Here is a 72,089-nt window from a genome sequence, read left to right on the forward strand (position 1 = left end):
GAGCAAGAGGTTTTCGGAGATATGGGGGGGGGGGGAAATGGGGTCAAGAGGGCAAGTTGTAGAAAGAAGAGGTGATCAGCAATGATATATCATCCTCTGTGACAGCGGAAAAAGAGTCAAAGAAGGCAGGAGGAGAGTTAGGAAGGAGATGTAGAATGGAAAGATGGGAGGATACAGAGGGAATGCCCTGACATATGGATTCCACCTTTTCTTTATGAAAATCATTTACCCTCTCATATTTACCTTTGTTCCATATGTAGGTCATTAAGGATCCGGGAGGCACGTCACCCGTGGCGCACTACCATCTTAACCCGGTCCATGTCCAGTGCACCCGCTCCTTGCAACACTTCTGGTACCTCTGCTGCTACCTGCGGTATTGCACGCACATGCACATCCCGTCCGCAATTTAGTGTAGAGTCTGCTACCCCCACCTCCGGCTTGTGCACGTGCAGTGATGACATTGGCGCGCGGACGTGACACGCGCAAGCACCACATCTTGCAGAATCAGCGATCCCACCTACACCTGCCTCCTTCAGTGGAATGGCGAATCACGGCCGTCGCAGCTAACACACCTCCGTCCCGCCTCACTTCCCATTGGTTCCTCTCTCTTCTATGCCAAGCATAAACCTATGTTGCGTAGTGTTCACTCCTTCCTTGCCTCCGAAGTCCTGTCTTGTACCATCGTTCCTAGCTCTCAGTTCCTGACCCCGGCTTTCCATCAGACTCCGCTCTTCTATACTCCTGACCCCGGCTACGTACGACGATCCGCACCTCTCCAACCCAGACAACAAACCACGACTCCTCTTCGCTTTCCAATCCTAACCACGGCTAATAGTACCTGCAACGATCCGTTACTCTCCAAACCAGACCTCAGCAGGTATATACTCTACCCTGACCTCTCCAATCCCGACTCTGCTACCTCGACCAATCTACACTCCAGACGCACTCACACGGCTGTGGGTGGCGTTCATATCTATTCCCCGCCCCGGCCTCGCCTTGTTTGTGGTGAGCACTCCATTACAGTCACGTGCTCACAGGTGTGCTGTATGCGACAGACTATCATCTGTACTTCTTCCCATGTGCCGTATATTTGGCCCAATAAGTATATGAAAATACATATCAATTTAGCTTTAAGTATCTAAGAGTTACATTGTTTAATATCTCAAGGTCACAGTACACTTCATATACATTTGAAAACGCAAAATAGTTATAGAGATAAGTGGTTCAAAAACAACAGTTTTGTCAGTCAGGTGATAACAAAAAAATAGTTTTCTATAAATCAAGTTATAGATAGACACTACCAACAGAACATGTAACAATTACACGTGTAAACGCAAAAAAAATCAATTACTGTACAAAAATATTACAAAAGTCTGAGCACTGGGTGCACAAGGAGAAGTAAAGGTTTGCAACTACTTACAAAATGTTAATTATTTTGGAACTCTGTCAGCTGCTCAAAACTGGGGCAAACCTAAGGCAAATAACTGCATGTATCAAGTGAAGATCTTATTAAAAGCAAGAAAATAATTGTGTGTTTAATTTCCTGCTTTCCGCCCCCCCAATACTATTGCCCTTATTTGGCTGGAACACTTTTAAACATCGCCTCCAAAGCATGTTACACATATACTCAAGACAAATAATGATTGCATATGGCAGCACAAACTACTGTCAGCCATTTGAATAACTTGGATGGTACTGTAACACCCGATGTTACTGGGAAAGTTTAGATAGCCATCTTGCTGTCCGTATTGTTGGAGCCTCCGATCTGCTGACATTTATCCATTTAACAGCAGCAAGCTTCTTCACATATTTACATTGCAGGGTCAAGGAAGCATGAGATACTTGACCTTCCCCGACACTGGAGATAAGAGCACTAAAGGAAAGCCCCTTTCTCCCGCCAGTCCTGGGCAAGCATAATCTGCAGCTCTTCCTCATTGTCACTTCCAACCTCAGTCTCTTGCTGCTTGTTGTCTCTGGTCTTCATTTCTTCCATCAACGTGTCCTGCATGACATCCTTTCTGTTCCTCAGGTGCTCAATGCGACGGTAACATTCACTGTAAAGTAAACACAAATAAATATATGGTGTTAAAACGTAGTAAAAAATAAAGTACAAGCAAAGTCTTTTTCTGTCACGCTTGCTCAATATCAATTATGGACAGCAAAGATGGCAAGCACACAAGTGTGTAAATAGCCCATGACCCTTTCTCCCACAGGGTCCAAATAGATACAGTTGTATTCAGATACAGAATAAACAGGAAGTAGCACTCTAACATTTTATTGTCAGCAAAAAAAGCCTAAATGCACAATTTATGTTTAGGGCATGCAATAACTATGCCCGCCGAAGAACAAAGAAAAAAACTGCTCTTCAGAAAATCAAAATCTGTTACTCACATTTGCTCATCAATTTCATCAATCTGGCGATCGAGTCGTCCTTCCTCATCCTCTTCAGCCACTATTGCTTCAGAAACCTGTAGCACAAAAGGTTCAATGTAGAGAGTTTAACATATGCCACATCACTATAAAATGAGACAGCTTATAGGGGGAGCCAGGATTTGTAATCGAGATGTAGTGGTCTAATGGTGATGTCACACACAGACACGTTGCTTTTAGCTCATATCAAAGTGACGACAGGACAGAGCAGTAACCTCACATGACCAGCACGTATTCTATTTAAAAAAAAAAATCAGGAACACTAGTTTAAGAGTCCCACGAAAAATTATTTGTTTACATCAGTATTTCTCTTCTGGAGAATTTCACAAAGGGAGAGGTGATCGTACCAAAATGGAAAAGTAAACACTATATATGCATCGCTCGCATTTATCTCTTTCTCACATTAAAAAAGACCACTAAGCAAGTGCATTGAAATGTATATAGTGTCTCCCAATAGGACTGAAAGCAGTTCACATACACACAAAAAAAAAAAAAAAAATGGTCATTCAAGTTATAAAGGAAACCAAATCCAGGACAGACAGGGCAGACAGGACAGACACTAAAAGAACAAAATCTACAGAATGAAAATAAAAGTATTATAAGCGGGCACAGTTTTTGCTCAATATACAAATGCCTGGGTAAAAAAGTCTGGAGTCTGTTTTTAAAGATTTCCAGAGAGGGGACCTCCCAGACCATATGAGGCAGAGAGTTCCAGAGTGTGGGAGCAGCGTGGCCAAGAGCTCAAGCCCCAAAGGAAGTCAAGTAGATTCTGGGAACGGTTAGCCGTTCTTCACCAGAGGACTAAAGTGAGCAAGTGGCGAGTATAGGGAACAAGGAGCACTTACAGCTAGTTGGGACCCTGATTATGTAATGCTTTGAATGTCACCAAGCCAATCTTAATGCAGCCAATGCAGAAAACCGAGCACAGGCATCATGAGGCAAGAACAGGTCTGATTGGTTCTCAACCTTGCCGCAGCTCTTTTTCAGGAAAACCCAGTAAAGTGCACATTGAAGTTTATTACACAGATGTCATGTGTGGAAAGAGAAATACAGATATACTTTATGGTATGGGGTGTTTACAAGTGCCTGTGTGCATGTGTATAGATAGACCCTTTATGACTTACAGTGTTGACTTGACGGATTTCCTTCTGAAACTCGTCCCATTCTTTATCCATCTGATCTTTGGGAGCGTCAACTTTCCTCACCTGGAAAAGAAAAGTTTCACTCCAGTGTCATCATAAGGATTCTCTTTGTTGCTAAAACTGATTGATTATTAGACACGTGTATGCACTCCAACCTCTCGCTGGGAATAGCCAGAATAATAAATAAACATTTCAGAGCGTTTAATTGAATATCTTATAATTCAGGAACTACAGTGACCTACCAGGAAAATCCTTACTTAGCTGTTCAGCGTCTGGAAAATGCAAATGGCACTTGAGGGTAATTTTAATTGGCCCAATGTGTATTGTTACACATTTATATTCTTCTATAAAACTTGCCAGGCTAATAGGACACGGTTACCAGTACACCTTACTTATCAGAAGAGATATGACTTGTGACAAGCACCATATGCTACGCTTGTGATGAGCTCTGCTTGGGACCCAAAAGAGAACATAAAATTAAATGGATCATTTCTGTTCTAAATGTTTTACAACTCAGTTTCAACACGGGAGAAGCATGACTTCCACAATGTGCAACATATTAACAAGAGCTTGCCTTTGCATCAACTACTGGGTCATCAAAGAATCCCTCGGGTAAAGCTTCAGCTGTATTTTCCTTCCTAAGAAGGAAAAAAAAGATAAATCAGTTGGCTGCTAACAAAGTCCATTTACTTTCAAACAAAGCCGTTTATATAGATCTACAACTGAAGTCTACACGTTACACACGATAGATAGATAGGACAGAAAGAGCCCAAACTTCACCAGACACAGCAAAGAGATATAACCATCAACTACTAAACGTGGGGCAAACACAGTCATGGCCAATAGAATTCACATGAACTCAGAGCTTTTCATGATAGTCTGTCAATACAAATACGCCATATAACAATCTGTTCTGATCTTAAGATTAAAGCAAGGTAAAATCGCATGAGTGATTTTGCCTACATTGGTCATTAATTCAATATCAGAATATAAATGTTAATGATCTATGGGAATCATGCTGCAATTTCTGAAATTGGCCCAAGTGTGGTCATAAGAGATGACTAAGCCAGTGCTGTTTAATGTATGTAATCGTTTTAAGTTCATCGATGCACAACTCAATATTTTTCTAGGCAGGTTGGTGTGTGCATCATTGCAGGATCCATACCACACATAGCAACCACTTAAGAAAATGTAGTCTTGTTACAACCAAAATGACAGCGGACAACGCTGCGGACAACGCTGCGGACAACGCTGCGGACAACGCTGCGGACAACGCTTGCAATGCTGGAAGGGTTTGCAGGCCAACAGTCAGTCATGTTATGTGAACAAGGACATGAGATCTACAGGATTTACTTTTCCACAGGCTTTTCTTGTACATCTGGCTTTAGGATGGATCCAGAATGAGAGACCAAAGTAACAGCGGGTGTTTTACTGTCAAAGAAATCTAAAAAAAAAAAAAAAGGAATAATTAAAGAAGTTTAGTGCGTGATGTCTGATATTTTAAAGAGCAAATTGTCACTGCTGATTTTACAACTTCTCTCTTGAAAACCGATGTCATGTTCAGGAATCATTATGCCCTTTTCAATGTGCTACGAAGCCGCCTCTCCATGTCAAGCAATGTTCTGACCAAAAATGAAATGAATGGTGTTCAGAAGCTTCCCTGACCTGGAGAAGTGGCTACGTAGCATAGGTAGGGTGGCAGACTAAGGGGAAAAGTACCTACTCATGGAAAGGGTGGTGGATTAATGCAATAGCCTCCCCACAGAGATGGTAGAAGCCAATACAAATAAGGCATTTGAAACACGCCTGGGATGGACATAAGGCTATCTATATATGAAAGAAACCAAAAGACCAAATAGGGTCTGAGGTTTTACAGCAGATCGGAAAATGGGTAGACTGGGTGGGGTAACTTGTTCTTATTTGCCATCAAATTCTGTGTTTTTATTTTGGACAAGGGTCTGAAAAAACATCCCCCAGCATACTCTATGCACAGAGACATTACAACTAAAGTGGTTCAGGACTCTCGTGTTGGGTGTAATGTAGCAAGGAAGTAAGGACCACACAAAATCAATATGTAAGACCTGGCAGGAGGCTTCATAATAAGAAGCTTTTGGGAACAAGGTAGACACGCCCTATTATTCGGTTCCAGCAACGCTTACTCATTTCAAGTGAGCAGACAAGTCTCACTCATTCCTGCCACAAATGTCCTAGCACCGCTTGTTCAAAATCCAGACGAGCGTCGCCGGATGCCCAGAAAAGAAAAAATATATATAGTGTAATACAACAACAATGAATGATGTGTTAAGGCTCCCAATTTTCTACTCGCATAAAAAGGAGCATGTGTGCTAGTGTTTTTGACCCTATTCGTCTCAGTCTGGATGGTGTAGATACAGGTGGTCAGCAATCTCGGGCAGAGAAGATAGAAACCATAGTGCAGATCAAATGACACATTTATCAATCTAGGCTCACAAATGGAGGCTTACATTAGATCCAGAACAGAAAGGCAGTAAACAGCAGGGCACCTCAGCGAGTCGCGATTCTCACCACCTCGGTATACAATGCTGCAGCTCTCACACACGTCTGGTCCCGTGGCGTCACTTCCGGGTTGTTTCGTCACTGACTAGCAGGAACGGAGGACACCGTCGGAATCCCTCTCCTTCTTTCTCTCCTCCAAGATGGCTAACGAGCCACGCTCAACACGTTTCGACGTAATGACGTCTTCCTCAGGAGTGGCGTATTCATGCTCAAAGCTGAATAGATATACCCTGTACTCTACTCTAATAGGTGCAATAACACCCTATCAGCTTCCTATACTAAAAACACACCTCTATGGAGTCTAATGAGTACCAAATACATAGATATACACACAGAATGTATGTAAGAAGCTATAACCAAAATATAAACAGTGCAGATTATATAAATTCATTAAATAACATTTTATCGTTAAATAACATTCTACATGTGTAAAATATACATATATAATATAAAATAATGAATTAATCGGCGTAATACAAATGTATGTAACATAATAAATAGGTACACTAAAAAATAAATCCCTCCGGGTTGTGTCCCAGGGAACCTTAAAGCATTTAGTTTGGCTAACATCAAATCAGCAAGAGATCTAATAGACAAAGGGACTCTTATTCCGTTACTTGATTTACAGGAGAAATGCCTCCTTATGAAACTCCCACTTTATGGTTATCTTCAGATCAGACACTTTCTCCTAACAATTTCCCAAACATCCAAATTTGAAGGTCCAATGTCTTTTGAAAAGATGTGTATGGTGGGCACATACCGGAAGGGTCTGATCTCAGAGATTTACGCAGGGCTAGCACGGTCCAGGAGTCCCGTCAACCACAATTATATGTTGAAATGGGCTGAAGACCTCAATCTTGATATAGACAGAGATGAATGGGAGGATATTTGGGAAGCAGCAGCCAAAACGTCTATTTGCACTACTACTAAGGAAAATATATATAAGATTCTATTTCAATGGTACTTAATCCCGAGTAGGCTGAGCCGGATCTTCCCTGGCCTGTCTGACCTCTGTTGGAGGGGGTGCGGCCAGAGAGGAGACCTGGTGCATATATGGTGGACATGCCCAAAGATCCAGACTTTCTGGAATATGATATGCTCATTGGTTGAGGAGACGGTAGGAGTTGAGGTCCGGATGGACCCGCTGATATGCCTACTCGCGAAACCCATCGAAGATATCTCTGTCCCTCTTAAAAAACTGGCCTCGTTCATCCTGACTGCGGCTCGCTGCTCAATAGCAGCTAATTGGAAAAAGATTAAACCCCCTTCTAAGCAAATGGTCCTTCGCAAGGTAAGCGAGGTCAAGCTTATGGAATACCTATCGGCGCTCCTGAAACAGAATATAGTACAATATGAGAAAGTTTGGGCACAGTGGCCTTATAATTAAAGAGATTAAAAAGGAGATATGGATGCTTCAGTTGGACTCTGCATTAGACCACTAACCCCTCTAAGGGGGAGTTCATGTCTACTCAGGGTCTTTTGACAAGGTGGAGGGGAGGACAACTACACCCCTTCCCTTAGCTCTCCCCGTTCCTATCCCCTCTCTCCCCCCTTCTTCTGTTCTTCTCTCTTCTCCCCCTCTCTCTCTCTGCCTATCCTTTACAGTACTAATATAAGGGGTTTGATCTAAGATCCTCCTAAAACTGTTAATTCTCCCGGACGGGATCTACATAGTAGAATCTAAATGCATAGGAGGTTACAAAATACTAGGGGCAGATCGCCTCTTCTCGATCAATCAACCTTGAGATGCTTCGGGTTGTTCACTTTTAAATGTATATGTTAATTAAGTTTACTGTCTATAAACAACCATGTGATGTGAATGTACCCCTGTCAGAAAATAATAAAAATGTTTGAAACAAAAAAAAAAAAATAATATATTTAAATATGAATCGGCGATGATTGTTATGTTGCCCCCAAACAACATAACCATATATACAATATTGTACAACCCGGAAGTGACGCCACGGGACCAGACGTGTGTGAGAGCTGCAGCATTGTATACCGAGGTGGTGAGAATCGCGACTCACTGAGGGTGCCCTGCTGTTTACTGCCTTTCTGAACTGGATCTAATGCAAGTCTCCAATTGTGAGCCTAGATTGATAAATTTGTCATTTGATCTGCACTATGGTTTCTATCTTGTTCTCTGCCCGAGATTGCTGACCACCTGTATCTACACCATCCAGACTGAGACGAATAGGGTCAAAAAGACTGGCACACATGCTCCTTTTTATGCGAGTAGAAAATTGGGAGCCTTAACACATCATTCATTGTAAATAATAATAATAATAATAATAATATATAAATATATATATATATATATATATATATATATATATATATATATATATATATATCTATCTGTGGCTAACGAAATGCTTTTATTTGTGCGAGCTTTCGAGATACACTGATCTCTTCTTCCAGCGATGTTACAATGAATGAAGCAAGCAAAAGCTATACTATAAACAGTGTCTATTGGAATGTTATCTGTGCTGGTCCTTCCCCCGGTGTGGATGTGTTTTATGGCTGGAGGTGTCAAAAGGTTCCTGAAAGCAAGTGATGAAAGAGTGTGTATGTGTATCAGTGTGAATTAACATGAATGGAGAGCCCACAGTATATACAGTGCTTTACAAAAGGTGTGTGTGGAGTGGGAGCGGATATAAATGGTGTGGGTGGGTGTGGAAATGTGAGAGTTAGTAGCATAACTAAAAGTGTGTGTGGATACTATGTGGTCCCTATTGGTGTATAGGGATGGAAAAACAAGGAGTATAAGTATGTGTGAGAAACAGCTGTGTGTACCTCATCATGTGCATGAAATGCCCAGGGGGCTGCTACTACATAGGTGAGACAGGGCAGGGGCTAAACAAGAGAATGAACCTGCACCGCCACAGCATCACACGCGGAACAAGAGACAGTCCTATTGGCGAACATTTCTCTGACTCTGGCCATAAGATGAATGATCTGATGGTTGCCATACTCAAAGGTAATCTTAAAACACCGAAAGGGAGACGGTTGCATGAATACAAATTTATGCAACTGTTCGGGACACTTAGCAGTGGCCTAAACAGAGATCGAAATTTTATGAGTCATTACTGACACAAGTGAACTCTCTTCCCATGAGCGCTATAGGCCATGTCTGTACATACTGTGCTATATGTATGCACACACAGCTGTCTCTCACACATACTTATACTCCTTGTTTTTCCATCCCTATACACCAATAGGGACCACATAGTATCCACACACACTTTTAGTTATGCTACTAACTCTCACATTTCCACACCCACCCACACCATTTATATCCGCTCCCACTCCACACACACCTTTTGCAAAGTACTGTATATACTGTGGGCTCTCCATTCATGTTAATTCACACTGATACACATACACACTCTTTCATCACTTGCTTTCAGGAACCTTTTGACACCTCCAGCCATAAAACACATCCACACCGGGGGAAGGACCAGCACAGATAACATCCCAATAGACACTGTTTATAGTATAGCTTTTGCTTGCTTCATTCATTGTAACATCGCCGGAAGAGATCAGTGTATCTCGAAAGCTCGCACAAATAAAAGCATTTCGTTAGCCACAGAACGGTATCAATTTATTTTTTGATTATTGAAGCTCGGCTAACACGGTACTGATACCTCTACACATATACATATATATTTTTTTTATTTTCTGGGCATCCAGCGACGCTCCCCTGGATTTTGAACAAGCGATGCATCTATAGACTTTTGAAACAGTCTTATCAACAGGGTTGAGTAATAAGTGGTTTTGCCTTTTTCACATTATTGTTTCACCGATTTAATAATTGTTCATTTCACTATTTATTTCTCACTTTAAGCACTTTATTGGGATTGGTAGAGCGCCATCTAGCGTTTTTTTTGTATACAAATGTCCTAGCAGTTGGTACTGATAAATGTCCTTTAAACGCTGATGTTGCAGTCAGAAGTGACATTTCATGGATAGATTTCGATTCCCAGTTATGTTTTAACGTGTGTATATATAAATGATACCTGCTGGGAGACTGTCAGTGCTTGCTGTTGGTGGAGGAAGTGGGATTTCTGTGGTTTTCTGTAGCGAAGGGGAGAGAACTTCTTCGCCATCTTCATTTTCGTCTTCATCATAATCACCTAACAGCAAACTCGCCCCTCGAGCTTTCACAGCAGTCGGTTTTTTAGATGATTGCTCTGCTTTTTCAAAAGATCCTGATGGCAGCCTGAATCAGTCAAAGTTACAAGAAAATGTCACACTAAAATAATTTGTACAACAACCACCACCACATTAGCATATTGGTTAGAATCAATCACTGAAATAGTCTCACGCTTATTTCATTAGCCGGAGCAGACAGACAAGTTTTTAGCTGTGTATTAGATTTTTTCTTTACCCACATTAGAAAAATAAGTTCCTTCCCTGTTTCTATTTGTGTTCTGTGCATGCACTTCTTTAACCCGGGTTGTAATCTGTGTAATACGTCAGGCATTAGCGAATAGGGAGCCATATTAAAATAGACATCAAGTAAAGTGACACAGTGTGTGCTCATGTGCATGTAATTTCCCAGAATCCCTGGCTGCAGTGGAATCACTGTATGCTAGGAGATAATGGGGAAAGGCAGGGTTGCAGACATGTAAATGTGCACACAAGTGGTATTTGTATATAATACTGTAATAATAATAATAATAATAATAAATTGTATAGCGCCGCTAGTTTTTTATGCAGCGCTTTACAGAGACATTTTGCAGACACAATCCTTGCCCCGTGGAGCTTACAATCTATGTTTTTGGTGCCTGAGGCACAGGGAGATAACGTGACTCGCCCAAGGTCACAAGGAGCCGACACCGGGAATTGAACCAGGTTCCCCTGCCTCAAACTCTGTGCCAGTCAGTGTCTTTACTCTTTACTCACTGAGCCTCTCATTCTCCCATTTGCTGCTCTGTTAATAAAATATCTGAATTTTTAGTTGATATCCAACTACCACTTATGTGTTTACAGAAAAGCTCACAATAACCTCACGTGTTGGAGATGCAACAGAAGTGTACAACATTTCATTTTTCAGTTTAGTAAACACCTACGTGTATCTAAAATGTCTCATGAACCTACAACTATTCAAGTCACATTTAGATTCTGGGTGTGGACATGCAAATGTCTCAACACGCTCAGTTTATGTTTTTATAGCTTTCAAAATTGCCATTACACAGAAATCTGCTTAAAGCGTCGTCCTGCTACTCAGCTTGTGCAATCAAGGAAAGGTTATGGAAGTACAGAACTCGCAGACTCAGCAGGGGCCTAGCTAATGCGTTTAAGTTCCCCTTCAATATCTAGTGTGCTTAAGGCTTCCTGAGCTGGGGCCATAGTGTTTCAGTGTATTAAATAAGGACAAAAAGTCAGAACACATACAGTATATGGAACAGAAATAGTGAAAACCTATTTCAAATCTTCAATGGTAGACAATCAAATAGTCTATTTCTACAAGTCCAGTCAGTTATATATGTAGGTGTGGTACATTGTGTTCACTACTAATTGTCCAACAACAGAGCTCTTTAATACAGGCATACCCCGCATTAACGTACGCAATGGGACCGGAGCATGTATGTAAAGCGAAAATGTACTTAAAGTGAAGCACTACCTTTTCCCCACTTATCGATGCATGTACTGTACGGCAATTGTCATATACGTGGATAACTGATGTAAATAACGCATGTGTAACAGGCTCTATAGCCTCCCCGCTTGCGCACAGCTTCAGTACAGGTAGGGAGCCAGTGTTGCTGTTCAGGATGTACTGACAGGCGCGTGCGTGAGCTGCAGTTTGCCTTTTGAGCGAGATGTACTTACTCGCGAGTGTACTTAAAGTGAGTGTCCTTAAAGCGGGGTATGCCTGTAATCAAATCTCACTCTACAGCAAATGTACTTTTCGCCATGGTCAATAATGTTACTTAAAACTTTGAAATTAATCCATGTAAACATTTTGGGTCAATAAATTTGTATACAATTACACAGTACAATGTAAATTCAAGTAAACTTAGAAATCAAAGTCCAACTGCATCAATGGAAATAAACCAAAAGGCGGACAGCCTGATGGGGCTCCCCAAGAACTGCTCCCCTCTGCACAGGACCAGTGTGCTAAGGGTTAACATGTGCTTGTACTTTGTAGAACGTCAACCTCCACCACTGGAATGTTAATGAGCCAAGAGGACACAAATAACTTTTTGTTCACAGCTGCAACAGATTCAATCTCAACCACCCCATTGTACGTCTGCGTTGCCCCAAAGGCGGACAGCCTTTGGAGCAGCCGAAAGGCAGCTAAAGAGTGTGATCCGTTTGGTGATGTTAAAGCTGCTCTATTTCAATCTGAAAAACAAACTCACTTGCCCTTTATCCCCTGTACCCAATTTTCCAACTCTATCTGTCCATAAAATTTCTGTGAATTCACTGTATAACCCTGTTCTTTTAATGTAACCATGTATTTTTTTATAACTCTGTGCCCAGGACATATAGCTGAAGCCCGTTATAACGCGATCCTCGTGGGCCACCCGATCCGACCACGTTATAACCTGGGTCGCGCTAATTAAATATTTGCGGTCCACGCTCACACCGCGTTACAAGCGGACCCGCGTTATAGCAGATCGCGCTATAACGGGGTTGAGCTGTACTTGAAAACGAGAGGTAACTCAATGTATTACTCCCTGGTAAAACATTTTTAGAAATAAAAAAAAACCTACAGCATAAATAAAAATGTGTCCTACACATGAATTTTCACTTATGCCTCGGATACAAACCATCTGCGGATTTAAGGGAGTCACTGGTAAATTATGAATATAACTTATTGGCACTTGATACTTCATAGAGCAACAATGAGCAGGGTTAAGAATGCCACTCAATGTACATCTTACCACATGTATGTGCACTTGGAGCCGCTGTTTCCAGGGAACAAACTGCTGTGGGAATTGTGAGCAGGTGGTCCCTTTGAAGCCTATGGCTGCGGCCAGGCAGGGAGCGAGTGTGCTGGCTGGAATGTATTTCCCCCCCCCCCCTTTGACAGCATTGGATAGGTCACTGGGGTTTTTTGTTTGCCTTCCTCTGGATCAATATACTGTAATTACAACTATAGGATAAGGAGAAATATATCTGTAGTTTAAATTTAGCATAGGTTGAACGTGGACATATGTCCTTTTTCAACCTTATCTACTATGTGACCTGCTGTAAAACAGCTCGGTCATAACACGATGCCAACATACTATATGTACAGTGGGCTTACAAAAGAAATACTGCAAGACATACTTACTCAGTTGTCAACCCCGGAGATTGGTATTCTGAAGCTGTAAAAATCATCCAAACAATTAACAAACAGGTGTGAAAAATATACAGATAAAACATTTATAATTTCTGCTTCTTATTTTTTTTTTAAGCATCTCACAGTTGTAGTCTGGAGAGTGTAATAAACATCATATTCCTGTCAACATTCTTTCTTTACTTAGAATATCCCAAATGTATTGTTAAGTAATGTAACGCACGTGTGGACTGGACATTGGATCTCCATCTTAAGAAGCAACTATCATCCTTCATTTGTGATGTCACTTGACACACTGGTGGATTCTAATAGTATGATGTACACGAGTATAGTTACTGGTCACCAGTTAGCCAATCACAACCAAGAAATATTTTTCTAGTGGGGTTTCTAATACCAGCATTCCCTGCAGAGCAGCACTGAAAGTTCATTCACAATTGTTTTGTTTACCATGTTTACTTAAGTCATACTATACAATTGCCTCATGAGTAGAAGGGGCTGATTCTATGTGTGCCGAAGGAGTGTACCATGTTGTGACAAAAGTCCCCATTGATGCCAATGGTGATTTTCGGCTGAAAATGGTAGGAATGGCCATTCCAGTGCATATAGAATGAGCCCCTACGTGTTTTAGCTATTACACAGGAACTGATATTCCAGACATCATTCAGATATACATTAATGTGAATGACTAATTCTTCTGAATTCTGCTTCCCCTGCATCCCTCTTTATTCATCATTTGACATGACAGGAGAGAAGACCATTTTAAACCGTTCCAGAACAAGCAGTCAAAAGACATTCCAACGCACCCAGTACATGACGTCACAAAACCAATAAGACTACCTACTGGAGCTTAAGAAACACTCAATCATTTTAGATTATTTTCTATAGCTTCTGTGTATATTTACATTTTAAATGTACTGTACATTTTAAAAACGGTGCCGCTAGCCCAGTGGCGTAGCTAGACATGCGAGGGCCCCCGGGCAAATTTTTTTTTCAGGGCCCCATTAATATTAATACTCCCCCATCCTCTCCCTGATCCTCTCCCCCACCATCATCACCTCATTTCCCCACCATCATCATATCTCCCCACGGGCACCACCACCACCTATCTCCCCTCTCCTCCCCCATGCCGTGGGTAGTCTGGCCTTAAACAGAGTTTAAGATAAGCCCGGAAATAAAACAGCAGCTGTTACACCGACAGAGCAGGAAAGCAGGGGAGGAGCGCACTCTAGTGGTCTGCCCCAGAAGTCTTTTACTTCCGGGGTCAGCTCTGTAAGAGCTGTTGATTCCTCTGGCTTCTGTTTAACGCAGGCCTGCTGCCGACAAGAATGGGGGAGGGGGGGAGAGAAAAGGAGCGGGCCCCCAAGCTACAGCTACGCCCCTGCGCAAGCCCCAGTGTTAAGGTTAATGCAATACCCAGGAAATAGGATGCCGTAACAGGTTATGTAGTTGGAATCATATCCATTCCCAGAGGCAGATATAAGCTCACAGGCCATTTACTTGTGCTTTACAGCTTAGCACCAACTAGTAAGAATGAACCTCAGTGCACAGCCCCCTGCTGGAGAAATAGCTCACAACTTCACTTTTATACTTCAGATTCTTTCTGAGCTGTGCTCAAAAGCACGGATATGCCTGTCTGAACTCGTGGGTTACTGCCAGTGAGAATCACTGGTACAGATGTGAGCCAAAGTACTAGATCAAAGTTATCTAAAGGTATCCTACCTTTTACTTTCTTAGTCTGGCTCTGGGATTCTGCCCCCTTTCTTTTGGCAGGTTGAGAGATCTGTGTCGTGGGACTGCTGGTGTTGGCCTTTGTGTCTTTTAATTCTGCAACTTTCTTGAAAACATACAAAAGTACATATTAAAAACAATGAAGGAAACAAAAAGTTACGGAACTATGGGTCTGCCTGGACTATGTAATGTCTACATTACTAATACATACAAGTCTAAACTTGCAGTATGTTCCAAAACCAGGATAGTAACATAGTAGATGAGGTTGAAAAAAGACATATGTCCATCAAGTTCAACCTATAATGATTTACAATTTAACAATGCATGACAAATTATTAAGATGTAGTGTATCTGCCCCTCAAACCTTTGAAATGAATTTGGTACCTAGAACAAGGAGACTGTTACATGTCCAAGGTCACATACAGTACAGCAGGCTATGGACTCAAACCCATGTTTCCCGTCTCAAACGTTAATGCCGCTAATGTTATGGCTATCCATCCCTTCAGCCACCTAGTATTCTACCTGATCCAGAGACTAGAAAAAGGTAAGTTTGTCAGCATGACACACTTCAAGAGGTTTTTCACAAGACGAAGGGTCCACCCCTGAAACATTGTGCTTGCTCTGTAAATAAAAGTACTTCAAAAAAGGTCCCGAAGACTTTGTGATAATTTATCCATCTGCGGCGGGACCAATATTGACTACACAGGCGCTCTTCGGATTTGCGCCTTTCCTGCTCAGAGCAGCGGACTTTAGACTACTGAGCACCCACTACTGCCATTTCTTCTCTCCAATCACACACATCGGTTTGGTTATGTGAGCCAGTATTGTTTTTTACTTTAAGAACCAAGCGTTCTTCCGAACCATTGCACCCCCCCCCCCCCCCCCCAAATAAATATATACACACACGAATGGAGTTGAATGTTATAGTTTTTGTATTGGTCTTAAAGAAATAAAGATTCTTATAACTTTTAATAGACATTAAAAAAAAAAAAAACAATGAAACAGGATAGATGAAGTAGCATTTAAAGAATCATTTAAGAATCAATATAAAAATGATACATAGTGAGTGCAACAGACAAAATCACTATTCACTATATATGTGATTACATTATTTCTTCTTTTGGAGTTAATCTATGAGGTGGTGTGACTTCTTTGAATTAGACACCTTTTAAGAGACAAACATGAGAGCTCTTCAGATTAAATTATAGTGTAGAGTTTATGGGATCATAAACTCCTCCTCCAGCTAAAGAGAAAAAGGCAGCACTCCCAGAGTTAATGTCCTATGGACCGTTCCATATATGGTCAATGTGATTGATATATAGGTTGAATATATGACACTCTCTTGAAGGATCCACCATAACCAGCACGGGGGAAGGAGCTCAGCGAGTAAAAACACTGACTGTAAACAATTAAACCGCATTTGAATCAGGGGAGGAGCTTGGTCCAAAACCCCATTGTCAGCCCCTTGTGACCTTGGGCAAATCACTTTCTCTCTCTGTGCCTACAGCGCCCCAAATAAGTGCACTATATAAAATAAATAACATGTAGAAAAAAGGGGTGAAGGCCCCTCTGGGGACCGAAACGTCAGGGATTTTAGTTATTGGATATGTGACCAATAAATACATGCGTTTCCAGTGCTTATTTCAAATATTTCAAGAGATTCTCGTATTTTCCACTGATATATATATAGAAATATATTTGTAACACTAATGCATTATTAACATATATGTTTGTCACCTTCAGTGTATGCAGAACTGGAAAAAATGCATACGTCCATATGCAATGGGCAAGTATTTTTGTGACTGGTTGGTGATAGGGGGGTAAGGCATAAACAAAAAAAAAATGTTATGGAGAGACGAGAGACATGATGCCAAGGCAAAGAAGTTGGTTACGCTGGCTAGAGGAGAGTGTAATTTCCTCTCTCTTTCACATTGTAAACTTTTTGGAGAAGAAACATGTATTACTACTAGTTTGAATTCATGTTATATGGTTATTTTTTTCTCTCACTTATTGTATTTTGCAGCAGAATGTTGGTATTTTAAGTAAATCATTTAAGCACAATGTAGCTTAAGCATTTTAACGAGAACCACATGTAAATAAAATGATAGTCTCACCTCTTTGTGCTGCTTTCCAAGGATGTGTGCTTGCCACAACAACTCATTCTTAATCTGCGTGTTGCATATAATGCAGGACAAGTGACCTAGACTGTTGTATGTTTACAGTATATAGTCAAGGATAAATAACAGCTGTTCAAAATAATATAGCCATTACAGTGGAAAATCTACAGCTTCTTCTGCAATAACAAGTTGGTCCATCCCCACCCACATCAAAAACCATGTCAGATTGAATATGTTGATCTTATTGGGGACTTGAAATGGCAGGTTTTATATGCCTCATAAAGGGCTCAGTGCAGCAAAGCACAACATTTGGCTTCTCCCTTGGGAAGGAAAGCCAGAAATGGACATCACCAGACAGTTAAACAAATCAAATACACACGAGCAGGAAACCTAATTTCAAAACACTTGATCGATCACTATAATGGTTTATGAATTAAAATATAGTTTAATGCAAAATCAAAAGATTATGACTGTCACTCAGCACATGGCTTCAATTTATCAAGCAATATGGATTTTATTGACAACAGGCTCAGGCATTTTAAGAGCCACTGCTGTCAAGTTTGCATTCAATGTCACAATATTTACATCATTGGCGATCAGCTGTTCAACCTCTTAAAGATCATAATTGAACAAGTTAGTTAAACATGTCCCACTACAGGTTTATGGCAGTAGGGCAAGTGAAGAGATGCAAAATGGGTTAAACCTCTTCTCTGCAGGGGTTACACAGGGGAGGCTTTTTGCTGAAATTACAGACCAAGGATCCATATGCATCTAAATTGTTACAGACAAAGCTTACGTGATCAGACATGAAAACTGCATTGATGACAGGGACAAAACAAGAATATGGCGACACATGGAAGCCAGGTACGCTGAATAATGTAAAATATATGAATATGTAGAATTATAATAAGCAGGAATACATAATATATAAAGAACAGAGACGCTGGTAATGCCTTTGCCAGCAAAAAGGGGGTTAAGTTTCACTCAGAACTACTGCAGCACATGCCCAGCTGCCTCCAATCTTAAGGGGATATGCTGTTGCCCATATCACTGCAGTCTGAGACCTCCTCTGAAAGCTCAGACATCTCACCCATCTGAGAGACTCTCAGCACCCCTCTACATCCCTTCTTAGTGACACTCAGCACAACTCTACAATGTCTTCCTGGTCGACACGTGAGTGACAGTGAAGGATATTTGGCCAGCGGAGACTCTATCCTCTTCCTGGCGGCGCTCCCCCGCTGCTTCTCCCGCATCAGGCGCCTCAGCTCATCCTGCTGCACCACCTTCTTCTTCTTCCCAGGCGCGGCCATCTTCCCGATTCTCAGCTACCATCCCACACTCTGGCCTGCGTCACCGCGTCACTTCCGCCAATACTGCATCGACGCGAGTACTTTATTTCGCAATGACGTCACGTCCGTGAGATCTCAAGGGTGGCAGGTCGCTGGTTACGCCCCTTTACTTCCTGTTAGGGGACAACGTGCTTTTTTTTTTTAAATAAGAATCAAGCTTTATTTAGAAGGAAAACAAAAACAAATATGTGCACATTGTAAATTCTGCTAATTTAGGAATGCCTGTTATATTATTTCACAGACAGGCTGTAGCAGGTGCAAATCAATTGAGCTCAAATGTAAATATTTTTCTCCTATATACAGTGGTTGGATGAGAGATCACAGTGGTCTGTGACAGAGTGACCGAGAGAGAGAGAGTGACGCACAGAGAGCGTGAGAGAATGAATACATATATGTCACCTTTTTCACCTACCATGAAACATGTCTGTGAATGGTTTCTCTGGCTTTGCATCTAATCACATGCTGTGCTTAAAAGCTGTGAGCAGCAGAGCATTTGCTTATAAGGGTTCCATGTAAAAATGGATTTCAAGCAAAATGTGACACGTGTGCTCATTTGCATGTTATTTCCCAGAATCCCTTGCTGCAGTGGGAGCACTGTATGCTGGGTGATAATGGTTGAAAGGCAGGGCTGCAGACCTGTCTAAGACATGTGAATGTGCTCACAAGTGATATTCTTTATTCGCTATAACGGTGGAGGTTTTGTGTCGCCTTTATCACCCACCATAACTTAAATAATAATTCCCCACCCTCAGGCAGCCTCCCTGAGTGACAGGGGTGAAGGTGGAACTTGGTCTGTGTGCAGCCAATCCAGGTGCAGATCTTGTGCCCTCCTCCTCTGCACTAGGGAGGAAGCAGCTCTAAATTATAGGGAATCCAAGTCTCTCCCTCAAGAGTGAGACGTGCCTCAGCCCCCTCAGGGGAGCTAAAGAGAATACCAAGCAGGCTTGGGAGGCCTCAATTCTGCCAGGAGGCCTAGGCACCATCCAGAAGCCTAGAGGCTTGAGAAAGCATACTACCTCTGTTATATAACATCTGCAGTGGAGAAATTAAGAAGCCCTTTTGTTTTATATACCCCTGCCTAAGTCTCAGTCTATTGGGTAGGGGTAGAGAGATATGTTTCACAGTGGGGACTGTCTCCAGTACACCTGGAGCCAGCTGTGAATGGAGGCGTTGCACCAAATAAGAATCCAGCCTGAAGACAACCGAAAGCCTGTCCTGTTTCCACATACCAATGCGGACCCTCAGCATCTCCTGGAACCTAACAGGTATGAAGCACCACATCACCGGTAGCAAAGGCCAAATCTCCCAGAGGTAGGGTGACCAGATATTCAAAATGAAAAACCGGGACACTTAAAAAAATTATTTATAAAACAATGTACATCACGTCACGCCCCCGTTGCCATGACAACGACACACTAACGTCATGTGGTGACATGTTGCCATGACAATGTGGCATCACGTGATGCCTCGTCACCATAATGCATCCTGTTGTCATGTCAACTTTGAAGTCACTTCAATTTGAATTCCAGTGACCACAGCATGACGTCAGCGTCGCCGGCACTATAAGCGCGGCCATAAGCTGCGCTTATAGTGCCGGCGACGCGACAAAACAAATGTATTGCAAATTTCTGAAGCCGGTCAAATTTGATTTTTCAGAGGTTGTCGCCACGTGACAGCCTCTGAACCAATCAAGGACCTGGTCACCCGTGACGTCACCGGAAAGCGAATTACAACTTTCGCTAGCGGTGACGGGTGACGTCAACCGTCGCACGCATTATAAGCGCGGCCTTAGGTTAATTTCACACCTCAGGAGCCCCCTCTATTTCCCACCCTCTACCCATGAATTTCGCTCTCCCCTCCGTCTCACTCACTACCCCCCTCCCACTCGCCCCTACCTTCCATCAATTACCCCACTCTGCTCACTCAATCCCCCCACAAAATACATACCAAAAAACCCCACCCCGCAACACATAATAAAAATACCCGCCCTGCCGATACATATTAAAAAGAGCCCCAACCCCCCACACATATTTAAAAAAATTGGGCCGCACAGGTAAAAACATCATCATTATCATCATCCCCATATACCCACCCCACACATCTCCCATCTCTCCCCCCCCCCATCTCCCATCTTTCCCCCTTGCATCTCCCATCTCTCTCCTCCCCTGCATCTCCCATCTCTCTCCCCCCCACATCTCCCATCTCTCTCCCCCCCTGCATCTCCCATCTCTCTCCCCCCCTGCATCTCCCATCTCTCTCCCCCCCTGCATCTCCCATCTCTCTCCCCCCCTGCATCTCCCATCTCTCTCCCCCCCTGCATCTCCCATCTCTCTTCCCCCCTGCATCTTCCATCTCTCTCCCTGCCTGCATCTCCCATCTCTCCCCCCCCTGCATCTCCCATCTCTCCCATCTCTCTCCCCCCCCTGCAGCTCCCATCTCTCTCCCCCTGAAGCTCCCATCTCTCCTCCCGAAGCTCCCATCTCTCCCCCCCCTGCAGCTCTCATCTCTGCCCCCCCACCCCCTTGCATCTCCCATCTCTCTCCCCCCCACATCTCCCATCTCTCTCCCCCCCTGCATCTCCCATCTCTCTCCCCCCCTGCATCTCCCATCTCTCTCCCCCCCTGCATCTCCCATCTCTCTCCCCCCCTGCATCTCCCATCTCTCTCCCCCCCTGCATCTCCCATCTCTCTTCCCCCCTGCATCTTCCATCTCTCTCCCTGCCTGCATCTCCCATCTCTCCCCCCCCTGCATCTCCCATCTCTCCCATCTCTCTCCCCCCCTGCAGCTCCCATCTCTCTCCCCCTGAAGCTCCCATCTCTCCCCCCCCTGCAGCTCTCATCTCTGCCCCCCCACCCCCTTGCAGCTCCCATCTCTTTCCCCCCCACCCTCTGCAGCTCCCATCTCTCCCCCCCCTCCCTTTGCAGCTCCCATCTCTCCCCCCCTACCCTTGCAGCTCCCATCTCTCCCCCCCCTACCCTTGCAGCTCCCATCTCTCCTACCTCAGGCGACTGCGGGTTCGGCGGAGGCGGCGCTCACTAACAGCAGGCACAGGAAGTGCCATGAGCGGCTGTGAGCGGGCTCTGGGTGGGGGAAAGCGAGCCAGGGTGCTGGGGGGATAGTGAGCCAGGGAGCGAGTGCCGGAGGGAGGGTGGAGGGAGTGCTGGGGTGCCGGAGGGAGTGCTGGGGTGCCGGAGGGAGGGAGAGCCAGAGTGCTGGGGGGAGGGAGAGCCGGAGACGGGTGCCGGGGGGAGGGAGAGCCGGAGACTAGTGCCGGGGTGCCAAGGGAGGGAAAGCTGAGAAGAATCGGAGACTGGTGCCGGAGGGAGGGCCGGGGTGCCGAGGGAGGGAAAGGAAAGCTCCTACTTTTATCCAATCCCCTGATGGCCAGCATTCTAAAGCCCCGCCCCCGGTATCCTCCACCAATCCCCTGCGGCCCGGCATGTTCAACTAAGAAGCCCAACCCCTTACATTCGGGCTGCCGCATCCTCCTCTTCACTGCCGCCGACTCGCGCACCCGCGCACCGCCGCCCACTCGCGCACCGCCACACCCGCGCACTGCCGCAGACCCAACTAAAAAACGGGGTCAGGGAGAAAATCCGGGACATTTCAACCGGGACAGGAATGAAAAAAACGGGACTGTCCCGGCAAAACCGGGACGGCTGGTCACCCTACCCAGAGGGGGGGGGGGGGACTACACATATATACACACCTTATTAATTAACCCTTATGATGCCAAATAAGCCGAATCACTGGGGCAGGGCCGTGTACTGAAATTTAGAAAGATGAGAGATTTGAAAATAAACCAGTTTCTCTAACAACAAAAAAAAGTTGTGTTCTTCTGGTCTGATGGTAAAATAACACGGTACTGCAGTGTCAACAAAAAGTGTTACACTGGTGTGAAAGTAAAAATATTGTACTCGGTGTGAAAATAAAAACGGTACTCGTGTGATAAAAAGTGGTAAACTGGTGTTATTAAAAAAGTAGCGATCCTCTGGGTGTGAAAATTAAAAAGTAGCGTTACTCCATACCACCTAACACCATTACACTTCTACCACGGCTTCTTATGTGATCCTGCTACGTCAGGTCAGCTCGTAGTGTCACTCCAGGACAGGGGCTCCCAACAAACGTATTTATTATCAAGCAGGAAAGTACAATTCCCTCTTATGTACTTATCACGTTTACACCTGTATCAGTTTTATCATGCCTATATTTTTATTTCCCATTAGTTTCAGCTAATCAGGGTAATTCAGCTATATAAAAAAAAATGACTGGAGATGTGTGAATCTTGCCATGTTTCCTCTGTCTTTCCCATACTTAAGAGTTTTTTGGTCAAACAGCGGGCATAAGCCTATAGGAATTCATGTTAAAGTGGATAAAGCCGAGATTATAGTCCGCACTGGCATGCCTATGACGTCGAGCAAGCCGCTCGCCTGAGCGATGGGGGAATTCAGTTTCCAGCGATTGGGAAGGCGTGGTGGACACGTCACCAAGCTGGGTCGCCGTGATTGGTTGAACCGCTCACGTGATGCATCCATCCCAGGAAAATACATGTCTTTTCAAAACGCGGTTGCGCCATCGCGCTCCGTTGTGCGCGCACTACGGGCGGCCTCATAGGGTTTCTGCCTTTTGTTCTTGTCGCGCGATCGCCATTGCACGGACTATAATCTCAGCCTAAGAAGCAAGTGACACACTGTGCTTATTTGCCTGTCATTACCCAGAATCCTTTGCCACTGTGGAAGCACATGCGATTGTGAGGAAAGGCAAGTTTATGCACCTGTCTCAGACACGTGAATATGTGCACACGTGTTCTTCGTCATTGCTGTACCTTGAAGGGTTTGTGTCACTTTATACTCATCACAATTTACTTGTGTGCTTGGTCCAAATACACAGCTCAGCAAGATCCTTCTGGATAAAAAATAAATTGTATTTTAAAAGGAAACATCATTTAGATGATTTTACCAGTCCTTTTTTTGCCATCTCTATCTCTGGCCATTTCTCCAGACTCTTGGTTAAACTTGGACATTTGATAAGTTACAACTTGTAGACCTTTCCAGTCTCACACATTTGACTTATTTAAAAAAAAAAAAAAAAATCTCTCTAATTTTTAGGATCTGCTAAAAACAAAAATAACAAAAACATTAAAACAAAAATAACAAAACCATTAGAACAAAATCACCCCAAAAAATATTATTTTTATTAGGTAGTATTGGTTCTCTTTAGGTTAAACTATTACAACTCCCTTAATACTGGGTCCTCACTACATTTTAAGCATATTCTTACAAAAAATAGCAAGGGAACATTCAGCTACCTCTCACAATAAATATTCTATCTTAACTACAAAATGTGTCACAAAAAGTATGTCAAGTGTTAATCAATTTCAATACCCTTTTGTTTTTTTTACAGTAAAACACATTTTGAGAAGCATTTTCATGTAAGGTATTTTATGCTTGTGGTGTAATGTTGTGATTTGAAGGAAGATTGTCTCAAAGCACATATATGTGTATACATATTGTGATATATGAAGTTCCACATCTGCGTCTGTCAGTTCTCCCTTCTGTTAGTGAAAGGTGAGAACTATACACACTAGCATAACATCCCATGGGCCAGTAATAGGGTGCCACTATTATCTACTCAAATTCAATTACTAACATTATCAGAAAAACAATGAATGGGCACGTTTCTTTGTAATGTTTTGAAGATTTCTGTATATGTTTTATATACTGACATGTCACTCCATTCCATGATTGCCATACATGTCCAAGTCAGATTTGGCATGCTTTATTAAGTAGAAACTTACAGTACATTTTGATGAAGACACAAGCAACACATTTGTTTTTATTTCTTTTATTTTTCTTGTACATCTACATATTCTTATCGGGCGCTTTCAATCTAACACCTACAGTGTTGGCGAGAGGTGTGAAAAGATGTCGCATTTTACCATGACATTTCACCGAGCCATTCCAAAGGGTTTCATAATATTCAAGCAATTACATTTGATGATCCAATGAAAATGTACAACAAATGTATAAACAACGTGGGTGAAAAACAGGAGAAACCTATTTCAGTGCCTGGTATGGTGAAGCAAAACAAAAACCGGCAAACATATCTATTAGTCATAGTAGTATCACTGTAATATATTTTATTTGACTAAACGTCCATTATAACGTACATGCAGCGCTCACATGTGCCTTCAAGCAGCAGTCCCGCCTGCACACTATTTTTTCATTATTTTTTTTACCTAACCGGACCTGGGGGTGTCCCTGAAGCTAGTCTGTGGTAGGCTGATCCCGAGCAGCTGTGTCCACCATGCAAGTAATGTCTGCATGGTTAGCTTCAGTGGCCAATAGAGTCGTAACATTATCAGAAGATGACGCGGCCACTTTCTATTTGTGGTCCTTCCTCCATATCTGTCTTTTTTTGGAGTCAAAACTGGCACAAACACTACAAATGTCTCAGTAACTGGGGGGTTTCTGGAGCTCGGGGAACCAAGGACCAGGCCACAGGAATCCCCCTAGTTCTGGTCAGGTTAAAAAAAAAAGAAGAAAGAAAGTGGGGGTGAAATTTGCAGCTTTCAAGTAATCAAATGAATAAATATCAACTGATGACAACGGATGTCATACTTTTGTTCAAGTTCAACTAATAAAACAAAGATAATCACATTTCCAGACTGCTTCTAATGAAACACACACGTCATACATAATAAGAACATTGGGGATTCATATCTCATGAAACAAAATATATGTGAAATAGGTAATGAAGGGAGCAAGACATGTAAAATAGCAAGCAAGTGTATTCATCACGTAAACCCACAGGACTCTCAAGAAGACTCCTAGTGTGAGAGTCAAAACGTTGGATTGATAATCTGAGTAATAAACTTGCTTTTTATTTTACATATCTTTGGAGTGCTGCTGTGCTGCATTCATTACCTAATTCATATGTCTGACTTTTAAGGGATTTAGGCTGCCCGTGAGTAGTACGAGCCCCCACATTTGACTATCTACCACTAGAGTAAAACCCTTTTTACACCCCTTAAGCACCAATCTCGATTTTTGTAGGAGACAAAATATAAAGTTGTAATCCTGAAAACCGTCTCTAACAAGTATGTGACGTTACCTTTTTAATCTATATTCCCTTTGCACAAGAACACCGTCAATTGTGCAGAGACGGATCTAGATTTTTCAAAGTGATCTTATTTTGTTCAAGTAGCTTTGTAGTTTAAATGCAGTTAAATAAAGAACAGATGTCATCGTTAAAGAACTTGTGTCAGTAGTGTTCATTTTGGGTTTTTTGCACTGGTTGAGGGAGTGAGAGATACTGTAGCAGTATATGCTCATCTTACGTGATCCTTTTTTAGGAAGTATCACAATGCATTGAAGCATTAGGCCGTTAGCACTATGCCGTTATCCGCGTGTTGAGCTGTTAATATTTATGTGCAAAAGGGGTCGTTCACAGTAATGCCCATAGAAAAAACTCAATGTTACAACAGAGGTTTGAGAATAGCTTTTTTTGTGGCTAGCTATTTCATGCACAAGGCCACACCTAGATCAGTGGTTTCCAACCTATTTTTGGTTAAGGAACCGTATAATTATATAGTCAAATTCTGCGGAACCCCAACCCGCATCTGAGATCAGATGCACTGTAATTTATTCTGTATATGGTACAATTTTCAAATCACCTGAAAACAGAACCCCAGTTGAAAACCACTAACCTAGGTTTTCAAAGGGAATTGATTTTTAATTTTAGGCTTCTAGATGACGAGGTAACAAGCATTATTTATTGATGAAGTCTGCTATGGAGTGTGGGTGTAAATGCCGGGGAGCACGCGCGGGGGCCTCTGTAAGTTACCTTACCCCGGCGGCTTCTGGCGATGCGTCGCCATGGCAACGCGGCATCAAATGCTGCTGCGGGGTCACATGACGTTGCAGCGTCAGAATCACCGGAGACGAGGTAGGAAGGGGGCGCGGAGGAAGACATTTTCGCACGCATGTTCAGCATTTGTTCTCAGCTCTACATCCCTGTAATGTACATATTTGTATGATCCGGATTTCCTGTCTCTGACACATCTGCAGCAGCTGGGCCAGAGTTAAGTCCCTGAGGGAGTCGCACTGGGCCGGCAGGCAACGAGCTAATAGATGTGCATTAGAATTGTATACAATCATTGTCACAATGCTTTGATTCCAATCACTGTTACTGGGGAGACGGTCAGTGGTACATTTTTCCATAGCCACTCGATCACTCTTTGCAGCCTTGAATAACATTGCATAGTGAGCCAATACAATGTTTTACTTTGACACTCTCCTGCAAAAAAGAACATACTGACATTTTATGGAGAACTCACAGCCTACACATGTCTGTTTGCCATTAAGGGACAATCGCCAATACAGGTTAGCACAGCCGATCCAGCTTGAACTTCCATTCAAGTCAATGAACGCCAGACTGGATGCACAAATCTATACTGTGGTATCCACTTCACCATATCTATGGTACCTTTAGACACTCTGTCACAACTAAAAACGGTTCTGATAGAAGTTATAGGTCCTGGCCAAGTCTCAAGTCACCCAAAACAACACACCGCAAGTTGCTTTCATTTCTCTTTGAATTCCTGCAGAAGGTGTGGGGCACAAACAATCCTTTGGGCCTATATACCAAGATCAGATTTGAAATTATTTTGTGCGTCAACATTTTTTTGTGCTTCAAAGTAGTCCAAATCTTCTTAAAATGTGCATCCTATGCATGGAGGCTCCATACATGTGAGGCATAGTTTGTTCTTTGACGCATTGCGTCATGTTGAATACCTGATTTTTTATTTTATTTAGAACTAGTGTTCGTAAATATAAATGACCAGTGTAATATTATTTATAATAACCACACTGCGAAAATAATACATGTTGTTAACCTATATCATGAAACCTCTGTGCTGTGTCAAATACATTATTGATTGATGCACAGCAACCAATTTCAACGCAAGCCATATAAAACAGACTTGTTGGGGTTTAAGCCAGGTTCAACTTGGCAGATCATTTTGACGCACTTTTTCCTTGTTTGTGGGGCACAAACATACTCATTTTCTTAGTGCATACTAAAAACTACGCCTAGCGCAGTCCATTTTTGCCGTTGATTGCACAGATGAAAACATTTCAGGGTAGCACATAGGTGCTCACAAGCGCAATTTAATCTGCACAGCCCCAGTGTCACAGGCCCGTCCCTAGGGTATGTGCTGCCCTTAGGCAAGAACTATTAAGGTCCATCCCCCCAAAGAAAAAAAAGATATAAAAAGCCCCCTCCAAAAACAAAAAATGCCCCGAAAATATTTCTCCCTAAAATCCTCCTCCCCCCCCCCCTTACGGGTAGGAAGCAGGGGATCTCCGAAGCCGAGACCCCGTTAATTTCAGTTCCGGGGACCCCCTTGCTGCCTGAGATACCTCCTTAGGTGCTGCTGGTATCTACTTCTCAGGTTTAGATGTCCCATCACATAGGCCAATAGGGACCTATGATGTCGTATGCAGCTTCCTATTGGTCCATTTAACCGGGGGGGCCTTAAACCTGAGTTGAGATACCGGCACCCCCTAAAGAAGCAAGTATCTCAGGAAGCAGGGGGTCCCCGCAGCTGAAATGAATGGGGTTCAGCTCCAGGGGCCCCCTGTTTCAATCCTACACGTATTTTAAAAAATAAAAGAAAAGTGTCAGTGCTGCTACTCTCTCCCTCTTATCGCCCCCTGAGACCCACCGCCCCATGGTGCCTTCCCTGCTTACTGCCCAGGGACAGGCCTGCCCACAGAGTTGGAACGGAAGTCTTAACTTGATATATGTTTATCTGACCTGAAATCAAAGTGTGCCGCCATATGAAAATCATCCACAGCCTGATTATTTCTCCCCCCCTATTAAATAGAACTGAAAATGGCTAACCTTTACAATATAGCGGTTGTCATAATATTTCCTTTTTTTTCCATGGGGATGGCTGTACTCACAACATTTAGAAACGGCCACTCGGCCGCAAACGTTTTTAGCATTTATCTGCCGAGACGTACCTTACTTTTAACTAACAGTAGGAATACCTTACTTTTTTTTTTCCTAACGCTTTCAAAAAGAGAATTAAGCAGCAGATCTGACGCAAGCAACAAACGACAATCTATTATTACTCACACACAGAATACATCGAAATAAAAATTGAAAGTGTGCTCCAAAACAAAGAGCAGAGTTCCTTTCTCTTGTCTTGCTCATAGAGCAATTATTTTACTATACTAACACACTAACAACCACTGAACCTTTATTTTGACAGTGCCAAATTCTTAGACTGCAGCTTATCCATTTCTTGACCAATATTTCCTTCGACTGTGTCACACTGGGCAAGGAGACCCTAAAAAACACAAAGCAACAAGTGTTTATAGAGGGAAAAAACGCAGGCCGCTTCAGACTTTAGGACAAGATCATAATAGACTGTTTCTTTCAATTCTCTTGTTGATTTTTATAAGAGAGATCACCATGAGCCTACGAGCCTTGCGCTCGTCATCCGCTGCTTTCTAAAGTCACGGTGACCTTCAACCCAACAACATGGCTGCTGCTGGCACCTTCTCTCATGTCAAACTTCCACTGAAGATGACAAGCTATATTCAATACCCTTATGCCTCCAAGGTGGCTGGATAAAGAACAGCGCTCACCACTCCCTCTGACTATAGAGGGGCAGTGGGGATGCTTCAGGGCGCATAGGAATGTCATCACAGTGCATTCCCACAATGTTTTTATAGGCTAGTCAGTGGTGGAGGGGCAGGAACGGAGCAAAAAACGGTGATATAATAATAACAATAGCATGTTTTTGTATAGCGCTGCTAGTTTTACGTAGCGCTTTACAGAGACATTTTGCAGGCACAGATCCCTGCCCCGTGGAGCTTACAATCTATGTTTTTGGTGCTTATGTCACAGGGAGATAAAGTGACTGGCCCAAAGTCACAAGTGAAACCCAGAAAAAGTTTGGAGATGAAACTTTGTGAGAAAAGCATTCAATAGCTCAAAAAAGTAAGCCCCGCAGTTGACATACTCCTTTATAAAAGGAGTGGCACCTCCTTTATCAAAATATGTATTAAAGAAAACATAGCCAACAATGATTTGCAATTTTTAAACCCTGCCACACCCAAGCCCGAGTGTGTAATCCTCTATATTGTGAACATTTAGGCATATATTTAATATGCTGTGTAGTGGTCTTTCCATGATAGGGAAATGAATGGGGTAAACATGAGCTCCAGCACAGGTAAGACATCTTCACAGCACATCGAATAAGGACCTAAAGCAGCAGTCACCCTGCGCCCCTTCCTTAGAAGCCAACAGGACTTTCAGTTATATAATGCTAGTATCTTGCCTCCTGAGCATGTCCAGCTCTTTGGGGGGGGGGGGGGGGGTGGGGTGGGTCTTTCTCAACCTCTAGTATTTGAAGTTACTATGTAACCTCAGACTGCACTGGGCTCTGTGGCAAGCTCCATTTTGACCTCCCAGACATTTAATATTTCAACTGCTCACATCTTCTGAACAAAGCATCTCATTTTACAAACAAAAACACCCCCTGACAGGGCAAGATGAGAGCTTTGAAAGGACATACTTGAAAACGAGAGGTAACTCTCAATGTATTACTTCCTGGTAAAATATTTTATAAATAAATAAATAAATAATTCTCCCTATGCACGCCGATGGTGGCATTGGCTTAGTGCCTTTTGAATTGCACTACATAGTAGCACCACAGAAACATGTTACACTATATACCAAACGAAACACTGGAAAATGGGGTCCTCTTTCATCATCGGTTTATTCGAGAACACGTCATTCATTAGACCTCAGTTATTATGATTATCATTGTTATCGTTCTCAGACCCTCATTTAATTAGCAGCCTCTCCTCGGGCTGGATAAAGGAATTGCCGGGCAATTCCTATGGGATTCCTCCCCTAATCTATGCAATGTATACACACCACACACTGTGTCGTAGGTACAGCTGGTCTTACTTGACCCAAAAACATGCAGTGTGCCTGCTAAATAGCTACAGACGGAGGGTATTCTCTTATTTGTATGGCACTAACATATCCCGCAGCACAGTACAATGTGGGAGGGAGGGCAAGTAGTATGACGAAACAGTACATGCAGTATATGTTAAAACAGACTGAGCCACTAGGAAGGAGGTCCCTGCCCCAATTGCATAGTAAAAGGCGCAATGCTTCAGCAAATTTACCCCTATGGTCTTTTATTTACTTTATGATTAATTAGTGAAGGAAACAACAGGCCAGGTGCTCCCTCAGGCAAGTAACCATGCTGCTCACCTGAACTTTTTTCACTAAATCTTTCCGCTTTTGCTTGCAGTCGCTGAAATTATCTGGTATTGCCTGTAAACCAAGGAGTAAGGGGGAAAATGTCCTAGATGAAAATGTGTTTACTAAATTAAAAAAAACGTTTCTGTTCAATTAAATATTTAATGGTATTAATTAATTTACCTCTTAAAAGCAGCATTCCTGTGTATGTATGTATCTGTATATATATATATATGTATGTATATATATATATATATATATATATATATATATATATATATATATATATGTATGTATGTATATATATATATATATAATCTCAAGTGGTATATATAATATATATAATAATAATAATATATAAATAATAAATATATAATATATAAAAATAATCAAATATATATTATATATATATATATATATATATATATTTATATATATAATAAATCAAGGGGTTTTCGGAGCTAAACTGTGTTCATTTCAGCTCCACGGACCCCCTGCTTCCCGGAATAGTCACCTCCATAGGGGGTGCCGGTAGCAGCTTCAGCTGGGCTGTGTTTGCGGAATATAATGGCGGCTTAAATGTCCTGCGGGCCCATAAGAAGCCGTGACGTCATCCCTTGCAGCTTCCTATTGGCCCGCGTGACCAGGGCCTTTAAACGCCGGAGCTGCGACCGGCAGAGGTATGCCCCTCGTGAATCAGGGGGTCTGTGGAGCGGAAATTAACGGGGTTCAGCTCCGGAGACTCTCTGCTTCCCAACTATTAAAAAAAACAACAACAAAAACATGTCCTGCTCCTTTAGATTTGCATTCACCAAAATATTGTCATTGTCATTGTCATAGGTAAACAAAACACAAAAATAGAGCGTATAGAGAGACGCGGTCAATACAAATAAATAGCACTTTATGTAAAAGAAAAGACAAGTTAAAAACTTACATATGTGATATTAAATGGTCCACCCCACACAGGGATACACAGGCACAGCCGGTAGCTCTAGGGGGAAAAGGTGTTCTTGTATCCCAATATAATAGAGTCCCAAACAAAGTCCTAGTTCTTGTTAGGAAAAACTGCACCTTCTATTCAGTAGCTGTGCTGCCGATGTAAGGGTCCTCGTGGTTGGGGGGATGACGTCAGGCATCTGTCGTCACAGCGTCTGACGTATCATAGAACGGGATGACCAAAACCTCAACGCGTTTCGCGTCATATGACGCTTCATCAGTCACGTTCTATGATACGTCAGACGCTGTGACGACAGATGCCCGACGTCATCCAACCCACGAGAGCGCCAACATCGGCAGCACAGCTACTGCATGCGAGGTACAGCTTTCCCCAACAAGAACTAGGACTTTGTTTGGGACTCTATTATATTGGGATACAAGAACAAGAAAAGAGTGCACACAATGCGCACCAGGGATTAAAATTGGGTAGAAAATATTTCTTAAAACCAAAGTTGACTGAGGGGATCCAACCCCACCTCAGTACACATGCACACTAGATCCGGGTAAATATAACAAAAATACCCACACACAGAATAGGATGTATCTACTTAGACTAGATCTAAACACAGCATTACAAAAAATAAAAATAAATAAATAAAAAGACATGAATGTTCAAAATAAAGGATACATGGACCCAGATATATGCTAATAATAAAGCTGAACAACTGCCTGATTCTGAAAGGGGGAGACGGGAACTTACACTGAAGTGCCGAGCGGGTCCCGCTGGTAAGCGTACAAGGGTCTGGACCACGCCACCGCAGAGATGTTACCACCGCACGAACTTCCTGCAAGCATCGTCTCAGCCTAACAGCATACTCGCAGAGTGACCTGTCGCAACCTCTACGCGTTTCGCACTACGTGATTCGTCAGGAGGTCACGCACAGAGTCACTCACGCGTATTTACATAACTGTCCAATCATCAACAGCCGAGCTGTGGATTGGAACCTGATATATACGAAATATGCATAATATTGGTATACAAATATCGTGGGACACTTAAAAATGAAATAATGATCAACAATGAAATATATATATATACAAACTACAAAAATACAGCAAAAAATAAAACATATTTCATCTTAAAAACGGGGTGAGTTCTATTAATTCATTAAAGCCAGTCAGGCACCTTGATTGGAATGTAAAGATCCAATATTGTTCCCTTTTCAACAAATTAAGATCTCTATTTCCTTGTCTGATATTATAAGGAACACAATCCTATTATAAGGAACAATCCTTTAAATCTTATACAGCTAGGATCGTTATTGTGAATTTCTTTCAAGTGTTTAAGTAAAGGGGTTAAAGGCATACCTTTTGATAGAGTTTTAGGTATATTTTTAACATTTCTCAGATGTTCTAGTATGCGTATTTTGAAAGGTCTCAGAATCAGGCAGTTGTTCAGCTTTACTATTAGCATATATCTGGGTCCATGTATCCTTTATTTTGAACATTCATGTCTTTTTATTTATTTATTTTTATTTTTTGTTATACTGTGTTTAGATCTAGTCTAAGTAGATACATCCTATTCTGTGTGTGGGTATTTTTGTTAGATTTACCCAGATCTAGTGTGCATGTGTACTGAGGTAGGGTTGGATCCCCTCAGTCATCTTTGGCTTTAATAAATATTTTCTACCCAATTTTAATCACTGGTGCGCATTGTGTGCACTCTTTTCTTGTCATTACAAGGTGTCCCCTGTTCCGGGGGTCACCTTGCTTTAGGAGTCAGCTGGGGAGACGCTCCGCATACATGCTGCAAGGGGATTAGTGCTTCCAGCAAACTTTACATCTGCAGCACGAGCGCTGACTTTCTTATTTCAACTGCTTGTGATACAAGAACACCTGTTCCCCTAGAGGTTCCAGCTGTGCCTGTGTATCCCTGTGTGGGGTGGACCATTTAATATCATATACATATGTAAGTTTTTAACTTGTCTATTTTCTTACATAAAGTACTATTTATTTTTATTAACTGTGTCTCTCTATATGCTCTATTATTGTGCCTTGTATGCTGTAGTTGACCCCTGTTGATCACGGCACAGCAGGAGAACACATGGCTTTTGGGATATCACTAGAAGTCTTTGGGGCCAGTGCACACCTGTTTCTCCTTTCATTGTTCATAGGTGCATTACATACCGCTGCACTACATTAGGCATGTAAATAAACAAGTGAACTGTTTTTCCTACCCGTCTCATGCCATAACATTTACTAAAATAACTTACAAGTATAAATACACCCTCACTAACCTCCATTTGTTTTTTTTGTTCGGTACAGGATTGGAACCGGGTTTTTTATTTTCCAAATGCTGAACCGCACTATTTTTACCACCACCACCCTGGTTCCAGAGATGTTTACTGGTAAAATGACTGCTATTACTTCCTGGTTTTCCAATAGGAATCCACAACCGATGATGTTGCAGCTTCCTATTGGCCGAGATTTGTCAGCCATTTTCTCTTGAGGGAGACTTAAACCCAGTAACTATCTTGGAAACCAGGGGGTCCCCAGAGCTGAAAATATTGATTCAGCCCCGTTCACATCCTGTAAAAAAAAAAAAAAAAAATTATGAACCAATACACCAAATATGAGTTGGGGTGCGGACTTCTTTTTCAGAAAACAGAGAGAAACTATGGTCAATGAAGTCAAGGTTTTCCATCATATGCCAGCTACTATTCCAACGAAAGTGTGTGCACCTGGCGTGTTACTCATCATAAACATACACGATACCCCAAAAACAGTGATATATTCATTCTAGCCATTCTCACAAAAGCCAACATGCAGAAAACGTTTACTGTATGAGCTGATAAAGGACTCAAAAGAAAAATAACATTTCAAAGCACTGCTATATGTCACAACGAGGATAAAATCCCTGGCCATCTTGGGTAAGAGTTCACTCACCAGGGAATCGATCTGTTCCAAGACTTTCATAAACTGCTCCACAGTTGACTTGATTCGCTTGTCAAGTTTTACGAGTGCTTCATCTTGGAGACTTTTATTAAGAAAACCCTGGAAGGGAAAACATACACACACATAAATATACTGTATATAGTGTCCAGTACTACGTGAACATTATTTTCGCCATGCTCAACGTTAACTCCCTACTTCAATGCAGAAAAACACATCACAGACCAACATGGCTACAACATGTTTCTAATTGAAATGACTGGGAGAGACACTTGAATAGTGTAGAGCATTGATCGTTACAGCAGCAGTCCTGGCGACACGTTAACCGCGTTAATTTCAGCCCCGTGCTTACCTCGGAATGGGGTGACGGTAGAAGCACGGGCCAATAGGAAGCTGTGCGGTCATCCCTTGTGTCCTCCTATTGGCCCACGTGACGTGGGGCCGTTAAACTGTGCAGAGATACCGGCACCTTCTACGGAGGTAAGTATCTCTGGAAGCAGGGGGTCCTCGGAGCTTAAATTAATGCGCTTCAGCTCTGGAGACCCCCTGCTTAATTCAAAAAGACTCCCAGCGTCAACATTTTCAAAAAGGGTCACCAGGAATGCTCCTTTAAAGCATCAATGAAGGTTTTATTTTTATCACAGAATTGTAGCAGGGGGTTTCTGAAGCGGAATTGTGTTCATTTCAGCCCTGGGAACCCCCTGCTTCCAGGAAATACTTACCTCCGTAGGGGGTGCCGGTATCTCTTTTCAGTTTAAATGTCTGCGTCATGCTGGTCAATAGGAAGCTGCCCCGGGTGACGTCTCCGCTTACTATTAGCCCGCGTGACGCGGGAACTTTAAACTCCGCCATTTCATTAGGCACACAGTTTCCTCTAACTGCAGAGATACCGGTGCAGCTACAGAGGTAAGTATCTCTGGAAGCAGGGGGTCCCCAGAGCTGAAATTAACGCAGTTCAGCACCGAGCACCACCTGCTTCCACCCTGTAATAAAACAAGTGAAACCGTATTGCTGCAGATCAGAAAACATGTACATATAGAAGAGCCACAAGTAGTGTGTGCATCGGTTTTTCTAAACACATTTGCAAAGCTATGCCATCTCCTGCATGATGAAAGCGATGTTAAACTGGTACAGAATGAATGGGCTTCCCTTTAGTGGTATGCAGCACAGTGGGGATGCAGCTTATGCTGGGTGCTGGTCATTATCCTAAAATGCACCTTTTGGATGCCTGAGAGTTCCTTGGTAACATCTTCTAGTTTGTTCGCTATTTGCTCTACTGATTTCTCCAAATCTTTCAGTTTCTTCAATTCAGACTCCTCCTCCGGACAGTTCTGTACAAAAAAAACAAAAAAAAACAAATCGAACAGTTTTTTTCTATATTTTGTGTTGCCATTTCTCAGATTTTTCTTTGGGTGATACAATGGTACGGATATCCCTTGCTGTGTTTAATCTGAGCTGCGTTTCTTTAAAGAGGCAACGCAAGCAGCACTTTAAAAAAAAATCATCTTTTTTTGTTTTAATATACGCAGCCTCTGATTACCTTTAATGAAAACGAATTACCCAAGCTGCCGATCGATTCGTTCTCCCGTAATCAATAAGCAAAGATCCTTCTTCCCAGGGCTCACTAAATGGCTGCCTTTCAATTGCAATCAATCCTTCAGTCAGTGTAATTCAGCAGCTACAATGTATTCTTATATTATTAAGGTAACATTATCTATTGTTACAGTTTGCAGCTCAAACTTCTATAAATATTGGCAACAAATGATCACAAACAGGAAAGTTTTGCAAAGATCTTGCACTGCTTGGGAGGTGGGCTAAAGCCTGCTATAGACATCAAAGGATGCTCAGCATTAAAACTCATTACAAATGGCATTAAAAGTTTAACTAAAAAAATGTAAGTATTATCTAATACTACAGAACTGATTTATTTAAATATTGCATGGATTGTTCCTTTAAGATGAGGGGTAAAATGTAAAAACAAATGTTCAATATCAAAATAAGATTTGTCAACCCTGCAGAAATAATGTCATGGTTCTCATCCTGTCATCTTTATTGTGATGTACAATGAAGTGCCATAAATAGATTTCATGTATGTTTTTTTTTTTTTTAGGCCTACTCAGATCTATTGCCTCTGAAGACAGAATCCAAAGGGTTCTGGAAGGTCCAACTTTACTATGAATCCAAAGAAATAATTCCCAATTAAGAAAAACATTAAACCACTTAAGAATGTTTAAAAGCCAAGTAGTCCCAGAGCTATGAAACTCCGGTCTTTGCATTTAGCTTAACAAATGACCGCTTTCGCAAAGTCCTGATATAATAACATATGTACATGTGCCCTGGAATGTCAGGGGAAATGTTGCGCTTGAGGAAAAAAGTGAGACACACTTAAAAATAAAAAAAGTCTGCACTTACCCTCTTCCCAATTAACATGACTTTACAACCGTTTTTGACACCCAGAGCCGACAGGGTCCGTTCCATCTCCTTTAGAGACTTTCCTAAAAAAAAAAAAGATAGAGCAGGAGAGACAGTTAACAATACCAGCTGTAGTGTTATCCCCTTACCTTAGCACAGCAGTAATATCTTGCACTAAAGTGGAGCTTATGTAGCACTAATGAAGATGCTGAGACATTAGGTAAGCATGTAGCATTCATTCTTGGCAAGCGCTTTGAGTCCCATTGGGTGGTGGACGTGCTCTCGAGGGTGATGAATATGACACAGTTATCAAAATACTGCTGCCTTACTTGGGATCTTATCTAAATGTAATTAAGTATATTGTAATACACTTAACCTTTTAACAAATATACTCAAGGAAAATATTAAGACAAATAATCACAATTAAATGTAAAAGAAAGGGGGAAAAAAAGGATTGTGTTATCCTTGATTTTTTACAAATGAGCTCACGTGGTAGCCATCCTGTGTTTGTGATGTAATTATGTGGGCATCAAATTGGCCGCAGTGCATTATATCCCTCTAAATTCTCTGTACTCTTTTTCTGTAGCACGTTTTTTACACTGCTTCGTGGAGACAAGTAACTTGGTTATGATGCCCCAGAAAAGAAAATATACAGAACCCAAGAGGATTACTGAGGAATATCAGTGCACTGCGGCCACTGGCGCTCACAATGGGATATTTGGCTGCGACTCTCCGCCGATCCACCGCTGGAACCCCCGGCACCGCATTCTACGGTAAATTTTATTACCGTTTACGCTACAGGGTTAAATTAAGCGTCAGCGGTTTTAGCACTCGGGATAGAGGGTTAATTTATGGGATTTTAACGGTTCGGGTAGGGGGTTAATTTAAGGGGTTTCAGAGTAGGGGGTTTCAGAGTAAGGGCTTGGGATCGGGAGTTTTAGGGTAAGGCACATACCTTAGCGGTGAAGTGGCCGGCAGCAGCAGCTTCCAGCGGCGAGATGAGCCACGCCAAAATGTCTTACAGTGCTGGCACTTGCCTTGTTGCAAATGACATCACAAATCTAAGATGGCTCTCTCTAAATCAACTATAACTCCTATTCAATAAGCCATGAAACCGCCTACCCCACGCTGTAAAAAAGTTCAACTCCTTTCAAATGAAGCGCAGCGTACATCGATTGACAGAAATTGAATAGGTGCCTGTATTGCCGATTTATATATCGCTCCTCGCACTGTATTTGTGTAGATCCTGACATCAATGTACTTTTACACATCTGAGACCACTGTATATTTGCAAACAGTGCACAATGTAAAAGGCGCATTAAAAAGCAGGGTACCTTTATATATCAGTCTCTGTGATGTGAGCGGGACACCGGTGACATGTTCTACAGCCGAAGCCATGTCCTGTAGGGTGGGCTCCTCATTCTCCTCCTGAGCAACCACCTGAAGTTTGTGTTTCTCGCTGCCTGGAAAAGATCGGTCTTTGTACATGAAATGCCAAAATGGGATCGGAACATTCTCGAACAAAATGTAAAGGACATTAAAGTTGGCTTCCATAAGATTCAGGGGGGATTATTCATTAAATTACAACAGTGCCGAATTGGGCACTGCCGCATGGAACCCCACAATAAAGTCAATGGGAGTTTCTGTGCGATAGTTTCCCCGATTAGCACTATTACCGCGCACCTCACAACTGGCAGGCGAGGCAGTGAGCGCGCTTTGGGGGCGGGGCGGAGGCGTGTCAGGAGGCGGGGCTAGTCCCTCGCTCCCATTGGATGTGAGCGGTCACGTGACCGCTCCTCCGCTTCCCCGAGCAGCAAATTTTAAACTTGCCCGTCTCGGCAAATTTTCTCAGCCTCCGCACGCATCCGCACGCATGCGGAAGCGGCTGCTAAAGCACTGATGACAGATGCAGGGGGTAAGTGCATCTGCTCAGCGCGGCTCAGCACGGCTCAGCAAAGCTCATCCTACTATGTCCCAGGCCTTAGTTCTTTCAAAACTAAAGCTATCAATCTGCTCTGCAACTGTTACTTACACCTATAACATATATTACCTTTAACTGTGCATTGCAATGTCTTGTTTACAATGTTTAACCCTGTTCAATTAATGTAATTATGTATTTATAACCTTTGTATTGTATGTCTTTATTTATATAGCGCCATTAATGTACATAGCGCTTCACAGTAGTAATACACGTGGTAATCAAGTAAATAAAAGATAATATAAATAACAGATCATGGGAATAAGTGCTTTAGACATAAACGTAACATTAAGGAAGAGGAGTCCCTGCCCCGAGGAGCTTACAGTCTAATTGGTAGGTAGGGAGAACGTACAGAGACAGTAGGAGGGAGTTCTGGTAAGTGCGTCTGCAGGGGCCAAACTTTATGTATCGTGTTCAGAATATCCACAGTGCTATTCATATGCTTCTTTAAGCAAGTGTGTCTTAAGGTGGGTCTTAAAGGTGGATAGAGAGGGTGCTAGTCGGGTACTGAGGGGAAGGGCGTTCCAGAGGTGTGGGGCAGTCAGTGAGAAAGGTTTAAGGCGGGAGAGGGCTTTAGATACAAAGGGGGTAGAAAGAAGACATCCTTGAGCAGAACGCAAGAGTCGGGATGGTGCATAGCGAGAAATTAGGGCTGAGATGTAAGGAGGGGCAGAAGAGTGTAAAGCTTTAAAACTGAGGAGAAGAATGGAGTGTGAGATGCGGGATTTGATCGGAAGCCAGGAGAGGGATTTCATGAGGGGAGATGCTGAGACAGATCTAGGAAAGAGTAGAGTGATTCTGGCAGCAGAATTTAGGATAGATTGTAGGGGAGACAGGTGAGAGGCAGGAAGGCCGGACAGCAGGAGGTTACAGTAATCAAGACGGGAGAGAATGAGGGCCTGAGTCAGAGTTTTAGCAGTCGAGCAACAGAGGAAAGGGCGTATCTTTGTTATATTGCGGAGGAAAAAGTGACAAGTTTTAGAAATGTTTTGAATGTGAGGGGCGAATGTGAGAGAGGAGTCGAGTGTGACCCCTAGGCAGCGTGCTTGGGCTACTGGGTCAATGGTCGTAGTTCCAACAGTAATGTGGAAGGAGGTAGTAGGGCCAGGTTTGGGAGGAAGTATGAGGAGCTCTGTTTTAGACATGTTGAGTTTAAGGCGGCGGAGGGCCATCCAGGATGATATAGCAGACAGACATTCAGAAACTTTGGTTTGTACAGCAGGTGTAAGGTCGGGTGTTGAAAAGTATATTTGTGTGTCGTCAGCATAGAGGTGATATTTAAACCCAAATGATGTTATTAGGTCACCTAGAGAGAGTGTGTACAGAGAAAAGAGAAGAGGTCCCAGGACAGAGCCCTGGGGTACCCCCACAGAGAGATCAATAGAGGAGGAGGAGGTGTTAGCAGAAGAGACACTGAAAGTACGATGGGAGAGGTAGGATGAGGTCCAGGATAGAGCTTTGTTCCGAATACCAAGAGTATGAAGAATGTGAAGGAGAAGAGGGTGGTCCACTGTGTCAAATGCTGCAGAGAGATCGAGTAATATGAGCAGAGTGTAATGACCTCTGTCTTTGGCAGCATGGAGGTCGTCAGTTATTTTAGTGAGGGCTGTTTCCGTGGAGTGAGCAGTGCGGAAGCCAGATTGTAGAGGGTCTAGGAGAGAATAGGTGTTGAGAAAATGGAGCAAGCGAGAGAATACAAGACGTTCAAGGAGTTTAGAGGCAAAAGGCAGGAGGGAGACAGGTCGATAGTTAGAAAGACAGGTAGGGTCAAGCTTGCTGTTTTTGAGTAATGGTATGACTGTTGCATGTTTGAAGGAGGATGGAAAGGTTCCAGAGCAGAGGGAGGAGTATTGTTTTCATAACTCTGTTCCCAAGACATACTTGAAAACGAGAGGTAACTCTCACTGTATTACTTCCTGGTAAAACATTTTATAAATAAATAAACAAACAATGAAGAACCACTTAAATGTGTTAAAATGTGGAGTTGTAGCTGTAATGCAATTAAAAAGGAAACTGGGTCCGAATCACTGTAGAACGCTTTTTCAACAGGGGTTCCTAAGAACCCTTCAGTTCCTCCGGGCATCCCTAAAGGGTTCACTGCAATTTTCAGGTTATTTGAAAATTGTACCAAAAACAGAAGAATTTACAATGCATCTGATCTCAGACGCACTATTAGAGAGGGTTGGGGTTCCTTACAATGCATCTGATCTCAGACGCACTATTAGAGAGGGTTGGGGTTCCTTACAATGCATCTGATCTCAGATGCGCTATTAGAGAGGGTTGGGGTTCCTTACAATGCATCTGATGTCAGACGCGCTATTAGAGAGGGTTGGGGTTCCTTACAATGCATCTGATGTCAGACGCGCTATTAGAGAGGGTTGGGGTTCCTTACAATGCATCTGATCTCAGACGCGCTATTAGAGAGGGTTGGGGTTCCTTACAAAGCATCTGATCTCAGACACACTATTAGAGAGGGTTGGGGTTCCTTAGGCTGCGCTTATAGTGCCCGGCGACATCACGCCAAAACAAATACATTGAATCCGTCGCATGCACTTATAGTAAGCGCGACAACAAATTTGAAAGCCAGTGTTTTTTGATTTTTGGAGAGACAGTCGCCACATGTGACTGTCTCCAAACCAATCACAGAGCGCCTATTGCACTCTGCCCTCCCCCTTGGTGACGTCACTGGCCTTGTTGCCAGCTACGTCGCTCAAACTTAAAGTGCAACTTTCGCCAATGGCGACGTCATCGGTCGCGTCGCCGGCACTATAAACGCGGCCTGACAATGCATCTGATCTCAGGCTCACTATTAGAGAGAAGTATGTGCAGCGCATAACATGAGAGAGAGAGAGGCAGGTCTGACCAAAAAAATTGCTTTATTGGGAACACATAAAATCGAGGGTAGTGGCCCTTCTACGCGTTTCGTGTTGGCCAGGCACTTTATCAAGAAGTTCCACATCCCGGTACACAACCTGTTTAAATACAGTTAACTTCTGGCTTTGGCGCCAAACACAATTACGTCACTTACCGTAATCCTCCAATGCGCCACCGCATCCGTCACACTTGCGCAATGGCGCGCAACAAGGGGAGGGAGGGGGGGAGGGGGAACGTCCCCGTATAAGCGATCAAATGACCCCGCAGCATATGGAGGTATAAACTCACCCAATGCTGATAGGCGTCACGATCATCTCAGTGGAGGACCTCCCTCCCTCACGTCATCCCGCGCATGCACAAGAAACGCGGGGAAGCCGTCAAGGACCTCCCCTGCTCATAGGTGCGCGTGCATCCCCACACAACCCCATACAGACACAATGGCCTGTAGGGAGAGGGGTAGAAATTGCGCGCGCATCTTCCACAGATGGAGACGCAATAGTGAAGAAAGCGACAAAGCCAGCAGTGACTGCAAAAAAAACACATTAAAACTAAATACACGTCACAAAAATTTAAAAATCGTTAATAAAAAGCATATATAACCTATGTACTCTACTTGAATGTGTAAGACACACTACTAATGATGATACATACTTCCATAACCCTAGTATAAATGATAATATAACATTCTTATGGGGATGAATATGTTGATGTTTATTCCAGGACAAAAAAGAGAAGAAGAAAAGGGGGGGGGGGAGTGTGGAAGAGAGAGAAGGAAAAACATATGGACTCTCACTAATATTAATTATATGTACGGGACAATGATGATATAATATTGAGATAGAATACAGAGAAGGAGAAGAAAATAAACAAAAAAGGAGAAGAAAATGAACAAGAGAGGAAGAAGAGGAAAAGGCATCCTCCATAATCTGAAGGTACAGATATGTGCATTTCTTGAGACTTTTAAGTACCATAATAATGCATTTGTCATTAATGTTGTTATCACACTTCAAAGATTAAATATAATACTGATCAAGAGTTCTATAATAAAATGTATGAACAATGTTCATAAAAAAATGCATCCTATCACGACCCGGAGATTGGAGAATCAAAAGTGGCAATAAATCTCAATATATATTGTTTGGTATACTCAACAGTGAAGAAAATATAATTATTAATGAGGTAAATTCCTTGATTGTAGGGAATCATATTGGATTTTCACTCTGAAGACTCGGTTCCCCGATGGGATTAATATAGAATGGAAAAGTAACCATTTTCTTAGATACACTGGTTAGGATATCATCTAAGAAAATGGTTAATTTTCCATTCTATATTAATCCCATCTCAATATTATATCATCATTGTCCCATACATATAATTAATATTAGTGAGAGTCCACATGTTTTTCCCTTCAGGCCATTGTGTCTGTGTGGGGTTGTGTGGGGATGCACGCGCACCTATGAGCAGGGGAGGTCCTTGACGGCTTCCCCGCGTTTCTTGCGCATGCGCGGGATGACGTGGGGGAGGGAGGTCCTCCACTGAGATGATCGTGACGCCTATCAGCATTGGGTGAGTTTATACCTCCATATGCTGTGGGGTCATTTGATCGCTTATACGGGGACGTTCCCCCTCCCCCTCCCCCCCCCTTGTTGCGCGCCATTGCGCAAGTGTGACGGATGCGGTGGCACATTGGAGGATTACGGTAAGTGACGTAATTGTGTTTGGCGCCAAAGCCAGCAGTTAACTGTATTTAAACAGGTTGTGTACCAGGATGTGGAACTTCTTGATAAAGTGCATGGCCTGCACGAAACGCGTAGAAGGGCCACTACCCTCGATTTTATGTGTTCCCAATAAAGCTATATTAATTTATTTATTTTTTGGTCAGACCTGCCTCTCTCTCATGTTGTGCGCTGCACATACTTCTTTTGGATCGTTTGGACTTTGGACACAGCTGCATGCAAAAGGAAGACTGTTGGGGGTTTATGTGAGTACTCATACCTTTAGGCTAACCCAATGAGGAGGGGAGGGATAGTCAATTGCTCACCCCCTACCTTCAGGGTTCTTAAGAGCCTCTCATAAGGTTTAGAGTGTTACAGGATTATTGCTCAGTTGTTAAACCCAGCGTGTTCTCCCTTGTCTTTGATGGACTCAATTACTATAGGACCAGGCATTTGAGCATCACTTTGTCTCCATATGTATGCTCACTATTAGAGAGGGTTGGGGTTCCTTACAATGCATCTGATCTCAGACGCGCTAGAGACTCAGAAGTTAAACCGTGTGTCATGCATGACAACCCCAATGACATTTTCTCAATGCTAGATTATGAGGTGCAAATTTAGCAGACACGCAGAATTATGGGCAATATTTAAGTAATAATCCCCGAAGAACGGGGCATTACTGGCCAATAATGCCCTGGCTGGAAGAGTTGAAGCCCCGAGGCGAAGCCGAGGGACTTTAACCCAGCCAGGGAACTATTGGTCAGTAATGCCCCATTCTGAGGGGATTATTACTATTATAGGTTAAATGTAGGCTTATTTATATTAATTTATTTTTTACATTTGTATAAAAAAAAAGATACACTTTTGTAGTCATATTGATTTTTATCAGCATGATTGTCTACATTCTTATGCTTTTACTGCAAGTTTATTAAAAGGAAATTGCACACACACACACACACACACACACACACACACACACACACACACACACACACACACACACACACACACACACACACATACACTCTCTGCAGGCCCCCCTCTATATAGACAAACACAATCTGCAGTCCCCCCTACACACTGCAGCCCCCCCTCCTCTACACCCACAAAATACAATACACTGCAGCCCTCCTCCACCCTCTACACTCACAAAACAAACAAACACACAAACACACACCACCCCCCTCTACACCCACAAAAACACACTGCAGCCCCTGTAGACCCACAAAACTGTGACACACATACACACTGCAGCCCTCCTCCACCCTCTACACCCATTGACATACACACACACACACTGCAGCCCCCTCTACACCCACAAAACACACTGCAGACACACACACACACACCATCAAAACAGACTGCTGCCCCCTCTCTTTCCACAAAAACACACAGCAGCTGCCCCCCTCTACACCTCCCTGTAAACCCACACACTGCAGACACACACACACCCTGCACCCCTCCTCCACCCACAAAAAAACACAGACTGAAGACAAACACTGCAGCCCCCCTCTGCACCCACAAAAAATACACTGCAGACACAAACACAAACCAACAGACTCTGCCAGCTCTACATCCACAAAACACACACCAGCAGCCCCTCCTCTACACCCACTGCAGCCCCCCTGTAAACCCACACACCAACAAAACACTCTGCACCCCTCCTCCACCCACAAAACACACACACACCAACAAAACAGACTGTTGCCCCCTCTACACCCACGAAACACACACCAACAGAAGACAGACACACACCAATAAAACACTGCTGTCCCCTTCACACCCACAAAACACACACACACAGACACACACACCTTTCCCCTCACTCTCCTGTGCGGAGCTCTCTGCAGGCAGGGAGGGGGAGGGGGGGAGTCAGTGCCTTGCTGGTGCTTCCTGTCCAATCACCTCCCCTGTCTAAGAGCAAATCTCACTCTTTGTGAATGAGAACTGAAAGCCGATTGGCTGAAAAACTTGGCAGGATGCCAAAAATTCCAGACCATTATTGATTGGTTAAAATTCTGGGCATTATCCAATCAGAGAGCAGGGATTTCAACAATGCCCGGAATTTTACAGCTTTTGCCTATAATTACTAACCACTGTGACTCCATAGGGCGCCTTCTGCACTTTAAGGCCCATTTACTTTAATATTTACTATCTTAAGAAATGTATTTTCAAATACTTATGGTTGTCGGATTTAGGTGCAAATAAAGGCAGCAATCACGCAGACATGTGGTGTTCACACCAGTCATAGGAGGGATTGCTCCCACAAAAGCCTATGCAAATTTAACCCATGTAATCTAGGGTTAGAAAACAATCATGATTTTCTTCACCTCGAGCTTCGGGGACTATTACAATAACCTTTAGACAGCACTGGTCTTTGGGGAAGCTTCATTTTAACCTCCCGGACACTCAATATCGCAAATGGACCATCAGGTTTTATTAGTTTAAAACAGTGTCGGGAAGGACAATAAGGAGATGTCTTAAAGTTGGTTAAAAAATAAAATGCAGAAGATTCACAAAGCATTCCTTTCTCAAAATGTATCTGAATAATTCAGCCAAAACATAAACGATGACTGCGTGCAAGAATACACATTTTGCTATTCACAATCAACTAGAATAAAATGGAAACAGAAAAACAAACAGAGCAAGAGCTCTAAATGCAGAACTTGCAATGAGAAGCACTGTGCAATACAGACATACCCCGGTTTAAGGACACTCACTTTAAGTACACTCGCGAGTAAGGACATATCGCCCAATAGGGAAACGGCAGCTCACGCATGCGCCTGTCAGCACATCCTGAACAGCAATACCGGCTCCCTACCTGTACCGAAGCTGTGCGCAAGCGGGGAGACTATAGAGCCTGTTACAAATGCGTTATTTACATCAGTTCTGCACGTATATAACGATTGCCGTACAGTACATGCATCGATAAGTGGAAAAAGGTAGTGCTTCACTTTAAGTACATTTTCGCTTTATATACATTCTGTGGACCCATTGCGTACGTTAATGCGGGGTATGCCTATATACAGTGTAACCTGTATGCAGTGATTCGGAGGTACAGTCGCATGTAGCAGGTAAAAAACAACAGCGAGGAATTAAAGCAACAATCCCAGATTACGTGTATTTTTTGTTTTGTTTTTAATCTTAGTAGAACTAAGGGGACCCCATCAGACAATCGGCACCCCCTTGACCCGCATGTGGACCAAGCTCTGAAGTTATTTGTAATTTTGTTGTGCCGGTTTCGACAAAAAAAAAAAACCAACAACAAAAAACTTCCTTATAAATATCACCTATAAATTGTTTTACTTATTTGCATTATGTTAAAATGAATATGCAATCTTTTTCTCCAGGTCTGCTGAATTCAAGCATATTAACCACTTATGTTTACCTGTTTTTCTAGTGAAAAACGGTGGCCTAATTGGCTAAATCAACAACAATTCACGTCTAGTTTTGATCACTGACCAAAGACATTAGATAAAGATGTAAATACCCTCCAAAGCATTTAACATGGAGGAGTTAAACATTAAATTAAAAAAATAAAAAATATATATATATTAAAAAAGTATGTTTTTTTTTTAACGTGTCAGTCAGCTATATTTAACCTATTAAATATACCACTTCTAGGAGGGAAACAGTCGGTTTTATACTCACAGCAGCTAAACACATTTTTAAAAAAAATATATAGAGATCGTTTCCAAGGATTATTCCGTTATACTCTGCGTTATCACTGCCATTTATTCCTATGGAAACGCTGTGATATTCTGCGCTATAACGCCATATGCGTAACCAGTAAGTAAAATAAAGCCGGCGACATCTGTAAAAGCGCACAATGAACATAGTATTTTCCCCCCCTCCCCCCCCAAAAAAGATATAGTGCTATAGAAGTTGTCTTTCCTAGATAGATCACCAGAAGTACAAGAGCAGGAATACAACATTCTGTGTATGGTATTCAACATGGCTATGTGCAGTAGACCTGCCTCACTTTCTCATACACAGCCTAGGATTGCACATGCAGCCCATCCCTTGCAGATCTGCCTCTGCAGCTGTGTCAGTGTAATGTATTCATACTACCATGTGTCACGGTGACAGCCACCCCGCTGCTGGAACTCATGTCCTGTGACCGCAGGAGACCCTCTTACTGCCCACAACGGTGCCTCACTGCCGCTGTCACACACTGACTTCCTATGCCGGGCTACGTCACTTCTGGCCCCCACTGCATCCTCTTCCTGATAACTCTGGTGTGAAGCATGTAGCAGCCATATTTCTTCGGGGCAGACTTGCCCTCACTCATCCCAGTGCTGCCTAGTGATTATTGTATTATATTGTATGTCTTTATTTATATAGCGCCAAAAGTGTACTCAGCGCTTCACAAAGAATACAGTACAGGGAATTATAATTATACAATAAGTGCAGCAAAATCAGACAATAGGAAAGGGCATCTCTGTATGCATGTATATCTTTATTTATATAGCCACCACAGTGTACTCAGCACTTTACAAAAGAGACAAAAAAAATAAAATAAACCAGTACAGGGAATTATAATACAATCTAAGTGCAACAAAATAAGACTACAGGAAAGGGAATCCCTGCTTCTCTGTCAAGTCTCACGCAGCATGCAGCAAATCTCACACCATGGGAGACTAGAATCTTGCTCCCTTGCATCTTATCCCCGCCCCCAGCTCTGGACGTGAGAAGGGGTCTTACACTAATCTCCCGCACGGTGGAGGCTCTGCCTCTTCGAAGTGGGGACCCCATGAAAGCTCGGTAAGGTTGCGCTTATAGTCCCGGCTACGGCAACAGCGCGTCAAAACAAGTACATTTAATACGTTGGCGCGACACAGAGACCAAATTCGCTGAAGCTAATGGAAATTGATTTTTTCCGGCGACCGCCACGTGACGTCAGCGTCACTTGAGCGGTTCAGCCAATGAGGGTGAAACGCTCACGGCCACGCCCCACCACACCCAGTGACAATTACCTAGAGAGAGGAAGTGGCTCAGTGAGTAAAGACACTGACTGGCACTGAGTTTGAAGCAGGGGAACCTGGTTCAATTCCCAGTGTCGGCTCCTTGTGACCTTGGGCGAGTCACTTTATCTCCCTGTGCCTCAGGCACAAAAAAAAAAAAACAGATTGTAAGCTCTACGGGGCAGGGTCTGTGCCTGCAAAATGTCTCTGTAAAGCACTGGTTTACATAAAAGCTTTGCTCACCCCCTGCCTTAACGTTGCCTTATTTAGGATAAAGCTACATCATCTTGAAATATTGTAAGTAAACATCATCATTTGCACTGAGTTTTGTAGAGTGGGAGAATGTTTCTTCCCAATACTGTATATTGAAAACAGCAAATACCATTCAAATTAAGCAGGCCCTGGGAAAATGTAAACATAACAGCACATAATAATGTGGTTTGGACAGATTTTTGTCATTGTAAATAAACATTTCTATAGTAAAATGCCACTGCATTGATATATATTACAGAGGAGCACGAGTACTGTACATCATATTTGCCGCAAAGAACGTTCCATAGGATAAAATGTGTCCTTGCAGTGAGTGCATTACAAACAGCACAAGATGCCTTAGGGCTCGGGCGCTGACCCGAGCTAAGGCGTGCTGCTGCTCGGCAGTGAGCCCCTGCAGCCGCAATGAGAGCGGCTTCAGCAGGGGCTCGCGCACGCTTGTGGAAGCGTGTGTCTTAATAAATCTTTAGTTTCTGAGCTCGCCGGAGCGCAGGGCCGGTCACGTGAGCGGTTCGCCCAATGAGGGCGAACCAGCTCCGTGACGTCACAGCCCCCCCCGACACGCCCCCGGACGGCCAGGGAAAGCTCTCGCTTTCCCTCAGCCTCCGCGCGCCTCCGCACGGCTGAAGTCTCTATGGACTCAGCCTTAGGCCTCGGCCACGGTAAGCGCTTACTCGCTGAACCGTGCTGACGCTCTCTCATGCTTGGCACTGAGCCCCTACAGCCGCAATTAAAGCGGCTTTAGTAGGGGCTCACGCTTGCTCTCCATTGCGCGCTTAAACAGAGCCGACAGTTAGTTTTTAGATTCACGCGCTGACTCCGCTCACGTGACGCCTCAGCATCCAATGAAAGGACGAGGTGAGCAGAGCAGTTGTATATGAAGGGACATGCCCACCTCATGTTGTTGCTGGGGGGGGGGTGTGAATGAAGGGACATGCCCACCTCATGTTGTTGCTGGGGGGGGGGGGGGGTGAATGAAGGGACATGCCCACCTCATGTTGTTGCTGGGGGGGGGTGAATGAAGGGACATGCCCACCTCATGTTGTTGCTGGGGGGGGGGGTGAATGAAGGGACATGCCCACCTCATGTTGTTGCTGGGGGGGGGGGGTGAATGAAGGGACATGCCCACCTCATGTTGTTGCTGGGGGGGGGGTGAATGAAGGTACATGCCCACCTCATGTTGTTGCTGGGGGGGGGGGGTGAATGAAGGGACATGCCCACCTCATGTTGTTGCTGGGGGGGGGTGAATGAAGGGACATGCCCACCTCATGTTGTTGCTGGGGGGGGGTGAATGAAGGGGCATGCCGACCTCATGTTGTTGCTGTGGGGGGGGGGGGGGTGAATGAAGGGACATGCCGACCTCATGTTGTTGCTTTGGGGGGGGGGGGGGGTGAATGAAGGGACATGCCGACCTCATGTTGTTGCTGGGGGGGGGGGGGGGTGAATGAAGGGACATGCCCACCTCATGTTGTTGCTGGGAGGGGGGGGGGGGTGAATGAAGGGACATGCCGACCTCATGTTGTTGCTGTGGGGGGGGGGGGGGGTGAATGAAGGGACATGCCGACCTCGTGTTGTTGCTTTGGGGGGGGGGGGGGTGAATGAAGGGACATGCCGACCTCATGTTGTTGCTGGGGGGGGGGGGGTGAATGAAGGGACATGCCGACCTCATGTTGTTGCTGGGGGGGGGGGGTGAATGAAGGGACATGCCCACCTCATGTTGTTGCTGGGGGGGGGGGGGGGGTCATGGCCAAAGGTGGAAAATGTGGAGCATAGGAGCATAGGTGGGGGTTGCTTAGGGGAGTGTTTGACCAGTTATGTGCTGGCCAAACAGGAAATGAGCACAGGGGGTCTTGATTTGTCAGTGTTGTGAAACGTGAGTGTACTGAAGGATCAGCAAAGAGAAAGCAACCAGTGATATAGAACTGAACCTGCCATGGATTCTTCCCAAGTAGAACAACTGATTTCTGAAGTCCAATTGAGGGATTCACTATGGAATCAGCGGTCAAAAACTTATCATGACAGAAATGTCAATGATAAGCTCTGGAAGGAGATAGGGCTGATTTTTTAGCATAACACGTTAGTATTTTATATTTATATATCTTTTAAGTTCTAATATTGTATTTTAATATATTGCCATAATGTATGTCTTTTTTAACCCCCTATTGGGTGAACAATATCCCTGTGGTGGCGAATTTGCAACACGCCCTGTTTGTGTCCGCATGTGTGTATGTGTGTGCAACACACCCTGTTTGTGTCCACATGTGTGTATGTGTGTGCAACACGCTCTGTGTCCGCATGGGTATGTGTGTGCAACACGCTCTGTTTGTGTCCGCATGGGTGTGTGTGCAACACGCCCTGTTTGTGTCCGCATGTGTGTATGTGTGTGCAACACGCCCTGTTTGTGTCCACATGTGTGTATGTGTGTGCAACACGCTCTGTGTCCGCATGGGTATGTGTGTGCAACACGCTCTGTTTGTGTCCGCATGGGTATGTGTGTGCAACACGCCCTGTTTGTGTCCACATGTGTGTATGTGTGTGCAACACGCCCTGTTTGTGTCCCCATGTGTGTATGTGTGTGCAACACGCCCTGTTTGTGTCCGCATGGGCATGTGTGTATGTGTGTGCAACACGCTTTGTTTGTGTCCACATGTGTGTATGTGTGTGCAACACGCCCGTTATTCACTGTCCACATTTCCCAGTCCTAGCGTACTTGCAATCACCCACTTGTGTATTAATGAATATATGTCAATAGTAAAAATGTTAATTAACGTACTGATTTCTGGTTTGTTTTTTAGCTGACGTAATTAAGAATACATGGAAGAACCTGCGTGATGTGTTCCGTAGGGAACTGAAAAAGGTGAAGGTATCACGCTCGGGGGACCCCGGGCCAAGCACCTTTGAAGTCACCTCAACGTGGCCCTACTTTAAGAACATGCAGTTTTTGAAGGACCAGATGCTGCCTGCAAAAACACAGTCCAACCTTGAAGAAGCAGAGAGCCATGAGGACACAATGCTGCTGAACCTCAACCTGATCGTGCGGTGTCACCAGAACCCGTGGCCAAGAAAGCAAGAATGAGCAATGACTTGAGACGTCAAATGGTCGAACTAGAAGAACAGAAATGTGGCTTTATGCAACATTTGATGAACAATCGTAGTGATGATTTGGATTTTTTAAAAAGCTTTATTCCTTACATAACGCCTTTAGACACAAAATCTAAAATGAGATTCCGTCTCAAATTCCAACAACTGGTAAACGAGACACTGGAAGAGTTTGAGGCTTCACAGTAACATTATATTGATTTTTTGGTGCTAATATTTTGAATTAAAGTTTGTACTGTTAATTAACATGGTCATATTTTTTTAATTTCAATTATTGAGGAGTGAAATATACAAATTGGAAAGTCATTAGTAATTGGCGGGTGACATACTGGTACATCGTTAATTAATAACACACACACACAGACACACAAACACAGTTGGAAGTGACATAATGAGGGAATCGCACATACAGCAACACCGATATAGTGTGCACACACACGCGTGGCCCCATAGCTCCGGGGGGCTGGCTGCAGCAGGACAAACAGCCGTGTACGCAGCTCTGACGGGGTGAAGAGTGGTGGCTGCTCCAGCCATGTACCTTCATGGGGGGCCTGCTCCTGAGACTCGGACAGAGCCCCCCGTGTCCACAGCTCCACCGGGGGGTTTCAAGAGAGGTGGTGAGGGGGGCGGCATGACAGAGAGAGAAACACACACACACAGAAACACACACACAGACTGGAACAATGAATTCATTGACTATAAATATAGACGAACAAATAGCTAAAGCACGCATTGAAACGTCTTTGTGTTTTGGAACTGAAATTGTGTTTAGATTTTTAATTAGAAGCCTCACCATCACAAATACAGTTTATGTGACAAAAGACAAAGAAGTTGCACTAACTATGCCCGTGAACAGCCCACACTGCCTGTTTTAAATCCATGTTAGGGAAAAAAATAAACATGTTTCAGGCAAGTCTTCCTCAAACATAACTTTTTTATTCAGAATTATAAAATTATTAACAAACATTTTTATTCAGAAATATCAAACAATTATTAAAGTTAAACTCCGTCATTTTCTCATCTATTGGAAAGAGCTCTTTTTATTGCACATTTACATGAACTTTTACGTGTCATTTTGCCATGGCACTGCTCCCTCGGCATTGAAGTAATCTTTAAAGGAATCACGTACGCATTTGGCCATTCTTCCAGGCACATTATTCGCTCTATTTCTAGAGAGAGGAGTAGGAAGTGTATGTGCCTAATCCACTAAAGAAATATCATTCTCTATTGAGCCTTCCAAATCTATAATCACGTTATGCAGTACAGTCACACATTTGACAATACGTTTTGCATTAGGAACAGACGTTTCGATAGCTTTCAAAAGTACTCTCCATTTTGCAGACATAATACCAAATGCACACTCCACACACCGTCGGGCCCCGGATAATCTGTAATTGAAAATTTCTTCCTCTCTTGTTAAGTTTTTCCTTGCGTACGGCTTCATCAGGTAGTTCAGCAACGGATAGGCCCCATCCCCTAACAGTACATGAGGCAACCTTGCACTGCTACTTGATGGCAAAGTTTTGGCTGCTGGGAAGACAAGTTTTTTTATCTTCAATTAACTTGTATAGTGAAGATGCTCTAAACACCCCACCATCACTTTGCTTTCCATATGCTCCAACATCGATAGCTATGAAGCGACATTTTGCGACAGCAACAGCTTGTAAAACTATTGAATGGAAATGTTTGTAGTTATAGAACATAGTGCCTGATTTAGAGGGGAGTTTAATTCTAATATGCTTGCCATCTATACAGCCGACGCAATTAGGAAAATTCCATTTAAACTGAAATTCACTTGCCACAGTTTCCAATTTGTCAACTGTTGGAAATGGCATATGCACTACTTGCAAGGAACTGTAAATAGCACCGCATGTGCCATGAACTATCGCTGCTACTGTGCTTTTTCCCATCTTGAATGAGAAGGCCAACGCACAAAACGATGTTCCAGTCGAAAGAAATCTATAATAAAACAAGACAAAAAAAGAAAAGTTGGGTTAGTACACTACGTTAACAGCAGCACATCTGAGTCACTGCCACCTTCACACCCACCCAGTCACTGCAGCACAATTACATCACGGGCAATGCCAGGTATATCTGTATATGTATGTATGAATGTATGTATGAGGTATACTGGTTCCCTCGCACTGCTTCAGGCTCAAGCACCCACCAAGTAGCACAGCAAGGTGCTGGCTCCTAGCTGCCTCCCACCTCTATGAAGGCTTCTGGGAGTTGTAGTGCAGCTCCTGATGTAATGCTACAACTTGGAAAGGCAGCAGAACCACAAGTCCCAGAATCCCTTGATTTGTATAGGTCACTAGAAGGAGGTCACATGGAAGGCAGCAGCCATTCAGTGTAGCTCCCAGGGATGTAATCGTTCCGTCGCCGTGGAAGGATCTTAACCCACTGTGTCTCTGCCCCTCTCCTGCACCCACTGTCTCTCTGCCCACTGCCCCTCTCCTGCACCCACTGTCTCTCTGCCCACTGCCCCCTCTCCTGCACCCACTGTCTCTCTGCCCACTGCCCCTCTCCTGCACCCACTGTCTCTCTGCCCACTGCCCCTCTCCTGCACCCACTGTCTCTCTGCCCACTGCCCCTCTCCTGCACTCACTGTCTCTCTGCCCACTGCCCCTCTCCTGCACCCACTGTCTCTCTGCCCACTGCCCCTCTCCTGCACCCACTGTCTCTGCCCACTGCCCCTCTCCTGCACCCACTGTCTCTGCCCACTGCCCCTCTCCTGCACCCACTGTCTCTGCCCACTGCCCCTATCCTGCACTCACTGTCTCTCTGCCCACTGCCCCCTCTCCTGCACCCACTGTCTCTCTGCCCACTGCCCCTCTCCTGCACCCACTGTCTCTCTGCCCACTGCCCCTCTCCTGCACCCACTGTCTCTCTGCCCACTGCCCCTCTCCTGCACTCACTGTCTCTCTGCCCACTGCCCCTCTCCTGCACTCACTGTCTCTCTGCCCACTGCCCCTCTCCTGCACCCACTGTCTCTGCCCACTGCCTCTCTCCTCAACCCACTGTCTCTCTGCCCACTGCCCCTCTCCTGCACCCACTGTCTCTCTGCCCACTGCCCCTCTCCTGCACCCACTGTCTCTGCCCACTGCCCCTCTCCTGCACCCACTGTCTCTGCCCACTGCCCCTCTCCTGCACCCACTGTCTCTGCCCACTGCCTCTCTCCTCAACCCACTGTCTCTCTGCCCACTGCCCCTCTCCTGCACCCACTGTCTCTCTGCCCACTGCCCCTCTCCTGCACCCACGGTCTCTGCCCACTGCCCCTCTCCTGCACCCACTGTCTCTGCCCACTGCCTCTCTCCTCAACCCACTGTCTCTCTGCCCACTGCCCCTCTCCTGCACCCACTGTCTCTCTGCCCACTGCCCCTCTCCTGCACCCACTGTCTCTGCCCACTGCCTCTCCTCAACCCACTGTCTCTCTGCCCACTGCCCCTCTCCTGCACCCACTGTCTCTCTGCCCACTGCCCCTCTCCTGCACCCACTGTCTCTCTGCCCACTGCCCCTCTCCTGCACCCACTGCCCCTCTCCTGCACCCACTGTCTCTCTGCCCACTGCCCCTCTCCTGCACCCACTGTCCCTCTCCTGCACCCACTGTCTCTGCCCCTCTCCTGCACCCAGTCTCTTTGCCCACTGCCCCTCTCCTGTACCCACTGTCTCTCTGCCCACTGCCTCTCCTGCACCCACTGTCTCTGCCTACTGCCCCTCTCCTGCACCCACTGTCTCTCTGCCCACTGCCCTTCTTCTGCACCCACTGTCTCTCTGCCCACTGCCCCTCTCCTGCACCATCTCTCTCTTTGCCCACTGCCCCCCTCTTCTGCACCCACTGTTTTTCTGTCCACTGCACCCACTGTCTGCCCACTGCCCCTCTCCTGCACCCACTGTCTCTTTGCCCACTGCCCCTCTCCTGCACCCACTGTCTCTCTGCCCACTGCCCTTCTCCTGCACCCACTGTCTCTCTGCCCACTGCCCCTCTCCTGCACCCACTGTCTCTCTGCCCACTGCCCCCTCTCCTGCACCGTCTCTCTTTGCCCACTGCCCCCTCTTCTGCACCCACTGTCTCTCTGCCCACTGCCCCCTCCTGCACCATCTCTCTCTTTGCCCACTGCCCCCTCTTCTGCACCCACTGTCTCTTTCTTCCCACTGCCCCTCTCCTGCACCCACTGTCTCTCTGCCCCATCTCCTGCAGTCACTGTCTCCCTGTCCACTGCCCCCTCTCCTGTAGCCACTGTCTGTCTTTCTGCTCACTGCCCCCTCTCCTGCAGCCACTGTCTTTCTGCTCACTGCCCCCTCTCCTGCAGCCACTCTCTTTCTGCCCACTGCCCCCTCTCCTGCAGCCACTCTCTTTCTGCCCACTGCCCCCTCTCCTGCAGCCACTGTCTCTCTGCCCACTGCCCCCTCTCCTGCAGCCACTGTCTCTCTGCCCACTGCCCCCTCTCCTGCAGCCACTGTCTCTTTCTGCCCACTGCCCCCTCTCCTGCAGCCACTGTCTCTCTGCCCACTGCCCCCTCTCCTGCAGCCAGTCTCTCTGCCCACTACCCCCACTCCTGCACCCACTGTCTCTCTTTCTGGCCTCTGCCCCTCTCCCTCCTGCATCCTGTCTCTGCCCACCTTTTCCTCCTGCCCCGCTGTCTTCGTCCACTACCCTTGTTTTTGCCCACTGCTGCCCCTCTCCTTCCCCTCAGGATCTTTCTCCTGAACCCACTTCCTGTGTTTGCCCACTGCCCTCTTCTGCAACCACTGCCTCCCCCCCTCTCTGTCTGATAGCTTGACTGCAGTGTCTGACATTGGGGGTGATGGAGAGAAGGAAGTCTTATTTACTGGCGAGGGCGCAAGGCGTCTTATTCACAGATAAGGTCATGGTTATCCCATAGGGGGGTGGGGGTAACATTATATTACAAGACCCCAAGGCCGATGGCCAGGATCACAGGTCGGTCATAGCTCAACATGTTTCGCCAAACAGGGCTTTCTCAAGAGAATAAAGTAATTTTTTTTTAAACATCTTATCCATGCAATTGGCTTCCTTCCAAAGATTCAACTCCACCTAAAGTAACATTTTCACTTATTTGCTTCTCGTGTAAGAATAAGTCACTTTTCAAATGTAACAGTGTTTCTCTCTTTCCCCCCCCCCCCAACCCACAATCTCACAGGGTCTCCTAAGGGAACTAGCTCTCTGGTTACATGAGTCTTGTTGGTGCATACTTGCTGGTAACATGGCCCAGAGTCTCCCGCGATGCCATGGGGGATAACAGGACAGGCTTCTGGGGCTGTGCCTGAATTCTTCTTACTGGTGCAGCCCCCAGTGGTGTGGGGTGGAGTATCTGCAAAAGAGTTATGTCCCCCTCCTCCCAATATACTCCACTCCCAGGCAGGAGGTGCAGATAAAATTAGATGGTCTTTATTGATCCTTCCTGAATCAGCAGTCTCTGTTACAGCACAAGCAATCAAAGGTTGTCACCTTCAGGATGTCCCTGGACACCACTCCTAGTCAGAGCCCTAGGCGCTGTCCTTGCTCTTCCCTTACTCCCTTGTGGAGTAAGAGGAATATATCTTCCCTCTGGCAGAGGGAGGGCCTTAAGCGAACCAGAGCCCTGGCAGCTTGCTGAAACCAACTATCCTCTCTAAAGTGGAGAGGAACTCACTAAAACAGGAAGTCGTAGTTCATTTAGTACAGATCCAGTAGACCCAGCCCTGTGCCTTTGATTGACACAAGGCCTGAGCACTACCTTCTCTGACCAACTGAATTACAGTGGGTGGGGCAAACCCATATTTACTCCAGGGATTATTGCACAGGACGACAGAATAATAGCCCAAACCTACCAGGGCTATACAAATTTCTGTGGGTCCGCTGACATTTCTAGTCAAATGCTACATCAGAGAAGCTCCGAATGACCAATCACCCTACATACCGAACAGTTTACACATAGAGATGGATGTGCACACAAACACACCTCTGTAATACAAAGACAAAAAGATACTTGGCTGTAAAGTGGGTGCCCGCTGGACGATCTGGGTTCACCTCTCCGGATAAAAAAAATACACAAATAGAAAGATGTCCACAGCACTCAGTTTGGAAAAATACAAAAAGAGATTTTATTCAATATATTATATAGACAGAATAAAAACGGGGCAATGTTTGAGGCCAAACTCAGAAGTGCTGTGGGGAAATATATCCCCTCAAACAACAAGTGGAAACACTTGCGCACACAAAAAATATGCGTACCTAAGAAATATGCTAATAGCATATTAAATAGTTATCAAGTAGTCTCCAGTTGACCACTAACCATTTTAACAAATAAAAGCTATAAGAAAATTCTACGGTAGATATCACACGGGCTGACGCGTACGTACACACACAATATTTTCTGGGAAAACATACAGTAATTGCAAGAAACTATTGCGTACCAGTGATAAAGTATTTGTTGTATGTACAATGGCCGCTGTGTGGATTAAAACCCTGCTCAGCAGAGGGGTCTATTGGTGATGCACTGGGAAATACAGTTGACATGGAGCTGGCATAGAATCCTCAACATGGCGAGAAGCTGGATAACGTTCTGATGCATTATTAATGCATGCTCTTATTACAATATTGAATAATATATTCTCCCTGTAACCTTTCTGCTCAGTTATTAGTGAAAAGGAAGGCTACACCCCGATTAGGAGACACCTGAAAATACGGCGATTAAAAAGCCACATAACTATGTGTTCATTCTATTATGATTAAATAATCCAACTAAATCAGATCAAGGGATGGCCTTCATGGTGTGCCTTTGTGCTGCTGCATCTCTGCTGTCAGTTTTTATGCTCTCATTTACAACTCTGGGGTGTTTATATTAACCTAAAATAAAAATCTTTTTAAAGTTTTAATTATTTTTCTTTAGCAGTGGATACAATCCCACTGTCAGAAGTGTGTATACTGCTAAACAATGTAGATACTACTTTCGACTCAAGGCTACTGGCCCCACACCTACCAATCATCATGGTCGCACACTACCATCACTCCCTCACCTGCAGTCACTGTACGGCTAGTAACACAGAATTTGGGGAGGGATGCCTGTTCCTATTCGGACTTTGTTTGTTGCATTTATTGTATTATAATTCTATGTTTGTATGGTGTATTTTGCAGAGCCCTGCGTACACTGTTTGCGCTTCATAAAAACTACCCATCTTCTGGTCATCTTTGGAGAATTGAACTGTATGTGAAATGACAAACATACACAAAACGACACAGAAATCCATATCCAAGGTAAACAACGCAGGTAAAATAGTCTCAAATCCAGTGAAAGAAAGTGATGTGCTCCAGCCTTCATCAAGCAGCCCAGTAACTTAAACACTGAGCAAATCACTTAACGTTTCTTGAACCAGCTATGATGCAAAGCACAATCCAACAGCAATCATTTCCTCTTTATTAACGGTTACATCTTTTAAGAAGGTACAAGCAGTGAATATCTGCAGCATCTTAATTCCCCAACATACAGGATTATTAAAAAAAAAAAAAATCGTTATTTATCAAAATGATTAGTCAAGATGCAAAAAAAATACACAGCAATCGCTGTCACGCAATCATGGTATTTTTGTTTACAAAAGGAGAAAAAAAAATTGTACATTACATAGTGCTCGAATGGGAAGGTAGAAACAGTCTGATATCCCAATTTCATTGCGCAGGCATAGTAAAAATGTAGTCCATAGAATGTATCTAATTTATGAACTTGGTGTTTCTCCTTCACTGTTAAAAGCCAATTCAGCTTAGCAGTGATTACATGGGACTGTAGTGATGGGGGCTTGCAGGATATTGCTTGGCATTTTAGGCACCTTTAGAACAAAAGGGGTTACACTTAAGCTCATGTAGCAATGGTGTATCTTGCGGGACCCGCCTCAGCACTGAGAGCGTTACATTTTTGCGATATCCCCATGAGAACATGTTAAAGATAAGGCACCACAGGAGTCTGTCCGATAAAGGCATGCATTGATGGTAACCCTGCTCCTGCAGTGCTTCGTATAACACATGGATCTGCGGTATAGTAAGCTGCTCCCGATTTGATAAGTCAAAGGGTTACATTAAGTATTCCTTCCAAAGGACGAAAACCAGGATGTAGTGAATCTAGGAACGTTAAAATAGCAAATCCAAGTTTGTTTGTTTTAGTAGGTTACACAAATGTAACTTTGTTAAATATGTTTGAAGCGAGGAGAAGAAAAAAAAAAAAAACCAACAAAAGCTTGAAATTGTTGACTGCAGCCAACTGCAGAGAAGCAAATTTATGTAGCAGGGATCTGTGGCAGTCCAAATTCATCCACCAGAACACCATCCTACGCACAAAGAAGAACACAGATTAATAGAAGCAACACAACAAGCGATCTTACTGCACTATGGTAGGTTATGGATAAAGAAATGGGGAGACAGACTGGCATAGAGCTAGAGGCACTGCCTTTTGCAGTGGGTGTATGAGAGTTCTTTCCTAGAGGACCGTGTCATTCTGCTTGCATGGCCTATAGGGCTACTGTCATAAATTCAATAATACAAACTCTCGGGGAAGGGAACAGCACTTTGTGAAATATCACTTGGGTTTTAAAGCTGGATGTTCCCGTCCACAGACATCAACCACTAATGATGAAGCCATTAAGTACATTCATGCCACTAGCCGATGTACTTGATTTACAACAATCCAGCTTGGGTTTAACCATTTTTACAGGGCAATCCCTCCTACGGCCAAAGGGTAGTAACATGTTGAAGTCGTTCCATCTGAGTTATTTTTAATAAGAAAATCTGACACCTAAAAGTTATTTGTAGGTTTTTTAAGTTGGTTTGTAACCATTGGAAGCTGGTTCTTAGTGGTGGAGGTGGGAGAGAGCGCAATGGCTAACTCGTCTTTTGTGATAGCACTGTGTTCAACAAGAGTTCCCGCAGGAAAAGCTCCCTCTGTACCCCTTCTTCACCTTTATTGATTCTCCGATAAGGAACAGGGTGGGATAAATGTAGAGGAATCAATATCCATACCTTGTTTTTTGAGTCGCTGGGGACTCCTTCTGGGATCGCCGGGGACGAGGCAGCCTCGTCCAAATATGAGCTGTCATCGTCTGCCAAAAGCTCATCCCCCAGCGCATCGAGCTCTGTGATGGAAGTTCATAAAAAGGATTAAAGAAAATACACCACTGGTCACCAAAAAGACTATCCTGCCAAGTAGCATCTGGCTTGAGGAACTGCGCAGTGCAACTGAGCAGGTTTCAAAACTATGGCACACTGAAGAGGCTAAATTGGGATTTTTACCAATCTACTTATTCTGAAGCGTCACTTTGAGCCATATGTTGTAAGTGGTGCCCAGCAATGAGACACCTTGCTGCTCAACTATGTGAATAAGCCAGAAGACACGTGACGCCGTGTTACCATGGCGACGCGTCACAGAGCATCTGAATCAAGGTAAGTATAGCGTTGCAGAGGCCTCACACGATCCCCCGGCATTAAATAAAAATGCCTCGTTGAAGAGCGTGGGGCCTCTGCAAAGGCCTGCGCCCCCCTCAGCAAAATCTCCCACCCCCCCTGGGGGAGCGTGCCCCCCAGTTTGCGCACCCCTGGTTTAAAACACCATCTTATTGATTTCAGCACCTGTGTCATGTATACTTGGAATTCTCTTCAGAAAAATATGTCAAAATTTACAAAGATAATTGTGTATGTATGTATGTATGTATATATATATATATATATATATATATATATATATATATATATATATATATATGTATGTATGTATGTATATATATGTATGTATGTATATATATGTATGTATGTATATATATGTATGTATGTATATATATGTATGTATGTATGTATGTATGTATGTAAAGGCAGGATGATGACGTCATGCACATGTTTACTGTGTATCTGGAAAATTGAGCAGCCAGCACTGCCCTCATTAAGGTAGGCGTTGACATGGCATACCCTTATCATTGGTCCTTTGGCTATGACAATGTCTGCAGGCTCATTATACCCATCTGTTTACCCTTTATTATTCATGTTATCAATCACAACAGGTGGCACCACTCACTAGCCCAATTATATCCCTATTTAAGATGCATGTTACCCTGCCTACAGTACCACTCCCAGTAGAAGGCTAAGGCCGAAACGCGTAGGAGCAGGTCCAGTAGGCAGGATCCCCTGTTCTGTCCCCCCTTGGGACATGGTCACGTGCTGAGAGCTTTGCTCCTTGTTTCCTCCCCAGACACTGCTGAGTACCTGACTTGAGGTGATGTATTGTGTATTTTGCTGCTTCAGATTATGGTGTGCAATTTTGACTACAACATTTGTGCTGTACATTGAGTCTTACTGACACTGCATTACTCTGTATTTATCCCAGATTTAAGGGAGATAGAAGTGTATTGCTGTCTCTGTATTTTCCACGCTATTTAGCCACCATTCTCTATCTGCAGTTAGCTGTACTAATTCCACCCTGTCAGGTACTTTAGAGCATTTATTCTGTTCATTCAGACCTTTGTATTGTCCATTATGGGACACTCTGGTTAGAGGATAAAACAAGTTTTGCTATATAGGGGGTCCATGCCTTATTTTAAAACTTTCTGTGTTTTGTATTTTAAACTTATGTTCTGTGACAACCTTCAATAAAATTTTGTGTATTTGTACTGCCAGGCAAACTAGAGTGCTTTATTTTGGGCTCTTTTTCCCTCTTGCAGTATGTATGTATGTATGTATGTATGTATGTATGTATGTATGTATGTATGTATGTATGTGATTCCATGGGTAGTAGCGACGGAGCACAGCGTGCACGAAAAACAAACAAAGGTGGGGGCTATGATGCAAAAATTGGAAAAGTGCACAGATGGTATAGGGCAGGTAACCACCACTCTACGAATGGATCCGGAATGGCACCGCAACTCTGAGTTACATCGATACCATTTTCATTGTCACACCTCTGTACACAGGCAGTGTACTAGGCTCTAGGGAGTGTGTCCACTTAGAGGAGGGAGTGGGAGCTGTGTATATATACAGTCTCCGATTTTTCTACCTACCACAAAGGACTGATATTATCCACACTACCAAATTTATGAGATATAATACTACATTGTGACAGATACATTTTCTCACAGGGGCCTCCATTACCTGACTTCAAGCAGGAACTGAGTTTATATTGGCTTATATTGTCTTACATTGTCATTACTCTACCCGAGATCCGGATGCACTGTTATTTGAGACTTTGCTCTATTTGTGTATGTACAGTATGTATGTAGCGCCCTCAGTGGACTCCGCGCTTTACAAAAGAGACCAGAGGGAATCTAATACAATAAGCGCAACAAAATGAGACAATAGGAAAGGAAATCTGTGCTCCCGAGATCTTATAACCAATATCGGAGCATTATTTTTGTAGCGAATATCAAACTAGAAAAGGATACAGAGTAAATAGCAAGAAAGGTACCCGCTCGACCTACAGTGAACAATATAGAGCCGGAAGGTGCACTAGGGAAGAGCCAAGCTAAACAAGAGGGGGGTCCTGTCTGCAAATACGCCCCACAAGTGGGGGGGACGGCAGGGAGGTCCCAATAACATGCACGCAAAATACTTGCTGGAGGTCCAATAGTGGGAAGATAACCAGAATGGGCCAGTTTTTTAACTGAACGTTCCCCATCCCCTACTACTTCAGGAACACTAGCATGTCGTATTCTACGAGCTACTATGACCCAATAGCCATTTATGCTGTTTGTATATAGCTGGTTACTATATAGCTCTACAGCTCTGTTCTATAAATTTGTCCCTTACTTTTTACAGATATTACCATTAAAACTGTTTTTAATTATAAATTATATTCACGCTACATCATCAGTGTTTCGGGACACATACTGGCTGCATTCCTCTAGGGCCTTTACGGTTCAACCACGTTATCCATTACGAGTTAGCCACGTTCATCCAGTCGGGTTATCTTCCCACTATTAGACCTCCAGCGAGTATTTTGAGTGCATTATTGGCACCTTCCTGCTGTCCCCCCACTTGTGGGGAATATTTGCCAACAGGACCCCCTCTTGTTTAGAAAGGATACAAAAGTGAAAAAAATTACCCACCGATCATATTGACATTGCCTACCACAACAGTGTTCCGTTGTTTAAAAGGATCGGTATTTGCGGCAAAAACACACAATCACGACAACTTCATGAAATGTGCCTACATCTGCATAATAAAAAGGACTTTAATGTCCTCCTGACTACTTTGAAGTTTATTCGAGTGCGGCAGGATTTTGTACGTTTAAGGAACCCAAAAATGGTTTATTGCTCATCTGTAAAATCATATTTTGGATTCCTGGTTCAAAAATACTACCAGTCTTATGTTGCCCATCGTGCGATGCCCCTCCTTTCACCCTACTTACCAGCCTCAAGATCATCTTCATCAATTTCCGGCGTTCCATAGCTGCGGCTCAGTGCATCCTGGATTTCGCTTGCGTTCTCCATCATATCTTCCAACTGATCTTGCAAATCCTGCAAATGGAAGAACAAATGCAATTTGTGTCTCTGAAGCTTTGAAAATCAGCAGAGCCACTAGTTGCTCACGTTAACTATCCCCTCAACATACACTGTGACTTTACATATGTATTCGGACCTTCACCAAGCATCCAGGGTTCTGTACATGTCTTAGAGCACCACCATGTCAAATCATCAGGTTTTCTACATTTGCCACTTTGAGCCATTCACACTCATAGTTTAGACACAGTGAGGTAGATAAGCAGTTACATCTAAAACAGCCGTGACCCTATAATGATGGAACCTCCGCAGCACCAGATATTAAGAATAACCGAGAAATAAGTCCTAACAAAGCAATTGGATTAAATAAACTTGCTTGGTTACTCCCAAAACATGGCTTTGATGAAGCTACCTGAAGAGTGTTCAAAAGCACATAAGCTTTGATAAGGTTTTATTCTAGGCTCAGTTCTTCATAATTTAACTGTATTTGTATAAATCTACCTTGTTTAGCACAGTGTTCTACATGCTGTCAAATGCCATTTATAACGGCTATTCTCTGTGTGTGGCTATTTATCCAAATAATCGTCCGTTTCAGGGAAAATGTTTGTTCACCACTGTGAGCATGTACTCAGGACCTTTAGGTCCACATCGACTAAGCACTGCTTTCCCAGGTGCCGGGACCACAAAATCAGTCTACTGGAATAGTCCTGTTTAGTAAATATGGGCCTTCTCTAAACAAGCACCCAATATCTTTCTTTTTAACCCAATTTACTTCTGTTTAATGGTCACAGCAACGGATATCGGATAGTCTGTCAAGGGTGGGGGAGGAATGAGATGGCACAGATGAAGGCAACATTATAAAAGGGTGAAAAAGTGACAGGCCAATGTGCCAAGAACATTATAAGTAAGTATGTATGTATGTATGGGCCATTGGAAAGAAACAGACATGCCCCTAGTAAATGTAGGTCTGACAGTAGTACCCATCATACCTCAATTTGGTCGATTTTGACTTGCTTGTACGCTTTCTTCATTTCTTTAGCTCCTATTTTCATTGCATCCACCTTAAAAAGGCAAAAACAAAAAGAAATTAGACATAGAAAAAGGACAAAGTGATTTTCTCGCGAAACAGGCACATAAGTACAAGACGGCAATGACAAAATACCGTTGTTTTTGTGTCCTTTAGTGTCTGGATTGTGTAATTGGCTTGTTCCATGTTGAAAGATTGCTGGGTAAGATTATCTCTCTGCCCTTCGTACCTGCAATAAACAGAAAATACAGCTTTCAGACATATTTAACGAAGAAATTACATTTACGGATTAAAAATAAATAAAAAAAAGAAGAGGGAGGAAAAGAAAATGAATTTCTTAACCACATCACTGCTTATGGGGATTACTTACCATTGAAATGCTTGGCAGTGTCCAAAATCAGCATACACATTTGAATACACAATAATTTTAGCAGCTGCATACATTTCTTTTAATCTTAAAGACTTCAACATAATTTAGAGGAAAAATTGGCACATACTGTATATATAATTGGTGGTTACTTCACTTCCTGTTTAGATTTGGTGTGTGTGTGTGTGTGCGTGCGTGCGTACACACACACACACACACACACACACACACTTTGTATTGCGATTTGCACCTGATGAAAGGTCCTGTGTGAACCTGAAACATCATTGTTCTCTATGGTTCCTAAAATAAATTCAAGCCGATGTCAAACGCTTTGTAAGTAAAGCTCAACTTTATCTGCTGGGGAAAACCTTTGTTTCTATTTTACATGTATATTTCAAGCCACGATATATCTGCTGCCTCACTTACAGCCACGTGGTTAATGAGCGTAATCCATCATTAATAAAAGAGATGGGTTTCAATTGAGAACGGAATTCAGACGCAGGATTGATTTACGTAATTGGACGGAGATTTCCTTTTTGTTTTATTTCGTTACAGTCAGCTTGGGGGCCAGCAGCGCATGGAAAAGCAAATGAATGTTCAGAGGACTGATGGCTCAACTGTGTCGTTGTCAAAGTTCTAGAACGGACTGCGGAACAGGCTACTTACATGCGTTTCTGCTTGAGCACCCGCATGGCTTTCTGCTTCACCATGTTCTGAAACAAACAGAAGGAGTGTTACTATTTTAGTCATCAATTAGGACACAGGATCCAACAATGGCTTTGTGGGCTTTACTCAGAAGGCAGCACTTCAGCAGTTTTATCACACACACAAACACAGGAGCGCGTCTTTACCCACGTTAGTAAAGCATTGCCTTACCCTTGTCTTTGGCATACATTGGGTGGGTGGTTAGTAAAGCGCGAGTTGGTCATGGCCATTACCCCTTGGTTATCGTAGTGGTCAGTAAGGGATGTATCGTACACGCCTCCGGCAACTGCAGTCATTAAGAGGTTAAAGGAGCAGTCCTCCCCACCAGACCCAGGAAGGGAAATTTGTGGTGCACTGAAGCCGACACGTGTTAATTTCAGCTCCGGAGACCCCCTGGTAAAGGTAACACTGGTACGCCCCGGTCTTTAGATCCCCGTGTGACGCGGGCCAATGGGAAGCTGCAACGGGTGACGTCCCAGCATCCAGTTGGCCCGCGTGACATTTAAACCGCCTTTTTGTTTCCACTTCAAGGGATAGCACCGGTGCTACCTCCAGCCGTAAGCATCCCGGGAGCTGAAAATAGCGTGTTTCAGCTCCGGGGACACCCTGCTTCCCATCCTGGTTAAAAAAAAAAAAAAAGGAGTAGAATAAAACAAACACTGGAACAGAAGGACTACTCCTTTAACCCTTTGAGCACCAGGGGTCCCACTTGCAAACGGTGGGAGAGGTCACGGAATCGCGGTGGCCCTTAACTCGGGAATGGGAGGAGTTTTCCTGCACAACAGATCGCGTCCGACGCGGTCTCACTGACAAACGTGCACCCTAACGCCATGACGCAGCCATTACGTTACGGGGCCCCTGCAGTGCCAGTGATGTAGTCGCTATATGTCCTGAGGCACCCAAAGCGTTAATAAAGTCTCTCGTAATTGAATCCCTGGCTCTTCAATAGGAAAGGATGAAGCTTTGGCCACATTACCAAAAGTGACCACTATTCTCACAAGTGTCACCATCATTTATTTACTATCCTATATTTGTATCACACCCTCATATTAGATTACAAGACTATTACTGCATATTATAGGCTAAAGCAGTAAAATTCAGGGCATTATTGAAAACCCTGCTCTCTGATTGGATAATGCCTGGAATTTTAACCAATCAGTAATGCCCGGAATTTAAGCAGCAGAATGTGTAGTTTTCAATGTGTTTATTTCCAGCCAATCAGCTTTCAGAACAGCTGAGACAGGGCAGGGGATTCGTCTGATTGAAGTAACAGCTCTGAGACAGGGCAGGGGATTAGTTAGGACGTATCAGCCACGGGTTGACTCCTCCCCCTCCTGAGCTGCGGGGTGGGGGGGTTCAACTCTTCCAGCCAGGTTATTATTGGCCAGTAATGAATGCCCTGTTCTTCTGGGATTATTACTTAAATAATGTGAATTTTTGTATTATTTGAATTTAAGTCAATTCTGTCCAGGACAAAAATGAACTAAGGGCAGCAGCATGTTTACTAGGTTAAATAACACCGTTTGATACCTATATATTTTATTAATTTTTTTAAAAAGTAGGATAATCTTGACTTGAATTTAGACTAATCGATTACAAACTCGATGACATAACACACCTTAAGGAAAATGTAACAAAAAGGTCTGACAAAGAATAATAAATGAAATATTACAGTTACCCAGAGGCTGCAAATCAGACAAACTTAAGGCAGTGCTTTTCAACCTTTAAAATTATTTTCCGACGGTGTAACCTCAGTCTTATGTTATTTAACCAAAACTTTATTTTTAATAGTACAGTAGTATGTACAAACTCATTACAGGAGATACCCTAAAAATACTAAATATGTATTTCCCTAACACACACAATATTGCATTATCCTATATCTTTATTTGCTGAATCATTTGTTAAAAATAAAAAGCAAAAACAAACAATTATTGAAAGGTCTCACAATGAGACACAGGACAGACACCACTAATTGCTGCTGAAAAATTGCATCTTATATTCATATTAGAAAACAAAAGAAATTTCCGCATTAGAAAATTAAACATTTACATTCAATGCTGATGTTTCAACAGTTTTCACAAAACTAAAATCTTTTAACCAAATAATATAATCTGGTGCTAGATTTAATTCAATGTGTTCCAACGTTCATTAGTCGGTTACTTCTAGAGATCGAACAATCACGGTGAAGATCTCCTACAGCAGGAACAATATGGGTGATATCCAAGCAAAACATTTACTTGCAGGCACGTCTCATGCAATCCAGTGATACTGGGAGGTTCATACCGCTGGATTGAAGGTGCATTTGAGTCAATGTTGTGATGTTAAACATGAAACCGGCTTGGCAATCCCCACCCCACTTACTCAGCATTATGGTATGTTTGAAACACAGTCACCTGACACGTTCCAGGTTACCACACTCAGCATGTCATTGAAGGCTTAATAAAGGAAAGGCAACGCACATCAACTAGGTCTCCTAAGGGGCCAGATCAGAAAACATTTAGGAGTGGACAGGCCCACAAGCCTTTCGTAAAGTCATTTTAGATGCATTTAAAGACTTGAAAATTATTTCTATTTCAACATTTAGAACACCAGTGCATGACCTTAACGTATAAGTGAGTATGAGTGCGAGTACGTGCACTCAGGGTTACATTCTGTGAACCCCACATAAATTATCCCCATTAATGTCTATGTTGATGTTCCACCAAAAAAGCCTTAGAGAATATAGAATTTACCCCTTAGCTGCCAGTTTGAAATGATCAGGAGCAGAGCGTCCAAGGCCCTTTGTCAGAGCCCTCTCATAGATGTTCATGAATATAGCTGCAACCCATCTTGCACCATAGTTACAAATAGGAATGACAGCCTGCGATAATTCCACTCCAGGAACAACTCCATGCACACGTCAAAGCATCTCCTCCAATGAACAGGTTAAATACTGGTCATACTTTTAAAAAGCTTGATGAACTGGTCACTATGCTTCATTCAAACAGGTCTATTTGCATTTCTTTGCTTAGTAACCACGCTGAATTCGTACCTTGGATGGCCCTTCCCTCATCTTTTTCAATTGATCCTTGTACTTCCCCAATTCCGCATCGAGCCGTGCGATTTTCTTATCAATCGATTCTGCTCTGCCGTCAACCTTCGGGGAGGAAAAGATAACATTTCAGCTTTCTTGAGCAAAAACGCAGGCTCCATCTTTTATTTCAATACGGACTTGTTTTCCATCAAGTACATTAAGAATGTGATGAAGTGAGTCAAGAGATGTGTTGTAATATGTCACTTATATTGATCATATCCATTCACTATATCCCTTCACTGACCCTTCTATAAAAAGTAACATTTGTGGCACTACAACGATGGATTATCAATTCAGGAAATGGCAAGCGGTGGTCTCATTTGTAGGGACACTAAATAATACGTTTATTATATTAACATCATGATAAACTTGTCTCAGTTGAGTGACCTTTGAGCAACCTCAAGAATTGGAGCAAGGTTTCAGAGTCAAATGTGTTGATCATTGTATTATATTAAATGCGCGTATGAAAACAAGTGAGCGACTAACAAAAAGTTTGTTCTGTGGTCAGATCCTTGTTCACCCGATTGCACGAAAACAACCCCGCAAGACATAACCTTAGCTATAGTGGTAGAATTTCTTAGCATTCGCCGTTATGGAAGATAAACAAAAACACCAAGTAGCTACAAGGAGCATTGAACAAGTCTTTGAGCTTCATGATCTAATAATTACTGATGAATATTATTTGTACAGTGGTCATTTATTTGCTCACTAACTTAGTTTGAGTTATGGGCTCTTGGCTATTTTCCTCACTGTTCCCATTACACACCTAATGGATTTGAATTATGTTCAAGTTCATTATTGAGTAACACTGATGACTTGTAAGAAGGGAGGGGGGAGAGGGGGTCCCAGCCTTCTAATGAAACCATTACCAAAAGAGAAGAATTAGGCAAGGTAGATATCCAATTCACCAATAGGCTAAGGAAAAGAGGTGATGTGAATGCAGCACCAGCAGAGTCACGAGACCCAACCAGTGATAAGCAGGAAGCAGCAACACTTCCGTGTGCTGTTTAACCAGCCTCCCAACACCGACCCATCAGAGAAGACAGCCAGGAAACCTGAACAAACGCAAATAATAATCAGCCCTCACCTGACATTCGGGTTAAAAGGGACCAAACCAGAGTAATAAATAGCCTAAATATTTTATTTCCAGGAACATCAGACTCCCCAAAGGATCTATGACAGCCCTATACATACTGAAGTGTAGCTCGTGTGCTGACATCTTAACACCTGTGCAATACTAACATGGATCAGTGAAGGTGCTGGATGTATCTGCCACCTGAAGTCTCCCTCAGGCAGTGAGCAGTAATAATAGTTGTCATGAAGGGGCTGATTTCAGGAGAATTTCCAGCATCCCTCAATGTGCTCCCGTCAGGTCCCTGCATACTGCTCTGATGTCCTCCCCACAGGAGGGGGGAGATCTGGTTCCTGTCCCCCTCTTCTATCCGGATTACCCCTTCTTCCCTATACCCTCCTCCCGTGTCACTTACATTCCCGATACAATCCGTCAGGTTCGGGGGAGGCGCTTTAGGCTTCGATGACCCAAAGATCCGGTTCATTTTCTGCTGTGTGTGTGTAGATTACAACCAGGAAAATGGCAATAGGCAGACACTGTGTGTGTTTATAGATCCGTCCGGGGGCACAGCTGCCCTGAGATCTCCTGCTCACACTGACCCCGGAAACGGCGCTGACAACAACCAGACCTGCTCAGTATCAACCGGCTTTGTGACGTCACAGAGCCTACAATCCCAGCCCCTATCGCACGTCACAATGGTAGCTAACGTCCCCGCCCCCTCCGACGTCACGTGGGTTTCTCTGCCCTGCGCTTCCCTCTTTCTGACCTCACCATAGCATGTGAATGTGAGCGTGTCATGTGACATGTGACATGCTGACTTGTGGTTGAAGTTATAACATTTTTGGAAGGTTTATGCCCGGCCATATTTAGGTAGCAAAGCTGTGATACTTTATTTAAAATAAAACAGTGTTTATGATTTCAACATGACTTTGATGTTGTTATGACACATATAATCATTTTAATTTGTGTTTTAAAGTTAGACTTGGGAGGGGTTTGAGTTCCATTGGCTGCTCCTTTTTGTGATGTCCCTGTGATCAGCAAGTGTGTGTACAGCCAGACTCCCCCCTCCCCTTATCTTTATTGGGTCTCTGATAAGGGGGGGGGGGGGGGAGAAACTGTAAAGGAAACACTTGATTGACAAACACTTCCCTAAGAAATTACACTGTCCGAGTGTGGAGTTGCACTTTTATTACCAATGCACGACACTCTTCAAAATCCATGTGTTCTCACTGTGGGGGTAGACACTCCGTGTTGTGATGTTTAAAAATAGGGAGAGCAGGATTTAATACACCAG

At 43.7% G+C, this 72,089-nt stretch overlaps 3 protein-coding genes across 4 annotated transcripts; all 3 read right to left on the minus strand.

Annotated features, from left to right (window-relative positions):
* Nucleotides 1–1,129: 1,129 nt before the first annotated feature.
* Nucleotides 1,130–18,621, minus strand: ZNF830 (zinc finger protein 830). Its single transcript, XM_075585966.1, has 10 exons — nt 18,435–18,621; nt 17,241–17,337; nt 15,118–15,232; nt 13,393–13,426; nt 10,127–10,329; nt 4,926–5,016; nt 4,147–4,210; nt 3,555–3,635; nt 2,392–2,468; nt 1,130–2,054 (listed from the first exon to the last, which is right to left on the minus strand). The coding sequence occupies exons 1-10, from the start codon at nt 18,551–18,553 to the stop codon at nt 1,874–1,876; spliced, it is 1,062 nt and encodes a 353-aa protein (XP_075442081.1). The 5' UTR covers nt 18,554–18,621; the 3' UTR covers nt 1,130–1,873.
* A 5,799-nt stretch (nt 18,622–24,420) lies between these two features.
* On the minus strand, nt 24,421–47,949 carry BAG1 (BAG cochaperone 1). Of its 2 annotated transcripts, XM_075585968.1 has the most exons (8): nt 47,819–47,949; nt 38,515–38,643; nt 37,181–37,263; nt 35,986–36,099; nt 34,763–34,870; nt 30,893–30,955; nt 28,858–28,949; nt 24,421–26,890 (listed from the first exon to the last, which is right to left on the minus strand). In XM_075585968.1, the coding sequence occupies exons 1-7, from the start codon at nt 47,856–47,858 to the stop codon at nt 28,860–28,862; spliced, it is 627 nt and encodes a 208-aa protein (XP_075442083.1). In that variant the 5' UTR covers nt 47,859–47,949; the 3' UTR covers nt 24,421–26,890; nt 28,858–28,859. The 2 variants fall into 2 exon arrangements, with proteins under 2 accessions (XP_075442083.1, XP_075442082.1); XM_075585967.1 differs by having other exon boundaries at nt 24,421–28,949.
* An 11,528-nt stretch (nt 47,950–59,477) lies between these two features.
* CHMP5 (charged multivesicular body protein 5) lies at nt 59,478–71,463 on the minus strand. The gene is made up of 8 exons (XM_075585970.1): nt 71,211–71,463; nt 69,682–69,786; nt 66,609–66,655; nt 65,711–65,804; nt 65,538–65,609; nt 64,458–64,566; nt 61,088–61,200; nt 59,478–60,399 (listed from the first exon to the last, which is right to left on the minus strand). Exons 1-8 carry the CDS (start codon nt 71,277–71,279, stop codon nt 60,349–60,351), a joined length of 660 nt encoding a protein of 219 aa, XP_075442085.1. The 5' UTR covers nt 71,280–71,463; the 3' UTR covers nt 59,478–60,348.
* Between the last annotated feature and the right edge of the window lie 626 nt (nt 71,464–72,089).

This window comes from Ascaphus truei, chromosome 2 (genome assembly GCF_040206685.1).
Source record: "Ascaphus truei isolate aAscTru1 chromosome 2, aAscTru1.hap1, whole genome shotgun sequence".
Classification (NCBI taxonomy): domain Eukaryota; kingdom Metazoa; phylum Chordata; class Amphibia; order Anura; family Ascaphidae; genus Ascaphus; species Ascaphus truei.

Bases quoted from the DNA above. Each gene is read 5' to 3' on its own strand.
- ZNF830 (XM_075585966.1), bottom strand. From the start codon at position 18,553: ATGGCCGCGCCTGGGAAGAAGAAGAAGGTGGTGCAGCAGGATGAGCTG. The intron at 15,233-17,240 runs GTGAGACTATCA...TATGTTTTCAAG, and splicing joins TTGGAAAGCAGCACAAAGAG to AAAGTTGCAGAATTAAAAGA. The intron at 2,469-3,554 runs GTAAGTCATAAA...TTTGTGCTACAG, and splicing joins AAATCCGTCAAGTCAACACT to GTTTCTGAAGCAATAGTGGC.
- BAG1 (XM_075585968.1), bottom strand. From the start codon at position 47,858: ATGAGTTCCAGCAGCGGGGTGGCTGTCACCGTGACACATG. The intron at 38,644-47,818 runs GTAGTATGAATA...GATCTTTTCCAG, and splicing joins GGCTGTCACCGTGACACATG to GCAGCGAGAAACACAAACTT. The intron at 36,100-37,180 runs GTAAGTGCAGAC...TTTTTTGTACAG, and splicing joins TCATGTTAATTGGGAAGAGG to AACTGTCCGGAGGAGGAGTC.
- CHMP5 (XM_075585970.1), bottom strand. From the start codon at position 71,279: ATGAACCGGATCTTTGGGTCATCGAAGCCTAAAGCGCCTCCCCCGAAC. The intron at 66,656-69,681 runs GTACGAATTCAG...TGTTTGTTTCAG, and splicing joins TGAGGGAAGGGCCATCCAAG to AACATGGTGAAGCAGAAAGC. The intron at 60,400-61,087 runs GTATGGATATTG...CTTTGTGCGTAG, and splicing joins CCAGCGACTCAAAAAACAAG to GATGGTGTTCTGGTGGATGA.